The 72089-nt window shown below is 32.8% G+C and overlaps 3 protein-coding genes and 2 long non-coding RNA genes across 6 annotated transcripts in view; 4 read left to right on the top strand and 1 right to left on the bottom strand.

Annotated features, from left to right (window-relative positions):
• LOC136273483 (delta-like protein D) overlaps nt 1–2139 on the top strand; it is a 9186-nt gene extending 7047 nt beyond the window's left edge. Inside the window, exons 4-7 of the mRNA XM_066077925.1 lie at nt 378–488; nt 923–1030; nt 1277–1384; nt 2027–2139. Of these exons, the coding sequence (XP_065933997.1) occupies nt 378–488; nt 923–1030; nt 1277–1384; nt 2027–2139 (440 nt within the window). The remainder of the gene's footprint in view (nt 1–377; nt 489–922; nt 1031–1276; nt 1385–2026) is intronic.
• A 15371-nt stretch (nt 2140–17510) lies between these two features.
• On the top strand, nt 17511–25429 carry LOC117690001 (uncharacterized). Of its 2 annotated transcripts, XR_010712518.1 has the most exons (3): nt 17511–17686; nt 18222–24773; nt 25308–25429. XR_010712518.1 is itself a non-coding variant. In XM_066080686.1 (2 exons), exon 2 carries the CDS (start codon nt 18382–18384, stop codon nt 24379–24381), a length of 6000 nt encoding a protein of 1999 aa, XP_065936758.1. In that variant the 5' UTR covers nt 17511–17686; nt 18222–18381; the 3' UTR covers nt 24382–25253. The 2 variants fall into 2 exon arrangements, 1 of the variants encoding a protein (XP_065936758.1); XM_066080686.1 differs by lacking the exon at nt 25308–25429 and having other exon boundaries at nt 18222–25253.
• A 925-nt stretch (nt 25430–26354) lies between these two features.
• On the top strand, nt 26355–27631 carry LOC136273482 (uncharacterized). Its single transcript, XM_066077924.1, has one exon. It carries the CDS (start codon nt 26355–26357, stop codon nt 27036–27038), a length of 684 nt encoding a protein of 227 aa, XP_065933996.1. The 3' UTR covers nt 27039–27631.
• A 13691-nt stretch (nt 27632–41322) lies between these two features.
• Nucleotides 41323–41783, bottom strand: LOC136273422 (uncharacterized). The gene is made up of 2 exons (XR_010711638.1): nt 41695–41783; nt 41323–41361 (listed from the first exon to the last, which is right to left on the bottom strand). It is a non-coding gene; the product is annotated as an uncharacterized lncRNA (long non-coding RNA).
• Nucleotides 41784–55466: 13683 nt separating this feature from the next.
• On the top strand, nt 55467–56805 carry LOC136273421 (uncharacterized). Its single transcript, XR_010711637.1, has 3 exons — nt 55467–55612; nt 55929–56078; nt 56710–56805. It is a non-coding gene; the product is annotated as an uncharacterized lncRNA (long non-coding RNA).
• The last annotated feature ends 15284 nt before the right edge of the window (nt 56806–72089 follow it).

Here is a 72089-nt window from a genome sequence, read left to right as displayed (position 1 = left end):
TTAGCTAATTAACTTAATCAGGCGTGAAGTTGGCAGTCGATTGATTACTTTAGAGCGATCGGCGACAGTAGCAACACCTTATTTAAGAATGTGAACAAATGTTTATAATGTAGCTAATCTTTTTTATAGTTTCTTAAGTAGTTTAGTAGTAGCTTTAGATTTTGTTTTCTTTGTTTTGTACTCATGTAATTTATTTTTTGGTCCTGAAGAAGGGACTGGTTGTCCCGAAAATTTGACAATTTCTATTGTTCGTGTCGTTAGCCATTTTTAGTGCTTTATATATATATATATATATATATATATATATATATATATATATATATATATATATATATATATATATATATATATATATATATATATCATTTTGTTTATAGAGATGACATGTTCAGATCGTCCATGTCTACACGGCCAGTGTACTGATAGGGGATCATCAGGGTTTCTATGTAGGTGTAACGTCAAGTACACAGGACACACGTGCAATACAGGTGAGTCATATTCAAGCATTTATTTTTATTATACTAAAAAAAACAGTTAAATATAAGATAAAACTTTTTTTGGATTTGATAAACAAATTTTCTTTAAAGTATAAACATATCTTGCCTACGTCATGATACGATGCGCAAGGGAAACGTTAACATCCATACATTTTGCTTAAAGTGTTGCATTATTTACGTCTGTTCATATGAAGCATGTTGAAGATAAACTAGAATTTAAGGAATAAATCTATTATTTCTCTATGATAAACCAGAATAACATGATGTGGGGTAGGTTATGCATGCTTAAAATATACAGCTATTCTTTAAATTATGAAATTTTCTTTATTAACCAAAATGTTAAGATATTTTTGAAAGACTTCACGAGTGCAATTATGATATGTTGTTAATAAACAAATAATGTTTTTTTTCCTCATAAATATCAGTGATAAACTGCAGTAGTCACCCGTGCGATCATGGAACATGCCAAGACACATCTCGCGGATTCTCTTGCACGTGTGACCTTGGATACAAAGGTGAAACATGCAACATATGTAAGTATTATTCTCTTTGAATTTTAACATAATTTTGTATTTAATGGTAAAAATATGAACACAATGTATCCTATAGAGATCCAAAGACATTATCTAATAAATATTTCATTTTTATTAATATTTTCTATTTCTAGTGAAGGCTAAAGAGATTTATTTTAGATATACAGAATCTAAAATCGTATTTGTCTGATCTTAAGTTTCTTACCTCGTCAATGTAACAATGATGTAAGGAGGTTTCTGTTCCAGCTGTACAGTGCAGTGACAGTCCCTGTCAACACGGAACCTGTCGTGATGTCGTCCAGGGGTACACCTGTTCCTGCCATTCGGGGTACTCGGGAAAGAACTGTGATACAGGTAACATGTCACCAAGCTAAATAGTCATCCATTTGACTGTCTTTAATGTATTTGTCCATAAATTTAAAGTATAATCTGTAGCATTAGAGAAACTTGTTAGAAAATTGAATTCACTTTGAATTTATTTAACATATTATCAATAAGAAATTAAGAATATTTTTGAGTAAATGTTCATAATAAAACCATTAATTTTTAACAGGGTTATCCAAATAAAAAATCTGGTTATTGAATTGTTGAAAATGGGGGATTGCTGCCCAAAAGGGAACACATATTGTACGCATAACTCCTTCAATAGTTCTTAGAACAAGACGTTCTTCTTTTGCCTATTAATTGTACACATATTAGATATTTGCATATTACTTGGATTTTATTTTTGATGATTTATGAAATAATACCACCTGTTTATCTTCGTTATTTTTTGGCAAAATATTGCACCTAGAGTATCCCATTTCTCTGTAAAATTATTGTTTATCAATTCAGGGTTGCCAAACAGAGTATGGATATTGTCCACACAAAACACAAGTCAACCCAGTTTGCTGTCACATTGACAGCTTTTCGCTTGGTTAATTAGATAATTTGATAATACCAATAAATAAATGTAGAAACGAATGTCTGAAGTTGATTTGTTGTTTCAATAACCAGCTACGACATGCAGGGACAACCCATGCCAGCACGGATCGTGTACAGACCAATCAGGAGGATACGTGTGGTCGTCGGGGTACACAGGGAAAAACTGCCAAACAGCAGGTTGTTAAATTTGTGTCCGTTGAATTTGTTTCTGACTTTTTTTTAAAGTAAAGATTATATTTTATTGTATATACAACATCAAATATCAACATTTTAGTCAAAAGTGTAATATTTTCCAGAACCATGCAAGTCTTATCCTTGTGGACATGGCCAATGTATCAGCAGAAGCGGTTCATTCATCTGTCAATGTGACGCTGGTTATACAGGACAAAAATGCGACAAAAGTGAGTTTTTAAAACATCTCATTTAGTAAGCATATTTCATGTCCCATCTTTAAGAAATGAAGTCTGGTGGTTTGTCATTTCCTGTGTGAATTAGGTAAAATAGGTTAAATTGCTAAATAAACAAACATATTCTACTTCCGGTGAGATATAGTCTGAGGTATCTATCCTTTTTACAAATGTGTTACCCGCGAAATTTAAGTCACTATAAGTGATTGAGACACTAGAATTTTCTGAATGATAGACAATTGATTGAAGATGTGTTTAACGTGTTTTATTATTAAACGGGTTTTATTTTGTCAACCGCACTTCCTGTACTCCCTGGAAGGGTTCAAACAATTCATGGTTTTAACAAGTTTAACCGATTTTCTTGGGTGTTTCATCTAGCATGATAAACAGCGATGTACACTAGGCAAATGTACAAGCATTACCAGCTTTTTTTTTCATTAATCACTTCTGTTCGTCCGTCTTCGGTCTCGATATTTTTATTATTATTAGGGTTTTCCGTTTTCAACGGAAAACCCTTCTGTTATTCTACGGTTTCTTTTTCTTTATTATTATACTTTTTTTTCTTTTTCTGACTTTTTTGGATCGTTATTTCTCAGAAACTATTCAACCGATTTACACCAAATTTTTAGGAGTTATAAAGCATCAATGTCGCTACAGATTATTAAAATTTCAAATGATTACGTCACTTCCGGTTTCAGATATGGACGATTTTGTAAATTTTTAAGGGCCATTTTGTCCACGCATCTCCTCTGAAACTAATCATGATAAAAGCTTGAAATTTGCAGGGATTGAAGATGAATGTCTGTAGATTTCCCTCCATGCTTCAAATTGCGAAAAATGCGCAAGGCCTAGAAGCTCGCCTGAACCTGAAAATTAGCACCAAATTTTTTCACAAAATTTTCGCACATTTTCCGTAATATCTTTTGACGTATAAATATTTTGTTAAAACATGTAATGCAAAAACTGTTTCAATTTGCACGGGCTTTTATTTGATATCAAGAAAAAGGGGCTGGCCCCTCAAATTAGGGGCCAAGAAGGCTCTAAAGTCTATTTGCAATAACTTTTTAGTGAACAGTAATTTGTTATCAATTATAGAAGCGAAAATGTTCATTGTACAGCTGTTTATCTATACAGTACCATACTTAAGTCATATATTACGTAATTAGGGGTTTCAAGGGGCCAGAAGTTCAAAACTTTGATCATTAATATCTGAAAAAGGAGAAATATTTTTTAAAGCAATGTAGAACAAAAGTTGTTCAAAATAATGTTTTGTACAATATGCTTCCTTAAATGTTTTTGTTTATGACCCCATTTAGGAATTAAAGGGTCGGCCCCTAAAACACATTTGTACAGATATCTCAAGAACGGTAAACATTTTGTGAACACTTGTTAGACAAAATATGTTTATATTTACAAGACCTTTCATTTGATGTCAAGAAAAAGGGGCTGACCCCTCAAATAAGGGGTCAAGAGGGCTCAAATGTCTTCTTACAATAACTCTTTACTGAACAATATTTTGTTATTAATTATAGAAGCAAAAATGTTCATTATACAGCTGTTCATCTATACATTACCATACCTAAGTCATATATTACGTAATTAGGGGTTTCAAGGGGCCAGAACTCAAAACTATGATCATTTATATCTGAAAAAGGAGAAATATTTTTAAAAGCAATGTAGAACAAAAGTTCTTCAAAAATAGGTTCTTAACAATATGATACCAAAAATTTTGTTGTTAGTGGCCCCGGTAAGGGGTTAAAGGGTCGGCCCCTAAAACGCATTTGTACAGATATCTCGAGAACCGTTTACAATTCATGAACACTTGTAGAACAAAATATGATTATATTAGCGAGACCTATTATTTGATATCAAGAAAAAGGGGCTGACCCCTCGAATTAGGGGCCAGAAGGGCTACTAAGTCTTTTCATAATTACTCTTTTCTGACAAATAATTTGATATTAATCATCAAGCACCAAAGAAGCTTTTATTAAGTTTAATTTAAAACCGAAACCCGTTTTAAAATCGGACGATGCATTACAGAGATATCGGGGTTTAAAAATTGATTTTTTCGGAAATTTTGATTCCGCGTCCTTGGTTTAAAAAATAGCGTAATGTTCAAAGTAAAATTAACTCGTACCCAAAATAATTGTTTAGTCGTACTGTAACACATTCGGATTTTTTTGTTAAGTCGTTCTTGAAATCAGGAAGGTTTTCGTTAAGTCGTACTTAAAATCATTCGGATTTTGTTAAGTCGTACCAGGAATAATTCGATTTTTTTCATCTTTTTATTTTAGTTACTATTGTTGTTGGTTTAAGAGCTCTGCTTCTTACAGGAACTTCCAGCTTTACTTCCGACATTAACGGAAGACCCACTCGTTGCTTTGCAACGAGCTTTGCTCTAGTTACTTATTGTTTTCGTACGGTTTCTTCTTTTTCTTTTTTTCTCTACAAATTTTGTGCACGCGATTTCTCAAAAACTATTCGGCTGATTTCGACCATTTTGTCACATATGATTGCCAGAGATCATAATTATAGATTTTGTTTAAAATATTGAATTCGTCACTTCAGGTATTGAATTACGGTCGATTTTCTATTTTATACAACCTATTTTGTGAAGTGCTGATCTCAGAAACTATTAGAAATTTAAATACGAAATTTTCAGATTTCAGATTATGCACTTTAATGTTGTTTTACGCTAGTGGCGCCATTACGTAAAGCTCGCCTAGGCGCGAAAACTGGCAAGAAATGTTGAACCCTTCTTGTTTTGTCCACAAGGTTTCTCAGAGAAGGCTCGGTAGATGTTTTTGAAAATGATATTAATTTGGTTGTTTTTTCTTCTTCATTTTTGGGTTTAAAATTCGTTTCGGGTCGTCCGTTTTCTGTCCCACAAGTGATGAAGACACCAAAGGACTATGTGCGGTATGGTCAAATATCTGCCCCCGATTTCAACCAATTTTTAAATAGTATCGTATAAAAATAAAATCTTCACAAATCATTGTAAAGAGGATGCCTATAACTTAAATAATGATTTTAGTCATCATTGCTCACTCCCTGTTTATCTATGACGTCCCCTAAATGACCTTATTCCCGCAAATTTGCAAACAAATGAAGATATTCTCATTTTTGCTCTATATTTTGCATTCGGAAGTATAGAGCGCAGGTCTGCTCAAGTGCGATTTTAACATATGTTTTTCTTCAGATAGTTAAGGTTTTCCGCTGGGAGCGGGAAACCTTACTATTATTCTGAAAAATTTTCAAATTTCTTCTTATTTTTTTTTTCTTCTAGACGCCAACTTTGATCCTTAATATCTCGCTCGTTTGTTCACCGATTGTTTTGAAATTTTCAGGACTGATAACATGCCGCGTGATGTTGTCGTTGCCTATTTTAGTTGAGGAAAATCCCTATCCGGTTTTGAGTTATTCCCCTTTTAGTAAAATTTAACGACTCCTTTTGTCCAGGGGGTTTAGCTTTAACGATGACTGGCAGAGTCTCAAAGATGGGCTGGTTTGGAAGCTAATACATTGAATTTGTGCGAGATATATTTTATTTATTATTTAAATGCAAATAAAAGGGATGGTGTGGATGTTGAAACAAGGGTAAGAAAAAAAATCAAAAAAATTCGCGTATTTTCCGTGTTAGTTTTCTACCTGATAAAAATTTGTTATAACATGTATTTTAAAAGTTCTTGGTCTTACTCAGACCTTTCATTCGGTATGCCGAAAAAAGGGCTGGCCCTTATAATTAGGGAGTTAGAGGCGTCCAAAGTTTCTTGTCAATAACTTAAAAAGGAATAAAAATTTCTAATGCATTATTGAAGCAAAATTGTAAAGAAATTAATTTTGAATCCTTCTAAAGTATTCAATTTAATGTTTTCGTAATTTATAGTCAGTATTTGCAGAAACAATTGTTGTCAGCTCGGTCCATTTTTGTGGGGGTGCGCACGTTTATGAGGTTATGAAAGAGCTTCTTGTAATGCACTAACTGATACATGTAGTGCGCAAAAATAATTCCACATAAAATTCCCAAATGTTTTTATTCATATGTACATTTTCATTTCATATAGATGAACCTCTTTGACCTTATTTTTGTTGTTTGTTTCATAACTGTGCCCCTGTCTATATTTAGATGCATTACGAGACTCAGGTAACCGATCGATAGGAGAGTCGCTAGCTGTATTCAGGCCGTCGCCTAGACGATAGTGCATGTGCTTGTAGAGCTGGACGTACACGTTTAACGCGTCGCCCCACTGTGTTACTGTAACAGAGACATTTTGAATCGTTTCAGTACTGGGAGATGTGTTAATAAAATGGTTCCAACGCATGGTAATTAAACTCAACTTTTCTACAATACGTATACACGGCCGTCTGATAAAGCACAATGTGTATTACTGACATGACAAATGTACGCTGGCAATTTAAACGAACGCGGGATTGCTACCGATAGAACAATTCTTTTAAAGCCAAAAAAAAAAAAATACTGATTTGCGATGGATATAATATAATTATCATCGTGGAGATGATTTTAAAAAGTGAACTTAATATTCGTATACGATAATATTTGAATCCAAAGCCGCTAGTTTTAAGTTACGGTTATCAGGGATATTAATTATGACTTGCCCCGCGTTTCAGGTTTTTTACTTGCAAAACATCTACAAACGAAAATACCAAACAACCTTCAGCAGCAACTTATAAATTATTTATTCCATACACAATTCTAAAGAGGTAATTAAATAAATTTTATAAATGCTTTTTACTTGTATACATTCGCTATCTTCCATGGAAAAAAGTGGCATGGAAAAAATGTTGTTCAATGTTCATCAAATACGTTGTAGTCTTAGCAATCGAAAATAATTAACAAACTGTATATAGATAGATTGACATATCAACAAACATTCAGACCCGCAATGTGTTTTTTTACAAGTTCTATAAAATGTAGAATCAATGACTGAATTCTTTACCGTTTTCCGTGTTGGTTATTTTGAATCACGTGTGTAAGTTATGTGTAGCCATATAGATGAACACTTTAAGTGTTTAATTTTTATAAGAAATTTTGTACATGCAGAGCAATGCAATGCTAGGACAATTAAATTCCAACATTGTATATGGTGAGGCCGGTGTCGTATAATTTAAGGTCCGCCCTGTAAAATGGTCCGGGGCGGACCATAAATGTTAACATTTAAGGTCCGGCTTTGCACTAAAAGGGTCCGGCCCGTATAAGAAAAGGTCCGCCTAACATAAAAGGTCCGGGTATATTTTTAATTTGTATTTGTTTCCTCAATTTCGAGTATTTTGTTATAAAATAAGTGGCATCATTTTGTAACTCTTTAAAAGGAGCACTTACCCGAGGTGAGTTGGTAAACATCCATCACACAGTGTAAATGAAAATACATTATTTTACATGTACATGTAGTTAGGACACACATAAACAGTTTAAAACTGGTGGGTTTTTTTTTATTTCAACATAAATTTTGCAAGTCGATCTTATAAAAACAGGAAAAGAAACTGATTGGTGTCATTAATAAAACAATGGCTTCAGTTAGGTGTTATATACACACACACACACACCACCCTGCAGGTGTGAAGGGTTCACATCTTCGAATTCAGGTGTTTGACTTTTTGAAATGATCATGTATTTTAACAATGGATATTTTATACGTCCTCTTTTTGCACATCTTTCCAATACGATACACGCTTAAAAACGTGACCCATAACAAAATTATAAGAAATTAAACACAGTCCTGTAAGATTAGTAAAGAGCCACATTCCTTCGGATGTCTTAGCAGTTTGTATCTTAAAAGAATTTCAGGGGATTCTGTTCCTTAAAAAGAAAATAGTTGTGTGTAAAGGGCAAATGTTGACACTCCGTCCGGTAAAATTTTATTTTAAATTCCTGCCTGCTACACGCACATATAGTATTAGGTTTTTTTTCTCATAAGTATCATATAAACATTATGAAGTGTATTTCTTGGCCCCTCGCCCCAAAAAAAATAAGAAGGCCATTAGATGAAAATCAATACCGTCAGACAAATAGGACAAACCGACCGTAATATTTTAAGATTATTTCAACGAGACGCATTGGATTTCAGGCCTTTGTCACATTTTTAAAAAGTCGTCGGATAAACTCAATTATAAATTTGTTTTACTACAGCAACTTCTCTTTCTTAACAATACATTAAGTTTCCAGTCTTTTTAGTGACACAATACATGTATATATACATGTACCTGGTCTCATTCCTTTAATTGGAATATCTTACGATGAAAATCAATTATTTAAATACTATTATATATAATGTGTAACTTTAATCTGAATAAATTAAAAAAAAAACCTATGCTAAAGTCACTTTTATGTCCACTCCAACAGTAAGAGGATCAAGTGAAAAATTTCACTACAAGAATCAATATTAAAAAGTAGGGAGTGGGGGTGGCCTTTCCCTGATGCTATGTGCCTAATGGTTAGGTCTAACTTTACATGGTGTGTGCAAATTATCGACAAAATACTCCTGGTTTTCTTTTTTCAGATTCTTAAACAATTGGTCAAAATCTAACCCGCTATCAATATTTGATATTCCACAAAGTAATTTATTAAAATAATACGGTCATACATAAACCATACGCAAATGGCCGACTGGATTATGTAAACAAAGACATCTTTAAGACACAAGTACATTAGCAAAAGAGAATAATTAATTCATTTAACTTTAATAAATGACTACGGGTAGGACCTTTTCTTATAGGGGAAAGCCGGACCTTAAATGTTAACATTAAGGGTCCGGCCGGACCATTTTACGGGGCGGACCTTAAATTATACGACACCGGTCAGACTGATACTGGTTCTGCTTGTTCTACAAATAGCGAATGTAAGACGAAGTATTTTGGTGTTATATTTTAAACAAATATAAATATTGCTTTTTTAAAAGCTTGCATTACTCAACAAAGTATTTTATTGGAATCATTCTTAGTTACCTTAACTGCATATGTACCGCTCGGTCTGTATCCCGGAAAAATTGACTACCATCCGAAATTTTTCATACAAGGTCTGCAGACTTGCAGCTAACATTACCTTTAAAAATACATTTTAGAATTTGCCGCTGTTTATAAATTCATTAAAAAGACGCGCAGAATCAAGTGGTAATATGTCGTTTGATATGGGATTTATGACGTCTATTTATATTGTTTTCATCAAAATTATTTCATTATTACAAGCTTGTGGGTGGAATGAAATCAGTTTCACATGTTATATGACATAAAGATGTCCTCTCCCCACTTTTTCTCGCAGCAACTATTTTTTTAAAATTTACATAAAAAGTTGAATTATCATGGAGTTGCCCCCCCCCCCCCCCCTTTTAAAAAAATGGTATGAAAATCATGATATTATGAGTGAAATTTTGAAAATTTTGGAAAATTCTTAAAAAAAAAATTCTTTTTTTGCTTGTCAAGATTTGTTGGATGAGTTTGCCCCCCCCCCCCCCACTTTCAAAAACGATGCTACGTGCTTGGAAATTACTCATGTCTTTATTTCCCTCTTTAATAAACAAAACAAACTAACAAACATAACCGATCCAGATAAATATAATTACATGTATCAAAAATAAACTTCAAAAACAAACTACACATTCATCCTTCACCCACAATATTGCCTTTTCGATATTTGTCATCGTTGTAGACCCGTGTAACAATCTGTTACATTATATATGTAAGTAGGTGCTTGCACAACAAAGAAACCCTTGCTGATCTACATTTTCATAAACGCATACAAAGAAAAAATATATTTTGATTTATTTTTGAATTTCTTATGATGTAAAAAAAGAAGAGAAGAAATTGGTTCTCAGTCTCTCTTTATGCCTGTTTGTTAGCGGATAATCCAAGTTCATTTTGAATATCCTTTTGTAATTTAAAAAATGCGATGTAATTTCTTTCCATGCAATATTTCGGATAAAGCAATGAAGAATTGTTTCTTGAAACTTTATTAGACCATAAAATTGTAAAATGCTAACATTGAAAATTGTGCCCGATTTCTTTCTTTTTTTTTAAGGTAAAACTTTATTGATTTAAAAAATGATTCTTTGAGACAAACAAATTGACATAATCAATAAGAGTTTGACAATCTCTAACTGCAGGTCTGTAGCTTTTAGTCAGAAAAAGAATCGGATGGACGACCTAGGACACAGATCGTCCATCCGAATTTCTTGAAAATTGCCATTATTTTCGTACGCGGACGCAGTACTCACCGAGACTAAATGGTTCGTATCTTAAGTTTTAACTGCTTTGAAAGGTTATATTGGTTTTCTGATAATTATGAACATGAATATTTAAAAAAAAAATGGTTAAAATTATAGTAAAATTACCGGCATCGGTCTTCTCCGTGCGCGGATCTAGAAGGGGAAGGGTTCCACCCCCCCCCCCCCTCCAGCGAAATTTCTTTCAATTACGTGTACATTATAAACTTACCAAATATGCCTCGGACATCCCTTGGCAAACTCAAATAACCGTCTGACTTTTCAACCCCCACCCCGGAAAAATTTTCTGATCCGCGCATGTTCCCCCTCCTCGAAATACAAAATTATTCTTCAAAACCCCTTGTAAAATTTCCAGGATCTCTGCATATATACTAAGAGATTCAATGGCGCTTGCGTTCGATAAAAATGCGTGTAAAACGTTTGCCAATGGTCTTTTTACCTTCGTACCGGGCATAACCACAGTCCCACTCTGTGAATAAAATGCGGCGATTCAAACTAGAGACAACGTGTTAAGATCTGTATTTGCTTATAAACATGTAGTATCATCGTGCAAAATGCACTGTTCAATTATAATTTTTTTTTATTACTTTACTTGTAAAATTCGTAATTTTTCTCACAGTTTATATCTTACAAAGTTACTTTTTTATTTAGTGATTGACACTTTTCAGACTTTATATGTGATTTCAAAGAGACAGAGTGTCATGTCTCAAGGACTGTTAATGTCTTAAAACATCATTGTGCAATTATCAGATTTTCATTTCTTGGACATTAAAGACTCACTGAGTTTATTTAATTATTTTATATCTGTGAACCTTTCACTCAGCTTACTTATATCATTACCTGTCAATTTATACTCATTGTTAAGATTCTTATAAATAGTTATGTACAATTCTCAATGCGCAGTCTGGAATACGGCGGCCAGCCCCGGCCACGTCCGACTCTCCCAGGGTCTTGAGTCCGGAGGCCACTACTGGCCATATCCGAATTGTTTGTAACATGTCTGTCTGTTAAATTGTTATAATGTTGCCATCGTTGAGTCTCGTCCAATAATGTGGAATCTTGCATCAATTGCCTGTTTATTTCTCTGGAACTGTATACTGGTGGACCTTCGGGAATACGGCAAACCTACCCTTCGTTTTAGCTTACGGCCCACAGCGCGCCACAGCCTTATACCTTATACACTTTATGCCAACATTACCTCACCCGGTTCGTACTGCACACGACCGATGCAGATCCAGACGAATTCTCTATCACCGTAAAATCTACGCGGTCACAGATATATAATACTTTGTTTCTCAGTGTTTACACATCAAATATTGTACTATGGTCAGCTATCAATTTTTTGTAATACGTCACAAGTATGACGCAGCTACGACGGAAAACCTAATCGTTGCTTGCAACGAGCTCGTCTCTAGTTATACATATTATACTAAAAAATGGTACTTGAGCAAGCCTGCGCTCGATGTTTCCCAGTCGAATAACCATCGGAAAACACCCATATTTTGCTACAAAACATCAATTTATCAAAATAATGCAATATTCATGACGTCATTTCTACATTATGACGTCACTGTGGCGATAACCTTTTACACCCCTATTTCCAATATGATTTTAACTACCTTTCACTTTATTTAAAAGCTCTTTCTAAAACTTTGATTTTGGGGGGCAAAAATTGCATAAAACCGCACTTAGTCTTTTACATTGATAATAGACATTTGATAGAAAATGCGTTTAACCTGCTTTATATTGTCATTCGCCTCTTCCGGTTTTAGCTGGAAGGGTTCAAACAGATCAAGTTGTTTGAAATTTAACTGTTTTTGCTTGAAAATTTCAGTAAAATTGATATAAAGTACATTATCAAGTGTTTAAGAAATAATAACTTGTATTTTTACTGAGCACTTCCGTTTGTCCATTTCCTGTCTCTAAAACAACATTGATTCCACGAGATCTCGAAAACGGTGACGACTTGAACAATCAAATTTTGCTGGATGATAGCCCTATGTGTGTATCTGAGTTTACATTGTTTTGTTTGATTCGTCGTGACTTCTTGTCTTCTATGGAAACACTAAAAAAAATTTATTTATTTATTTTACATGATGATTAATTAAAAATGTGTTTAACGGGTTTTATTTCGTCAAACAATTCATGTTTTTAAGTTTAAACAACTTTCTTGTGTGTTTTATTTAGCTTGACAAACAGTCATGTTCACTAGGCAAATGTACAAGAAATATCAGCTTTTGTTTCCATTAATCACTTTCCTTTGTTTGTTTCCGGTCAATGAGTGGCAGAGAGTATCGATATTTCATCGTATCATATAAAACAAATTGGACTGTAGACCTACTCGTTACTCGTAACGAGATCTAGTTAAGGTCTACCGTTTCTAGCGGAAGACCTTATTGTTTCCCCCCAAATTTTGTGCATGCGATTTCTTGAAAACTATTCGATCGATCTCAACATTTTTTTTTAAAGATGATGGGACATTTTCTGTATCTGATATGTTTTTGAATTTTTTGTTGTCACTTCCGGTCCCGATTTTCGGCCGATGTTCTTATTTTTGACGACCTATTTTGCGCAGAGCTGATCTAAAAAACTATCAGATATGACTATGAAATTTTTAGGATAGGTAGTCTATAGTTTAAAATTGTGCACTATTATTATTTTGTTTTACACCAGTGGCGCCATTTCTTTGAGCTCGACTAGGCTCAAATTAGGGTAAGAATTTTCATTCAAATTTTTTTTTATACTTTTTAATATGTATCTTTTTATTTAACCTGTTTTCTCTTGATTCACTGAGGTTATACTTTTGAGATTTGGTGATATTTCATTTAAGACCTTTTTCAACACTCCTGTGATAATTCTAGTCTTAAAAATTGCAATTTTTACCAAAAAATTGGAATAATTTTATTGATTGTGTTCACTGATCCGTGACAAAGAGCTAGAGCCACGAAGCATCAAAAATTGCCCTATCATTAAAAATTACCATATTTTGGTAAAATATAGGGTAGAATCTTAGATTTTCATAATTTGTTTTCTTTTTTCGATATTCATCATACTTTTTTATAAACAGAGTTTACAATATGGCATTGTTTTGATGAAAAATGTAGTAGAGACGTCATTTTTGTTAAGGTAGCTCGCGGGTTTACCTGCTTGTGAGAAAACCTACCTCGAAAATTTGTCCACGTGATCCATAGGTTTTATAGTTTTATTTCTAAAATTTATTTAAGATTCGTCTGCGCGGTAATAATGTTATCGTGTTTCAAATACAGTGTCATTAATAAAATCCAGCAACGCTATTTCAATGAAATGTATAGTAAAATGCACATTTTAACTGAGAAACGCATTACAAAACTATGCTCCAAACTTTTAAACGATTCAGACGAAATTAATCATACTCAACACAAAAACAGAGGAGATAATTATGAATCAATTCATAAAAAAAATATCAGTATGTGTTCTCGGCCAATTTTTGGCAAAAAAACTTTAAAGATTTAAAAGATTTCTCAAAACCTTATATTTTCATTACGACGTTAGCCTTACGTCATCATTTCCTTACTTCTTAGAACACCAAAATTGAAATGCATTTATTGACAAGACTAGCTGTTTAACACATTTTAGAACATGTAAATGCTTATTAGACATTATTGTGAATGTATTCAAATGCAGTTAATGTAAGGCTGTAAAGATACAGAATATTGCTATTTTTGTTTTTATGAAATTCTGAGTCAATCAATGCAAAAATAAAATGCCAGGCAACTACTGACATTATAAGTAAGTAATTGAATAAAACAGTTATCTCAAGCCAAAAGAAATTTAAGAATTTAATCGGTAGTACAGATTACGGAAGTTATAATTGTAAAAAAAAAAAGCGAAGTTAATGCATACATTCTATTTAAAAAACACGACTTTAAATGGAAGAGTACTAACGCACATCCATTCTTTATCTTTATAGAACAAAATGTGACAATGTATGTGACATCTTTAAATTTTCAGCACTTGATATTATAAATCTTTGTATAAACAGTCATAAACCGCATTTAAGCTTTTTGAAATATTTTCTTTTATAATTCTAAATATCTCATTTGTCATTTAAAAAAAAAAAATATGAGTTTACTATGACGGTCAACTCTTTACGTCGATTCCTATTGTGACGTCAGCAAACAATAAACAAAAAACAAATGAAATTATCATGTAGACATTATAATTAATTTATGAAAATAAATTTATTGATGAAAATAGCATGAAAAGCTTATTTACAATAAAGATTAAAAAATATTACAGGGACCAATGCTGAAGGTCAATATAACGGAGGTACATGTAAATATGTCGGTGTCTTCAAAGTTCTTTTTTCTGCAATTTGAAACTGCATGAAGTAATGCTAATGATGCGCAATGTATAACTGGGGATTAATCATTGCATTCTATCAATGCAATCACAAATTAATATAAATAAATATGACAGAGATACGGTAATTGAATTTAATAGAGATATATGTAATCTCGAATTTTGATGCATTACTGCAACAGTCTGTGTACATTATTCTAAATGATTATTTCACTTGTTTCAAGGTTTCGATATTTTCACCCAATCCTGGCGCTTTACATCAGTTAGATGCCAGGGTTCAGTCCTTTGAAATGTTTTATTTTCCCATTTTCTCGTGGGCTAACCGTGCGTTCATGTGCGCTCACCGTGCATTCACTTGCGCTCTCCGCTCCGTTCCCGCTCATCGTTCACAAAACGCCCACCGTGCGTTCACAAAGATTTCGCCTTGCGCTCACTGCGTTCGTTAAGTGTTCAATTATTGTTTAGTCAGATATTATTATATTTAGGCTTATAACAATATAAAAATGTAACAATACCGCCCGGGGCACTCCGAATAAATCGTTCATCTTGCGTTCACATAGAGTACATATATCGTTCAACGTTCACTTTGCGTTTGCGCTCTATGTTCGCTCACAGTTCATCGTTCATAAGCGCTATCCAAATTCGGCTCAGCGTGCACTCGCCGTTCGTTTAGAGTGCACTCACTGTGCGCTCACCGTTCAACTGTTCAAGTGAAAAATAAAACCTTTTAGCGACTGTGTATATGTAATGGATATACTAGTATGCCGAAAGCAGCTCTGTATGAAATAATATAAAACAGTTTCGAGGCCCGTTATAGGGCCGAGAACAGTGATATTTTTTCATACAGAAGTGTTTGAGGCATATATAGTACTTAAATCACTCCATTGAATATAATAGTTGATTCCTGAGACAGCACGATTTTAAGGAATAACAGAATTGTAACCACTGGTAATGGTCAGATATTAAGAAGCTCTCAATATATCGGACTGTCACAAGTACACTTTTTGACTGCTGGAAGAAGGGAATGACATTACATCAGTGTTTTAATGGTCATTAATTAAATGAAAAAAGAATATCGATTTCTTTTAAAATATTCTTATGAGTTAATTATTCCTTATAGATGCCGTAACGTCTATTCATTTACATTTCATTTTTTCTGGTGATATTAATGTCCTTTGAGAATTGTTACAAGTGATAAGCTATCCGTAAATGTCTTGAGAATTAAGATCATATTTCAGAGAGAGAGAGAGAGAGAGAGAGAGAGAGAGAGAGAGAGAGAGAGAGAGAGAGAGAGAGAGAGAGTTTACTATTTTGAAGCGAAGATAGGTTGAAATGAACATTTTTATTTAAAACATCAAGCAATAGCAGATAAATAATGTCGTAAAATTGTCTTGAAAAATCGAATTCATAGCAAGCATGTAGAATTTGTGTAATCATATATATAGATTTGTAGTGAACTCGGCCGTAAATCGATTTTTTTAGAGGGTAGGGAAGGGAGGGGGGAGGGGGTTGAATGGAAACAAATACTGTTTTAAATCTCTCTGTACTCATCGTTGTTTTTTATAGAGAATTTTTTTATATATGCCACACAAGAAAAACTTTAATTAGATTTAATACGCATAAAATAATCAAAGATGTTTTCAATCGAGAATTTTATTGGCAAAAGTAAGTCACCGATGTACACACATTTAGGTTGATTTGTTATTTCATTGGACAAATTATCAACAAAGACATCGCAATTAGGATTAGACTTCTATATAGTGCACATGCTGATAATGTATTCTAAGCTGTGTACACCAAAAGCCGTCTTCATCGAAACGGACACAATCGATCGTTAATTAAGAAAGGAGTGTAATTGCATGAAACGGTTCAACGGAAATACATTGACCACGCGACTAATCAACACTGATCAACAGGTGGCTGATAAAGAAAAGACGTATGCATTGGCAATTTTTTTTATGCAAGGGACGATGGCTTAATATTCAATTACAGCTGTACTTAGGAATTAAATAATCAAGTTTTTTGACGGAATAAGTTACGTTTATCATTTATGTACATGTTTACACCTGATGTCGACTGTCTTCTCCCGCGGTATTCAGGAACACGTACTTGTGTAAAAAAATCGCTTGCATCTTTCCGTTCGTTTAATGCATTTCACCGTTTGACAACAAAATCCACAACTAGCTACTTACACATGCTATCGTTTATTCTACATAAAGGTAGGCTATAGAAATATATATATACTTACATACGTACAATGTTAACTTTGCCAATTTAATTTTTTTTTTCTGTTAGTTAGCAATGTTCATGTATCTCATATTCTACTTCAATTGAATAGTACCGTGGTACATAGAAATAATGCTTTTTAGAAATGCAGACTTTACTGGTAAATTCTCTTGGCAAAATACTAAAAATACTCAAGATTCCATGTACAGATTCAACTGACGTCGCAAACGTCAAACTATGACGTCATTGATGATGCACGATGTAAGCATGAATACACAGTATAACATTACTAGATGAAACATGTTAAAATTCAGTTTATATGCATTTCTTCCTGTTACCGCCAATACTGCAATTAGTCATATCTATGCTGGTACTGCAGTTAGTCATACCTGATCTGACGTCATCAGTTTTTGAGCTCAATATATTTTGTGTGTAGAGCCCGTGAACTTGTGTGAGGCGGGCTCATGTCTTCAAACATTTTGTACTGAATGTACTTTTCTATGGAGGAAACTACTTAATTGGTGAGTGTTATGATATATGTATATTGTTAGAATGTTTTTCCAATGCATATGTACATTGTGCAGTAGAATTATATTACAGTACATTTGATAATTTTCATACTTTAGTGTAGGTATAAAGTTACTATTTATGCATATGCATGGATATTTCAAGGTCATAATTAATGATATATTGATAAAGCTATATAGAGGTACTTATATGTAATTATGAGGCATGTGTGCAACTTCGCTGGATTATGTTAGGTTTATAATTGATATATTACGGGAGGTAACTCCATTTGCAACATGTATGATATCATTTGGTTGTCTAGAGTTATGCCTCTTTGTTTACATTTTTCTGTCGCCAAACTTTGCTAGAGCATTTCAGATTTATATATCTAGATGCAGATCTTATTGTGACTAATTGAATTAGGATATATTGATACATCAGATAGTCATACGTCTCATCATTGTCATCATATATTTACTAGGATGAATTTGTATGTGTGTGTTTTTTGAATTACTTTATTTACAATATTTTTTCTCTATTTTTTTGTAGTAAATCGTTATTCGTCATTCGTCATTCGTCATTCGTCATACATCTTACATGTTTTGTCACCCTCCAAATTAAAATAAAGACGCATTTACAAAAGTGACCAAAGTTTCCTCATTTCACTGGCCAGTACAAATATTTACAATTAAGTAGATGATGGAGGAGGATGGAGGGTGAGAAGATAGAACAGTACCGTAAGAGTGAACGAAGCAGGAAAATGACTCAAAAAGGTGCTGAATTTACCCTGGAAAGTAAAAATAAAAACCGAGAAAGGTGTTTCAAAATACTGTTGACACTTAGTGACAACTTACAGAAATTATTATTATCATCAGAGGATAAAGAAACGATTAGAAGAGCGTATAGTGAATGGCTCGATAAATACGAAGAATTTCTAGTGTCTCAGGATGAAGTACGGGCTTGGCTTTCTACCAGTGATCAGGTCCCTGATGAAGAAAGATTCCAGAAGAGGGATGAATACCTTATGGATTTGAAAAGTTCTGTAGAGGAGTGGTTTACGAAACATTCAAAAAGTGTTGTGATTGATAACAATTCCGTGAGTTCTAGTGGAAGTCGCAAGAGCAGTTATTCGCAAGCGAAGTTGGAGGAAAGTCAAAGAAAAGCGGAATTAGAGGCCAGAGCGGCATCATTTCAAGAGAAAAAACAGATAGAAGAGGCCAAATTACAGTTGAAATTGAAGGAAGAAGAACTGGATATAAAGACAGCTTTAAAAATATGTGATGAGAGAACTAAAATAATCGAACAACTGGAAAAAGCTGATCTGGAAGTGGGACGTCTGTCAGAGGCCGCGGGTGACATTCATCTTCCTTTATCAACAGTGACAACATCAATACAGGATCCCATCATGCATGTGTCTACATCTATGAAGCAGTCAAAGTTGAGTCCATATGCACCGGTGTTTTCGTCTGTTTCAAGACCATTACCAACATGTGAAACAGTTAACCACATTAACAGATCTACATGTACAATGACACCTGGTATTCCATATATGCCAACAATAACACGCCACAGTACACCATATGTGCCTGTTTCAAGTTATGCAACAACAAGTCGTCTACCACAGACTCAAGTTTATTCTCATCTGTCAGAGCCAACGTTTACAACTGCAGAAAATCACCACAACACAGATGATCTATTTACAGTTGCAAGAGAGCTCAACAAACCTAAAGCTGACATTCAAAAGTTTGAAGGAAATCCAATGGACTACCAAAGATTTATCCGACAGTTCAACACCAAAGTGTGCGCTAACACCAGTTCATATGAAGAGCGCTTGAACTTTCTTCTTCAATTTACCAGTGGTGAAGCAAACATAATAGTAACTGGATATTCACATTTGGATGCAGAAAGAGGATACCTACAAGCTTTAGATGAACTTAAGGATCGATATGGTGATCCAGATGTTGTGGCTCATACTTATGTCAAGAAGGCGTTGGATTGGCCAGCAATTAAACCAGACAATTCGAAGGCATTAGACTCTTATGCAATATTCTTAACCGAGTGTCAATTTGCTGTGAATAACGTAAACAGTGCTCGAGTTCTTGAATACTCAGAAAACATGAAACTTCTAATTAGGAAGCTACCATTCTACTTACATGAAAAGTGGCGAAATGTGGTGTATGAACTTAAGGACAGAAACGAAGCTGTTACATTTCAAAACTTAGTAAACTTCGTCCGCAAAGAAGCTAAAAAGGCGAATGACCCTATCTATGGAAAAGAAGTCATGAATTCTAGCTCAATTGCACCAAAACGACAGAATGAAAAAGTGAACACGTTTTCAAGACCGAGCCGGAACTTTGCTACAAAAACTATGGAGTCCCATTCATCTACAGAAAATCACACAGCTGCTGTTCAATACAAACCAAAATTTTGTGCTTTTGTGAAACCATGCATCTATTGTGAAGGTTCGTCACATTCCTTGGAAGAGTGCAAGAACATTATGAAACTTCCTCTGAAAGACAGATATGCAGTTTTAAAAATGAAAGGACTGTGCTTTTCTTGTTTAAAATCTGGACACCAGAAGGGAGTTTGTCAACGCAAGTCATATTGTATTCATTGTAAGAGATGTCATCCTTCTATACTCCACTTGGATCCTCGACAGAGCTTTGAACCTCCGGACCAGAACAACAACAGATTGTCTGTACCTTCAGCATCTGTGTCTTCGGCAGCGCATATGGGGGCTGGGGAACTTGTGAGGCAAGCGCTTCCAATTATACCAGTGCGACTGAAATCAAGAAACAGTGACAAATACATTTATACATATGCTTTCTTGGATTCAGGGAGTACAGCAACATTTTGTACAGAGAAAATAGCAAACTTACTTCACATTGAAGGCAAAAAGACTTTGTTAAATCTGACAACCATGGGACAACAGAAGACAGAAAATTGTTATATTCTCTCTGGACTCGAAATAACTGACGTGAATGGTGACAATCCAATAGATCTTCCTCCTATTTACACACAACCAGAATTACCTGTGTCCAGGAAAGACATAATTTCACTGGAAGACCTTCAAAGATGGCCGCATTTAAAAGACATTTACATTGACAGGATACCAATGGATAGTGATATCGGTTTGTTAATTGGTGTCAATGTTCCTAGAGCAATGGAACCATGGGACATAATTCCTAGTAAAGACAATGGTCCATTCGCTATGAAGACTATCCTTGGATGGGTAATCAATGGACCAATCGACACAGTTCCAGAAAATGGCATTTTCAACACATTCGTCACGGTCAATCGCATTGATGCAAGATTAGAAGAACAGATAAGATACCAGTTTAATCATGACTTTTGTGAGCGGACGATCTATGATGTTCCAGAGCCGTCAAAGGAAGATAAAACTTTCCTAGAATTGGTAAAAAAGTCAGTTCATTTTGAGGATGGACATTATATCATTGACTTACCTTTCAAATCTAAAACTGTTACAATGCCTAACAACAGAAAACAAGCAGAACAGAGACTGATTTCATTATCCCGAAAATTTGAAAACAACATTGAATTTTGTGACAGTTATAAAGCATTTATGGACAAAATTATCAGTGAAGGTTACGCACAACAAGTTCCTACTGAGAACCTACAACAAAACGATGGACGTGTGTGGTATTTGCCACATCATGGTGTATTTCATCCCAAGAAGAATAAACTGCGCGTTGTATTTGATTGTGCAGCCAAGTTCAAGGGAACTTCACTAAATGATCAGTTGTTACAAGGCCCTAACTTGACAAACACACTTATTGGAACTCTGATCAGATTTCGGGAAGATGAGATAGCTGTTATGGGTGATATTGACAGCATGTTCTACCAAGTGCGTGTACCTCTTCAGGATGCTTCATTTCTTCGATTCCTATGGTGGAAAGATGGAGATCCTTCGAAAAGTGTAACTGAATACCAAATGGTTGTGCATTTGTTTGGTGCAACATCTTCACCTAGTTGTGCCAATTTTTGTCTTCGAAAAACAGCTCAGGATTGGAAAGGATATTTCAGTGAAGAGACTGTTAACACCGTTCTCAAAAACTTCTACGTAGATGATTGTCTTAAGTCTGTCAAATCTGTGAACAAGGCTGTAATATTAGTGAAAGACTTACAAAGACTTTTAGACAAAGGTGGTTTTCACATTTCAAAGTGGATAAGCAACAGTCGAGATGTCATGAACTCAATACCTGTGTCAGAGAGAGCTAAAGAAGTTAAGACTTTAGATCTAGATCGTGATACTTTGCCGATTGAAAGAGCCCTTGGAGTCCAGTGGTGCGTCGAGTCTGATTTCTTCAACTTCAAGCTGGAATTGAACAAACAACCGCTTACCAGACGAGGAATTCTGTCGATGGTCAGTAGTGTATATGACCCATTAGGATTTTTGGCTCCATTTGTACTCAAGGCCAAATGTATCCTTCAAGAACTTTGCAAGATGCAATTAGGATGGGACGATAGAATTCCAGATGACCTCGTAATTCAGTGGAATCATTGGTACCAGGACCTCCAGAAACTAGAAGACTTCAAAGTGAACAGGTGTATCAAGCCCTTTGGATTCGATCCAGTCATTACACAGTTACATCACTTCTCTGACGCAAGCGAAACAGGGTATGGCACAGTGTCCTACTTACTACTGGAGAATACAGACGGAGAACGTCATTGTTCTTTCATCATGGGAAAATCTCGTGTTACACCACTCAAACAGACAACCATTCCAAGACTGGAGTTGACGGCAGCTACAATAGCCGTCAAAACCAACAAGATGTTACTGACCGAGCTAGACATGCCCATCGATCGCGTTATATTCTGGACCGACAGTATGGCAGTATTACGTTATATTCAGAACAGAACAGCAAGATTTCATACTTTCGTTGCTAACAGACTAGCAGTGATACATGAAGGATCGCAGCCAAGCAATTGGAGATACATTAACACGAAAGTCAACCCAGCTGATTACGCATCAAGAGGTATATCGGCCAACAGCCTTATCATGCAAGAAAACTGGATCAAGGCCCCTAGTTTTTTATTGGAACCAGAGGATCAGTGGCCCAAACATCCAATGGAGATCGCTGATACAGAATTATTGGACAATGACCCAGAGGTGAAAAGAGTTACCATCAGAGCAGTCATCGCAGAACAACAGAATTCAGACAATTCTACAGAGTGTGTTAATAAGTTGATTCAACATTATTCTTCGTGGTACTTGTTGAAACGAACAGTGGCATGGATTCTGAAGGTGCGGAAAGAATTGTTAAGGCGTGTGAACATGAAAAGACTCAATTCTAGTCCAATATTACAAGAATCATATGATAAGAGTGTTCTATCGCACCAAGACCTTAAAGAGGCAGAAAAGTCAATACTGAAATTTGTTCAACAGCAAGAATTTGACACAGAAATCAATGCTCTTGCATCAGGAAACTCTCATGTGAATCGTAGAAGTAGAATCAGGAACTTGGATCCATTTTTGGATGATGGAATTTTACGTGTCGGCGGTCGACTACACCAGTCAAGTATTCCAGCAGAGATGAAACATCCAGTTATTCTACCCAAAGATCATCACGTGTCAACTATCATTCTTAGACAAATTCACCAAGAACTGATGCATAGTGGAAGAAACCATATGTTGGCAAAGTTAAGAGAAAAGTATTGGATTATTCATGCTCCGTCAGCCATCAGGAAGCTGATATCAAGATGTGTTACATGTAGACGATTCAAGTCGAAAGTTGAAGAGCAGAAGATGGCAAATCTACCAAAGGATCGTATCGTTCCAGATGAACCACCATTTAGCAGAGTAGGAGTCGATTACTTTGGACCGTTCGAAGTAAAACAAATGAGAAGTCGTGTGAAACGTTATGGCGTAATATTCACCTGCTTGGCAAGTCGAGCTGTACATTTGGAAGTAGCAGCTTCATTAGACACTGATTCTTACATAAATGCCTTGCGACGCTTTATTGCCAGAAGGGGACAAGTTACGAAGATACGTTCTGATAATGGAACTAATTTTGTTGGTGCCGAACGTGAACTTGCCCGATCCATACAGGAATGGAATCAACACCAGATTCAAAATTCAATGTTACAGAAGAATGTAGACTGGCAGTTTAACCCACCAGCTGGATCACATCATGGTGGAGTGTGGGAAAGAATCATTCGAATTATTCGCAAGGCCATGAACAGCGTTGTAAGGGAACAGACCTTGGACGACGAAGGACTTGATACCCTGATGTGTGAAATCGAATATATGATCAACGATCGACCAATTACGAAGAATACAGATCACCACTCTGATTTGGAACCACTAACACCAAACCATTTGCTCTTAATGAAGCGGAAACCGAACCTGCCTCCAGGAGTTTTTGATAAGGACGACATCTATCACAGGAGAAGGTGGAGACAAGTTCAATATATGGCAAACCTGTTTTGGCATAAATGGGTACGGGAATACCTACCGCTTTTACAAGAAAGACAGAAGTGGCACGAAATCAAACGGAACTTGCAAATTGGTGATATTGTGTTAATAGTCGATTCTAATTCTCCGAGAAATTCGTGGCCTATGGGCATTATTTGTGAAACTATACCGGACTGCAACGGACTTGTGCGACAAGTTAAAGTTAAAACTGCGACAAATATTCTGATCCGCCCCGTTGATAAACTCTGCCGGATTCTAGAAGGAGATTGTTAGAACTGTTTGATTATTACGAACTTGTGCAAATTTCTGTATTATTATTTGTGATCATTGAATGTTTGTTCATTGTTGACATTTTCTAGGAACAATTGCTAGTGAAGACACAAATTTGATAAAAAACTAGATTGTTTGTAACTTAATGATGTAGAGTATTTTCGACGTAATTGTGTCATATTCATTCCACAATTAGGGGGCTGGGTTGTTACCGCCAATACTGCAATTAGTCATATCTATGCTGGTACTGCAGTTAGTCATACCTGATCTGACGTCATCAGTTTTTGAGCTCAATATATTTTGTGTGTAGAGCCCGTGAACTTGTGTGAGGCGGGCTCATGTCTTCAAACATTTTGTACTGAATGTACTTTTCTATGGAGGAAACTACTTAATTGGTGAGTGTTATGATATATGTATATTGTTAGAATGTTTTTCCAATGCATATGTACATTGTGCAGTAGAATTATATTACAGTACATTTGATAATTTTCATACTTTAGTGTAGGTATAAAGTTACTATTTATGCATATGCATGGATATTTCAAGGTCATAATTAATGATATATTGATAAAGCTATATAGAGGTACTTATATGTAATTATGAGGCATGTGTGCAACTTCGCTGGATTATGTTAGGTTTATAATTGATATATTACGGGAGGTAACTCCATTTGCATCATGTATGATATCATTTGGTTGTCTAGAGTTATGCCTCTTTGTTTACATTTTTCTGTCGCCAAACCTTGCTAGAGCATTTCAGATTTATATATCTAGATGCAGATCTTATTGTGACTAATTGAATTAGGATATATTGATACATCAGATAGTCATACGTCTCATCATTGTCATCATATATTTACTAGGATGAATTTGTATGTGTGTGTTTTTTGAATTACTTTATTTACAATATTTTTTCTCTATTTTTTGTAGTAAATCGTTATTCGTCATTCGTCATTCGTCATTCGTCATACATCTTACATGTTTTGTCACCCTCCAAATTAAAATAAAGACGCATTTACAAAAGTGACCAAAGTTTCCTCATTTCACTGGCCAGTACACTTCCTCAAATATTTGATAAAATGATGATTTTGTAAATAATCACAAATAATTCTTTATCATTATTAATTAAATTCTGCTATTTCAATAAAAAGGAACCAAATAATTACCCTAAAATAGAGTGGTCAGTTTTATTTTCTGTTACTAAAATTTTCAAAATTTGTAAAATACACATTGGCCACACTTGAGTACCTCTACGAAATTTTGCAGGCAGAAGCATTTACGCAATATCTCTCAGTTTTAAAAGTTTCAAAGAGGTACTCAAGTGTGGCCACATTCAAATTTGGGAAATACTGCAGTAAAATCTACAATTCTCAGCTATTTTTAACGATCATAGTATGTTTGATGATGCGCATGTGCTAAACGGTGGGGCCTAAGTGAAAAAATTTCAAATGCATAGAAGCAGAATAGTGTGCCCTACATTATAAGTAATTACAATTTGTATTGTTTCAAACTTGAGTTTTGTGAAAAATTTAAGGCACATTTTGATGCTTCGTGGCTCTATCTCTCCCCGACTTTTACTTGTACAAATTGTTTTTCATTGCTTTTATGTTTTATTGAGAAGTCGTTCTTGTAATCGTGCTGATAACTTGTTCTCGTAGTAGTCCAACTTTTCTAGGTACACGTTACATACCTCTTGCTTGAAAGCTTAATGCAAGATCGTTCTAAGATTTGTCGTACAATGTGTTTTGTAACATGCCACCTTCCTCAACCAGATTGTACGAAGAATACTCGTGTGCGAAGAGGCACAAAGGCAGGTCGAAGATTCATCAAACACATCAATACCATTAGTGTCAGGCAGCCTAGGTTAACTAAACAACAAGTTCCGGGGGTTAATACAGACAACCTTGTCTTTATTCCAACTGACAAAACACATGACGCACGCCCAATCTTAACAAACATCACACATGTGATGGTTACATGTCCCTAGCTTGTTTAAATTGTCGGTCAGTGGTGAACAAAACGGTTGCAATCAATGATTACATTGTCTCTAATAATATTGACCTTTTAGCCCTTACAGAAACGTGGCTTGGAAAGGAAAACGACAATGTGATTTTATCCGAACTTACACCCGAGGGATTCTCTGTCTTGCAAAAGCCGAGAAAACACCGGGGAGGTGGATTGGCACTGATTCATAAAGATCATATTTCATGCTGTCACAAACCCATTTCCACCGACTTTCATTTTACACATTTTGAGCACCTGGAGTGTACAGTTGCCTCATCAAATAACCATGTGAGATTGTGTGTAATCTACCGCCCACCAGCTTCTAAATCCAACGGATTTAAGACCACTGTGTTTTTCAAGGAGTGGTCATGCTATCTTGACAAACTTGTCATCCTACCCGAGGAATTGATAATTACATGTGATCTTAACTTTCACGTTGATGATCCGAACAACACCGATGCACGAAGGTTTCGGATAATTTTGGATGAGCATGGGTTAACGCAGCACGTGAAAGGAGCTACTCATGTCCATGGTCACACCTTGGACTTGATTATCACGGGAAACAGCAGTCACATCCTTCGTAGTGTGCCTACAATCCAAGATCCTGCTCTCTGTGATAACAAAACGGCAACGCTGGAGATGACCATTTTGCCCTAAGCGTTCAGTTACATATATCCAAAGCTTTAAAAGAACCCAAAACCATAACTTTCCGCAAACTCCGTAAGATCGATATGTCAAAATTTAGAAATGACTTAACATCATTGGACATGCTTCATGATCTTGATAGGTCCTTGGATGTACTAGTTAAATGTTACGATCATGAATTGCGCACTCTCTTGAATCAACATGCTCCTGAGAAAACCAAAACTGTAACAAGACAATCAAACACACCATGGTATAACGACGAACTTCGAATGGCAAAGCGCACAAACGTCAAGCAGAGAGACTCATGCGAGAAACTGGACTTGTTGTTCATAAAGAAATCTTCAAGAACAAATCTTTAGAATCGTGCAGATTGCTACTGTCGGCCAAAGAGAACTACTTCTCTGAAAAGATCGCAGAGATCGGTACTGACCAGAAAAAACTTTATAAAATAACAAATAATCTCTTGGGCAAAGACTGTGGTCTAATTTTCCCCACACGTGACAACAAGGAGGAAATGACAAACGAATTTGGAAGATTTTTCATCGGGAAAATATCCACCATCCGTGACCAGCTTGCTATATTCAAGGAAAACCTAGGACTGGGTGAGTTAAAGGTCATATGAAACGATTTTTAACACTATGATTTTCTTTCATGAATATAAAGCTTGGTATAAACAAATGTGAAAATACATGATGTAAGATATTTTTGCCTTTGCATTACTGAGAAATAACCGTGAAAACTGAGCACCTGAAAAAATTCTTGCCCGCTTATCGTTCTTGATTTTGTGGATTTATGACGTCACAAAGACCCACCGATGTAAACAATGCATTAAAACTAGTGTAATTTTACAGTAGTTTATCGATTAAATTTTAGTAATTTTTGCATATATGAACGTGTCTTTCTTTTCAAATGAGATCATTTGATTTCGTAGTAGCCTACAGATGACTTAGTTTTAATTGGTCGTTAATGAATAAATCTAATATCAGCTTCTCACAAAAGTAAAATCATGATGAAGATCCCGTACTGGAGTGGAAATTTAACGAAAGAAATGCTCCAACATTTACAGCTGATAAATGAATTATCCTTATCCTTTTGAAATAGAAACATCATTTTCTTCTTCGGTACGTATAATGATTGAGCTACATTTAAAGGGAATTAAAGCATTTAAATTGATTTGATTTATTTTGTCACATAAAAAAGTATATTAGGCAAGCCAATGAAAATGTTTGAGGCATTGTGTACATAGTTTGTATTTAAGAGCTACTATAAAATGCCGCAAAATTATTCTTAAATTTTATTTCGAAATAATATAAATTTCTGACTTATTGATACATACATGTAGCAATATCTTTAGAAAATACTTTGTGTACACGTGTATTAACGTTTTATTAAATTAGATCGCGGAAATATGGCATTTAAGGATTTCGAAATGTATCGGTAAAATAAATCGGTTGTTTGATAAAAATAGTTGTGAACGAATGTGAAGATAATCAACAGATTTTATTAAGAACAAGCATCAATAATGATAAAAAAAAACCGAAAGAAAACATTGCGCAAGAAAGTGAGATAAAAGGGATCTGTGAGTAAACACCGCACATACACGTTTTAAAATCAAAACACCGCACATTCAAGTACACGTTTCAAAAACAAAACATTTGAAGAAATTTCTCTTAGACTAAAAATAATTAAATGGTAACATATTTGTGAATTTGAAAGTGAAACAAACAATAAAATCGTGAAGCGAATGAGGCACAATGAGGCCTACAAGTTGTTTAGAAAAAAAATCTTAAGGAATTGCATGAACGTGCAAATGGGAAAAAACGATCAGACTTATTTTTGAATTTGTCAATTTCATTAAAAAGATCAAAATAAAACATATAAATATGCTTATATTAAAATTATATTATACTTGCATGTGGATCTATGAAGAAAATCATTTATTCTCCCTGAAGTCTCGAAACTGAATATCACTGATTATGTACACGCTATTACATGTAAATAAAAACGCACACGATTTCATTTCTTGAGAGAACAAATACTGACGTGGTTGATTATTGTATAATTATACAAGTTTTTATATAAAATAGTATTTTTTTTCTTTTAAAATGCTGCAAAATGCCATGGATATTTGTATTCACAACATAGCTTTATAAGGCGATTGGGTCTTACTGACGTCATAAGCAAGGGAGGTAAGCCGCGTAAGTCAATGTTCCTTTTCCCGACTAAGTAATTTTGATCGACTGTGGCGCTCACATTTTGCATAAAATATCCAAAAAACAATGTCAGTCTTATTAAATAGGCACTTATGAACTCATTCCCGTATATAAGTCAATATGGTCAGGATATCGTTTCATTTGACCTTTAAGCGCTGACATTTTATGATATTTTGTGGACAATCATTAGATTGCTTTGCATTAACAACTGAGACTGAGGTTCGTAAATTAATCATGCACTCGGCTCCTAAATCCTGCGAACTAGACCCAATACCGACCCATAATCTGAAACAATCCATTGACTTCCTATTGCCAATTATTACAACAATTATCAACAAGTCCCTTTCAGAATCATCAGTGCCATCCTCTTTTAAAGAAGCTGTAGTCCGCCCGTTGCTAAAAAAGCAAGGGCTGGACAATGAAGTTCTGAAGAACTACCACCCAGTTTCCAACCTGTCCTTCCTATCTAAAATCCTGGAAATGGTAGTCAATGCACGACTTGAGCATCATCTTGTGTCAAACAATCTGCAAGACACATACCAGTCTGCATATCGGGTATTTCACTCTACAGAGACGGCCCTTTTAAAGGTACACCATGATATTGTGACAGCGCTAGACTCCAGCTCATGCGCTGTTCTTTTTATGTTGGATCTGTCAGCTGCTTTTGATGTAATTGACCATTCCATCCTTGTTAAGCGTCTTAAACTTTCCTATGGAATAGGCGGCGATGCTCTGGCGTGGATTGAATCTTATCTCACCAAAAGACATCAGCGAGTTGCGGTCCTTTCGTCTACGTCGGCTGATTTTCAACTTAATTATGGTGTACCACAGGGGTCAGTTTTAAGACCAAAGTTCTACTGTATGTTCTCCAAACCCATATGTGAGATTTGTCGCAAGCATGGAATGTCTTTCCACAGCTATGCTGATGACACTCAAGTATATATGGTTGTCCAACCAAGCCTGGCATTGGACACAAAAACACGTACACTCTAGGCATGCATTTCAGATATCAGTGATTGGATGAAAACCAATATGCTTAAATTAAATCAAGACAAAACAGAACTTATTATATTTTCTCCTAAAAACAGACTTGGTGCATTTGAACACTGCAAAATAAATTTTGACTGTCAGATTATTGATGCAACTTCCTGCGTTAGAAACCTACGGGTACTCTTTGACCGGACGCTGACTTTAGATGACCAAATTAGTTCTATTTCTAAACAGTGTTTCTACCAACTTCGAAATATTGGTCGAAGTCGTAAACTCATTTCGGAAAATGCTTGCAAAACGTTAGTGTGCTCCCTTGTCACATCAAGGCTTGATTATGGAAACGCATTGCTGTATGGGTTGGGCTCCAGCTCCTTGTCAAAGCTAAAGAGAATTCAAAATACAGCTGCCAGAATAATAACAAGAACCAAGAAGCATGATCATATCACACCGGTGCTGATTGCTCTTCATTGGTTGCCAGTGGAATTTCGAATTCAATACAAACTAGTTTTGATTGTTTTCAAGGCTTTGCAAGAGAAGTCACCGGCATACATTCAGAACCTTGTTGATGTATATTTTCCATCAAGATCACTTCGATCAGAGAACTCCAGATTTCTGGTTAAGCCCAAGGCACGTACCAAATTCTATGGAAATCGCCGTTTCGATGTCAGTGCAGCAGAAATCTGGAACAGTCTTCCCGCAGTTTTAAGACTCGAAGGAAATCTGACCACTTTTAAAAAGTTACTCAAGACACATCTTGTTAAATTAGCGTTTTATAATTGACCCTTTCATCAGTTTAATTAGATCTTCAGTCTTTAATCTGTGCTGAAAATGTTTTATGAATATTTTAAAAACCGTTTAGCCTATTTTATATATGTAAACCTCTTTTTTTAGATTTATATGCCTATAATAACTCAATCAATTTTATTTGTGTATGCTCTTTGTGTAGTTTTAACTTATTATGTAAAGCGCTTCAGAGTAATTTTATTATATTTAGCGCTATATAAATGTTATAATAATAATAATAATTAAGCATTTTAAAGGTTATTGACAATCGTATACATTATCTGAAAGGTAGTGGTTGAGGAGAAATTCTGAAATATCATTAATATTTTAATCGTATCGTTTAATCAAAGTACTGAGAGTACTGAAAGACGGGGTCTTGAAAGTTTGAATTTGTAATTGTCCTGGACAGGGATGGGGTAATGGTAATTTGAAATGGTAATTGAGTGTTATTAATTACAAATTTTGATGTAATTTTAAGTAATGTGTAATTGGTCAAATTTTTAATTACATGTAATGGTAATTTAATTAATTACTTTCAAAAAAGCATGTAATTCCAATTACTTTTCAATTACATTCAATTACACACTGATGTACATATACATATACAGTTGTCCACTACCCATTGTTCCCCACACTATCAATGGCACAAGGTCAAGATAGGAAGAGTAGCTAAAAAGCATTGAACTATTGTTATATATATCATACTAAATATTTTTCAAAATTAATTTTATCACTGATTCAATATTTAATCATAAGTTTCCCAAATTTAATTAAGTACATGAATTTGATGATTTGCTTAATCTCTTTTTTTTCCTCAAAAAATACTTATCGCCCTACTTGTTAGAACAATTAGTGTGACAATTATCATTGAATTAATTAAAAAAATAACTGTTTAATTAACATACAATTTGTATATTATGTAAAATAAGACCCCAAGGAAAAATTTAAAAATTACTACTAACCGGGAAAATCAAACAACTATATCAAAGTAGATAATTTTAATCATTAGATCTATTGCATTTTGTGATCCAAGGGAAAATCAACAAGTCGGACGGTATCCGTAATAAAAGTTTAATGAAAACCCCGAAAACTCTAAAACTGCTGTATTAACAAACAAAGTGAACATTTGTATACCGATAACAAACACAGGCACATGACGTTAGAAATTTTTTTTTTACAATAAGATTCTAAGAACTTTGAGAATAAAAAGATTTGTCACGGTCGCCATTTTGATTTTTAAGACTTCTCTGACACGATTTTCTTCATTTGCGATTCATGCAAAATTAAAAGGTAAAAATAAATCCGTTTGCCACTTGCTACTTTTTTGTGTAAACTCGTGCATCACCCACACGAATTACGATACAGCGGTTCCTTTCATTAAAATTCATACTCCGAAAATCAGAGACATAAATAACAGAGATTGTCAACTCCGCCATTAGCGTGTAAATGTTACGGGACCAATCTTACTTTGAGAACTACAAGTGCAACAGCAATCTAGATCTTGTATAAGTCATTGAATTTGAACCTGATAGTAAACATGAACATGAACCTGTAAATATTTTAAGCATGTTTTATTTATGAAATATTTACAAAAACTCTTTATTTAGTTTTTAATTACTTTTTTAAAACTTATTGACTTTTCACAATGTAATGGTAATGCATTACTTTACTCATGTAATAATAATATAATGCATTACTTCAAGAAAATTAAGTAATGGTAATGGTAATTTAATGCCCTAATTCATGAAGTAATGGCAATGCAATGCATTATTTTACAATGTAATTCACCCCAAGCCTGATTCCAACTAAGCCGGAAAATTTAGCTTGGTTCGTCAATCGATAAGATTGCAGATATCATATGATGTATAAGTCTCCGAAATGTATAATCTATTATACATTTTGCTTACAATGCATTGTTTAAAATTCAAATTCAGTTTAATCAACTAAAGAGCCAACGAAAGAGAAGGCAAATTCAGACTTTGTTTTATTTTCTTTGTACAAAATTCCTTTCGAGACGAACAGCAGTCATACCGCAAGTAGACTGGAAGCCAATGACACACCTATTTAATTTGTAAAACATATGTGTATTACCCGTCCCGATTTTTACTTCGGCTTGTGCATGACGTTTGGTAGTATTAAGGTGAAAGATCGTCAAAATAAAATTCACAACTTTTAAAAATGGCACATTGCGTTTGGGAACTTTAATTTCGATTCCACCATCAACTTCTTTTATTGATTAATGAGCTCGTACACCAACTGAATCGTCAACGGCGCTGTGCATTCAGTTACGTAACTCATTCCAAATTTGAACCCGAGCAAGATTATTTTGATCAATAAAACTATTTGTTTTTTTCTAAATAGAATTTTGTTTATACACAGAGGACTTAAACAGATTTAATGCGTGTTTTTATAATACATATTTACTGAAATGCATGAACACTTTCTGCACTATTTTCTTTCGCGTAGCCTTAATTCATGTGTTCTACGCGTGCCTTCCGGTTTGAGACCTCGGCTCACCCCGTCTAAAAATTGTTGACATCGGTTGAATAGTTTTCGAATAATCACGTGTAAATTTCCATTACCATTACTTAATTTTCTTGAAGTAATGCATTACATTACCATTACATGAGTAAAGTAATGCATTACCATTACTTTGAGAAAAGTCGATACGTTTTAAGAAAGTAATTTAAAAACTAAATAAAGAATGCTGAAAACATTTACAGGTTCATGTTCATGTGATATCTGGTTCAAATTTAATGACTTATACAAGATTGCTGTTGCACTTGTAGTTGTTGCACTTGTAGTAATGTTAAGGTTGGTCCCGTAACATTAACACGCTAATGACGGAGTTGACAATCTCTGTTATTTATGTCTCTGATTTTCGGAGTATGATTTTTAATGAAAGGAACGGTTGTATCGTAATTCGTGTGGGTGATGCACGAGTTTACACAAAAAAGTAGTAAGTGGCGAACAGATTTATTTTTAGCTATTAATTTTGCATGAATCGCAAATGAAGAAAATCGTGTCAGATAAGTCTTAAAAATCAAAATGGCGACCGTGACAAATCTTTTTATTGTCAAAGTTCTTGGAATCTTATTGTAAAAAATATTTCTAACGTCAGGTGCCTGTGTTTGTTATCGGTATACAAATGTTCACTTTGTTTGTTAATTCAGCAGTTTTAGAGTTTTCGGGGTTTTCATTAAACTTTTATTACGGATACCGTCCGACTTGTTGATTTTCTCTTGGATCACAAAATTGAATAAATCTAACGATTAAAATTATCTACTTTGATATAGTTGTTTGATTTTCCCGGTTAGTAGAAATTTTCAAAATTTTTCCTTTGGGTCTTATTTAACATAATATACGTTTGTGTCAATTCTACAATTATGAAGGCCGGGATTGAGTAAAATTTAGACAAAGTATCAGACAATTGCAAAAAAAAGCCGAATTAACATAGATTGTAAGAACTAATTCAAACTCATAAATTTTTGAAGCATATTCGAGGAAATCCAGGACAATTACAAATTCAAACTTTCAAGACCCCGTCTATCAGTACTCTCAGTACTTTGATTGCACAGATGATGGAACGTGACTTGAATTTTATATATTTTTGAATTTTTTCACGTCGTCGCTTCCGGTACCGATTTACGGCCGATTTGTAATTTTTACGACCTATTTTGTTCAGGGGTGATCTCAAAATTTGTTAGCGATATGACGATTAGATTTTCAGAAAATGTAGAGTTTAGAGAGTAATTGGACCCTTTTAAGTTTTTCCCACGGGGGATTTTAAGGAAGCATATTGAATCTGAATTATATGTTATTCCGTAAAATCACAAATCTTAGTTATTATGTACATATTCAAATATCTAACCAACGAAATGAAGACCAAAAACAAATAAAGAGTAATGAAGACACTTTTTTTCTGAAATGTGTTTGTATTACAAAGATTTACACATTAATGACGTCATGACTAAACGTTAAATGTCGTGTGAATGTGATCGAAAAGCATGGTAAGCATATTCAAATTATAACTAATCTAAAACTCCTAATAAAGTATTGTGGTGTGATTTATTGAGAATTGAAAAAAGAATACTGCGAAAATGTTAGTTTTACATATTCAAATATCTAAGCAACGAAATGAAGACCAAAAACAAATAAAGAGTAATGATAACACCTTTTTAAAAAAAAAAATTGTTTGCATTACATAGATTAACACATTGATGACGTCATGACTAAAAGTTGAATGTCGTGTGAATGTGATCGAAAAGCATTGTTAACATATTCAAATTATAACTAATAAAGTATTGTGGTGTGATTTATTGAGAATTGAAAACAATAACAATACTGGGAGAAATGTTAGTTTTATTAATCATTCGCTAAAAGGTGTGTAAATTTGCCTTTATTTTTAGGCCAGGCTTTCCTCTGTTGTTGTTTACGAAATAAAAATCCGACTAGAACAACACTACCCCTTATATATTGAACTTGAAATTTTATGCGTATCGTTAGTTTGATCAGTGCTTAAATTGAAAATTGATGCTAGATTCCCATGTTTTGTGTTTTTTTTATGAAACATACCGTTTTCCGTGCAAACTTTATAAATGTTGGGAAGGTTGTACGAGAGCCGGATGAATAACTATTTAATTATAAGAAAAACATAGAATTCTAGCAGCGGTTTTGATTAAGCTGAGATATTTTGCCTTTACTTGGTATGTTTTTTTTATTTTGGAAACCGCGGGGTAGTGTTGTTCTATCCCATTTTATGTTAAGGAATGTACTTAAGTTATTCAAAAGTGATAATACACCAATGCGACAGTAATGTACTACCCGCTTTTTTTTTTTTTACTGACATCTATTTTCAAGGATAATACTAAGTTTTTGTTCTTATTCAAAATAGTTTTTTAATTTCACAATTTTAAATATAACAGGCAAAATAAAATGTTAAATTGCCAATATGCTTCCTTAATACCCCCACGCAGTGGTGCCATTCTTTGGAGCTCACAGAGCCACGAAATTTGATAACGAATTTTCATCCAAAATTTTCATACGTTTTGATCTGTATCTTTTTATCAGTGTATATTTTGTTAAGACATATATAACAAAAGTAGCCAAGATTCAAAAGTTTTTTTCCAACAATATCAAGAAAAAAGGGCTGCCCCTTTATTTAGGGGCAACAGACTTGTAAACTCTATTCCTAATAATAATGAAAAAATAATAAAGATTTTGTAATGCAATATAGAAGCAATATTGTTGAACGTAACAATATGTGTCAGAAAAAATCAACGCCACGCCCATTCATTACGTAATCAAAAATGTTTAGGGGCCATATACTTGAACGTATACGCAATATATCTAGAGAAGGAGACATTTTTTTAGGCTTTGTAGAAGAGAAATGTTTGCAATCATGATTATAATCGATTTCACTAATCAAAACACCAATGTTTGTCCCCATTAAGGATCTTGATGGCTGGCCCCTAAAATATTCAATCATTTGTATCTAAAAAATACACAATAATTTTAGGTGTAAGAACAAAAAATGTAAGTATTCGTGAGACCTTTCGAATGAAATTAAAAGGGGCTGGCCCCTGCAATTAGGTAGTAAAACAGTCATGAAGTCTTATACACATACCTTGAAAATTACAAAGATTTTTGTAATGCATTAGAGAAGCAAAGTTGTTGATCGTAACAATATCAGTTTGTAAAACTCATTGGCACACCCATTGATGACGTAAATAGGGGACTGAAATCTTAAAACTTTAATGTTCTGTATGTGAAAAAGCGAAACACATTCTTTAGCATTTAAAAAGATATTGACTATCGTATACATTATTTATAAGGGAGGGGTTGAGGGGTAATTCTGAAATTTCATTGATATTTTAATCGTATTGTTTAAAAAACGGAAGACCTAATCGTTACTCGTAATGAGATCGTATCTATTTATGTATACAATTATACTACACAAACACGGCATATATCATTTAACAAATAATCATTTTTTAAAGAATCGTGATTTATTGAAGATAAAAGCCTATGCTTGTAGTACTGTTTGAACAGTCAAAATTGCAAAGTATTTGGTTAACAGGCCATTATACTACCATGCTACCATATCTCACGAAAAACATTAAGTTACAAGTAAAACTTTAGCCTAGGATTTGAAAAAGATGCATAAAAATGATTTTGGACTTGATGGTTAAAATGTAAACGATAGGGGTTTATTGTCTTGCTCGCCAGGTAAATTGCCCTGCACCACTACATATTACCCCCTGGCAAGACCCGTACAATCCATAGCATTCTCAACCCCCTGGGAAGAATAACAGACATCTTTGAGCACCGGACTATCATTTAATTTTGAGTTCACGCAGGAAAACCCCTAATGGAGACCAGAAGGTCCATAAAAGTTGCTGCTGGAGATGGCCTTCATGTGTCGAGGACAATTGTTTACAGATATCATCAGAGGTTTTAGCTGAAAGGACTGATATTATTGATGATGAATACCCCGATTCAAATAAAGCCTGGATTTTGCACCTATGGGTTTCGCGTAATTTTCTTATCTGAGTTCGAACTGCGTTGATGGAAATTTGCGGACGTACACGATCTAAAATATGCCACAAAGGACATAACAAAAACTTGACAAACAGTTTTATAAATAGTTAAAAGACATAAGAAGTATGTTGAACTGCAAGGTGTTTACTTTGGAAAAGAGTGACAGGTTTGCTTTCCAGCTGTTTGACGTTACCTGAGGTTACATTGTTTAGCATTTGTTTGCTTAAGGGAACCTCTCATTCGTTCTTATGTAACTAGTTTTTTTTATACCCGTAGTGTACCTCTTTGGACAGTGCCTCAGGTACTGCATTGGTCAGCTCTTTTTCTATTATTTAATCATATTATTTAATCTGCCGCATTGCAGACCCGGCAAACAGTGGCCACGATCTCTTCCTAACAGATTTGAGCAGCTAAGTTTTGAGTAACCCTTTCTCCGACTATGGGTATACGGTACTATTTTATTTTTTTGTAATACAACTACGGCTTGGTCTTTTTACATTATTGTTGAGTTTACATAAGTATTTGTAACTTTTTAATATAATTGTTTTACGAGGTAGAACTGTTAAAGGGGATGTGCGGCCGTGTTGTACATTTAAAGATAAGTATGTACATTTCTTGAACTGGCTTTTTTTTGTTCAAAACTGGCCAAAAATGTTGCCAAAGGATATAAAAACAATAAATATGAAGTCATTCTTTTTGAAAATTATGCATACAAAACAGGATAATGCCCTTTTCTTCAGTCTGAACAGCTGTTGAATTGCGCAGCCAGACTTATTTTAACGATTTCAAAATCTAAAAAAAATAAAGGGTTTCATTGGTGTCCTCTCTATAACTATTTGTTTAGAAAAAGTTGGAAATTTGCTCATTTTTTTTAATGCAATCTATGTTCCGTTATAAGTTTATGGGGAGGAAACCTTTGAATCAAACACTAAATAAAGCACTTATTTTTCACAGTATAAAAAAATATATTACAGTACATTGTATGTAACATTATATCCACAACAAAAATCTAAATCCAAACGAATAGTCTGACCTTTGTTTTCCCAATATTCTAAGCAAATTTGTTATATAATGCATTAGTCTGCACTTTTTTGAAATTTTTTTTCAGTTTCGGTCAAAGAAAGAAATGAAAGATGACGAACTATTTTTAGACCAAGATCATTTTAAAGGAAATCCTATTTCCTTGACACAGTTTTCATTTCTATGAAAATACAGTTCTCAGAATTACGGTATTTCAAAATATCATATCTGGTTTGCACAAGTATACAAAACAATTAAATACTAAAAAAAAGGCTGTCTGTATTCATCGAGAAATGTTTGGAAAGTGCAAATTTTTTTTTCTTCAAAAAATCCTATGATTACATAAAGCATTATTGATAAATTCAATATAAACACAAGTGTGAGACATTTATATGCGTTCCTTACAATTTTATGTATCGTTTTGTTGTTACCATGGTAACGGCTCCAGACTCTTGGAAAAAACCCATCAAATATGCCACATTGAATGCCAAATTATTTATAGTTGGAATTGTAAAATCCATTTTTTATAAGTTAAAGGTAAATGAACAGAACTTATTAAAAATTTTTATTAAAAAATAATTTGAATAATATAAACTTGGCTGCCATGGAAACCAAAATAACCTGACATTTTTTACAACTGAAAATTCAATAAAACAACCAATTTTTAAGCTACGATATTTCAGTGGCACAACTTGATATGGTACAATCTTTTATATAGGAAGAAAAAACACATTTTAGACTTTTATTTCAAAAAATAAAATCATTTAAACAATTTTTTTCCCTGAACTGACGAAAAATCCCATTTTCACTATATTCAGCTATATTTTCATATTGAAAAGAGGTTACATGTCTTTGAGCATATTATGAAAAGTAAAATCAAATAATTTCTTTTGAGAACAGACTTTAACAAATTTCATTTACTTCAACAATAACAAAAAAATACAATAATGTAGATTTCAACAGCAATTTATCAATTTGTGGTATCTAAGGAAAAGAATTTTCTTAAGTTACCAGAATGAATTTTTACATTCAAAACCAGCAACTGTTAGAATAATAAGAGTGTGTATCCTCTTTATATGTTGTTTACAAGATTATTTGGAATAACTTTTTAAGAACATGACTTTAGGTCTACTGTTTACAAAAAAGAAGGATTAATATTTACCGTTACTATGGCAACGGGAAAACAGCAATGATTTGTATAGAAACATTACTGAATTAAAGGAGTTTTATAAAAACAAATGCATATAACGTACTGCTTAAAGTATTAACTATGTAATATTATTTTGTTATTACTTGTTTAAGTAGAAAAAAAATGTCGCATGGAAAATCAAAAGTATGAAATTTTGAGAATTTAGATAACTTCCTATAAAATGTACATATTATAAAAAGTAATGTATCCTCTACGGTACCATTGTTCTCGATAGCACAGTTGGGAAAGAAAAGGAATTGTGCACTTCCATCTTGACCTTAAGGTTATGCCTAATTGATCTTAGATACATGCACATGGTACTTTAAGAACGTGGTATGGTAAGGGCCAAAATTGGAATTTCATCAAATCAGAGATACAGGTATAAAGTTGATTCTAAATCTTGTCCAATTTAACTTATTATATAATAATAATGACATATTCTTGGTATACCTGGCACATGTATACATATAAGCATGCCTTATGCTCAGGTTAGCTAAGAATCCAAATTATGGGAATGGGGGCTCCTTCAAAGCTTTGAAATAGGCCCATGACTACTCAAAACTATTATAGGAGGAGCCCAAAGTAAACAAACTGTAATTGATCATTTCTAATTGTAAATGAACAAATAAATTAAAGAATAAAAATATTGCCTTCGAAAATCTTCACTAAAAAGAGTTTCTTTTTAAAATATGCATACTGCTTAAAACTTTCGAACCTATACCTCTTCATCAGAATAAAATCGTCCAGATTAGACAAGTTCTATTATTTTTTCCCAAGCCCCCATTTCATTGAATTAAGAACTGAAATAAAACAATACTGCCACTGTAGTTTATTAAAGATCAGTTTAGATACACTTGAAGCTTATAAAATGACAATACTAAAGGTGCATCTGTCATAGTGGATAGGGACATTATAAAATCAAGGAAATGATCTAATTGTTCATTTGAAACTTCTTCACGCAGTTGTTTATTTTATCAAGGATATAATTTGCAACAGCGTGTTTATTTACAGCAGAATACTCATCACGAGTCAACTCATGGATATATATTTTCAAACCACTGTAGCTTTAGTCTTGCATTAACAAACTGCGAATCTGCCTCTGAGCTCCCAAACTTGCATTACTACTGTATGCAGTACGTAGTATCTAACATCTTCTCTGTTAGCTTATCACAGCTGCGACCCAAGTTCGATCCCCGTGATCGACAGTGGTTGTATGTGATAGGGTATGGAGGTCATCCAATCGGACATGTGGGTTTTCTCCGGGCACTCCGGCTTCCTCCCACATCAATGACCCCCTCGCGCTAACATCCATGCCAATGACAGATATTAATTTAAGTTTAAGAACTTGTTTATCAATTGTTGTAAAATGAATAAAGTTCAGTTTTCAATCTTTTCCGTATCTGGCTCTGAATACAAGGCATTTCCCTTCCTGTTCGAAATCGGAATTTCTAGAATATTGTGCATGATTTGCTTTGCTTTTTTGATGTAATTAGTCTTCATTCTTCTGAGACTCTTGCCACTCAGAAAACTGTGCAAAGTCTGACACTTTTCCAACATGTGATAATCCATCCTGATCTTGACTATTCATATGCACTTATTCCTGAAGAAAGGGGAAAAACTGTTTAATCTACAAAGATTCACAAAGTGAATGGACTATAAAGGGTTAGTGGGTAGAAACGTTATCCATATTTTGATGGGATCAGATAAAACCAGAGGTGTTACCTAAAAATGATTGAAACCTCAGCACAATTAGCAGAAAAATCCTTAAGAATGTGCTAATATTAAAGGTTGACATTCAAATATGACCATCCACAGATGTTCATTTTATGATTTAGTGTGGTCTTGCAACTTTTGAAAAGATGTCTTCCCAAATATTCCCTTATAAAACTATTATTCCCTATAAAGTAAAGCTCTGATGTTTGCATTCTTTTACCTGATTAGACTGTTCATTCTCATTTTCCTCCAAGAGAGATGAACCTTTCTCAGCATCTATTTCTACTCTAGAATACATATCATCAGCCTAGAATGATGTAAAAGAGAGATTTCTAACTCTTTATTCACTTTAATACATGTATGATTTCAGAAATTGTGTTGACCCCTGCCTACATTGTAGATTCACAAATAAAAAAGCCCTTTGACAATTACATAAAGATGTAGTTTAAATGTTTGCCCTTCATTTAACTTGCAGTACATGTACTAAATTTGCTTGTTTGAAAGTTAAGTGCACAGCCATCCAGTCCAGTCATGTAAGTCTGGGATAATTAAAGGATTTCCCGATTGTTGAGTTATGGTGCAATTATAAATATAATAACACAATTTCATTTAATATGCCAAAACATGTATATCCCTGTTTCCTGTCCCCAGACCAAAAAAAAAAAACGGTAGGTGGGAGGGAAAAATTATTTTTTAAAAACAATTCCAAAATCTCAGAACATGTGCGTCATATCGAGAAAAACAGTATAAAGATTTAAGAATTTCCACAAAGTCTTTGTGTTGTTATTGCATGTAATGTATCCTCAATGTGTAGTCAATGTACATGTATAGGCAAACAAATATATAAAACAAAAATTTGAAACTTTAGAAAAAAACTTATCTTATTTCTCAAATTTAATCTATTAACGTATTTACACATTTTATAGATCAATGTTTTTTATTGTGATAAATCAATGACAATATTCATAAAATTAGTCACTGTCCTTCTGTGTATTTGGGGTATTAGTCTAATCTTTTGTTCCACTTAATACCGTTTGGTAAACAAATGGTAAAGGATCTGTTTAATTCTGAAGATAATTAAACAGGTTTTATGAAAATTTTAGCATTTATTGTAGAGTTATTAACTAATAACGTTATATCAACTAACTGTAATATCAGGATCAAAAGTAATAATAAACACCGTTTTTGTCATTTCCAATGCACAGGTATGTTGCCCGTATTTACAACCTCTAAACATGCTGAAGATAAAATATTTGCGAGTTATAAATCACTACAGTGTTAATTCATGCAGTGAAAATGTCATTCAAATTAGTTTACTATCATGTTTTTGCCAATTAGGACAATTTATACGATCGTTAACTTAGAAAACAGCGACTTTCACTTTTCCGAGGAAAGTCTGGCAAATACCGATCAAATAAAAAATCTATTAGGGTTGGAGGGTAAAATGTAAGGTCAGTCGGGCGAGAGGAAACAGGATTATATATAAAATTGTTTGCCTTACCTTTGCTGTCATCCCGATATCGATGTTTGTTTGATTATTGATTCATTCCATCTTCTTCTAATATTAGAATTCATTCATTTCTTCCTTCAATTGTAGAGAGTTCGCATCAAGGGGGGGTAATCATTACGCGAAATGCGAGGAACATATGTATAGTGTTTCGGGTTTTACAGAAAACTAGTAAATTTTTTTATTCACTATATCGGTAGCATACATTTTTGTCCAAAAAATGCCATATAGAATAAATGTCAATCCTGTTGCGCCTCAGAAAAATAGCGTCTGAAAAGAAGTCCATTTTGCTCATTTTTATATATTTTAATGAAATATTTTTTTATGAATAAGGAGAGAACTATGTATTTTTCAAAGATAAATAAAACAAACTGATTGTTTTCCTAAACTTTATCACTCTAAAGATTGTTTAGATATTGTATACCCATATATATTTGTGAAAAGTTTAAAATATAACATTTCATGAATTTCACGCTGTGTTGCCATAGAAACACACGCGCAGTTTTTGTAAAATTACATTTCTTTTATAATTTATTATCACTGTACACAAAAGTGTGAAAGTTTCGTTCTAATTCGTGATTTTTGCATTTTCCACTTTTGAAAAGATAATTCTAAATGGTTACTGACAGCCTCTCTTTAAATACTTTAGTACTGTTATTTTTTCAGGTTGTTTTCAACAAGTACAGTTGTTTTTTTATGATTTTTGTTTAGGAATTTTTAATTTAAAGCTAACAAATAAGCAAAATGACGATGTTTGAATAAATCTAAGTATAGTTTGTATACTGGTGTTTGAAATAAAATCTAAATCAGTATTACAAAAATACTTTTCATCGACTTGGATGTACATTTCTTGAACTGGCTTGTTTTTGTTCAAAACTGGCCAAAAATGTTGCCAAAGGATATAAAAACAATAAATATGAAGTCATACAAGTCATTCTTTTTGAAAAGTATGCATACAAAAACAGGACAATGCCCTTTTCTTCAGTCTGAACAGCTGTTGAATTGTGCAGCCACAGACTTATTCTAAAAATTTCGAAATCTTAAAAATATAAAGGGGTTCACTGGTGTCCCTTCTATAACTATCTGTTTAGAAAAAGTTAGAATTTTGTTCATTTTTTTATGCAATGTACGTTTCCGTTACAAGTTTATAGGGCGAAAACCTTTGAATCAAACACTAAACAAAGCACTTATTCTTCACAGTATAAAAAGATATATTACAAGTACAATGTAAGTAACATTACAATATACACAACCACAACAAAATTCTAAATCCAAACGAATAGTCTGACCTTTATTTCCACAATCTTCTAAGCAAATTCGTTATATAATGCAGTATTCTGCACATTTCTTTTTTATTCTTTTTCAGTTTCGGTCAAAGAAAGAAATGAAAGTTTATAAACTATTTTAGACCGAGGTCATTTTAAAGGAAATCCTATTTCCTTGATACAGTTTGCATTTCCACGAAAATACAGTTCTCAGAATTAAATCGGGGTATTTCAAAATATCATATCTGGTTTGCACAAGTATACAAAACAATTAAATACTTTAAATGCCTTTGTACTGTTATTTTTTCAGGTTTATTTAAACAAGTACAATTGTTTTTTTGATGATTTTTATTTAGGAATTTGTAATCTAAAGCAAACATATAAGATAAAAGACGATGTTTTAATAGATCTGTGAAAATGACTCAGTATAGTTTGTAAACTGGTGTTTGAAATAAAATTTAAATCAGTATTACAAAAATCCTTTTCATCGCATTTGTCTTTTTTAAAGCAAAGTATCAGAGTGATTTTTCTTAATTTATACAACAAAGTATGACAAGGAATCATATTGACTCAAGCGTCAAATGGGCCGCAAAAATATAATTGTTGTATGAATCATCATTGGTTGTTTACATAAAAAACACACCACAAAGTAAAAAACGAATTGGTTTAACTTATTTTAATGGTAGATTTTAATTCTAATTACTATATTTTCAGCAACTCGTTTTGAATTTTAACATTTTACTATTATTATTAGGAATAGAGTTCGGTTATTTTATTCCTAAATGGAATTATAAATCTTATCTAAACTACAGTTTATGAAGATAATCATTTTATTTCAAAAGAATTAAAAATATATCAGGTTGGCTCCAATTTTCAGGTCCATACATTTTTTTCATATTTTTGCATACAAAGATAATATGGATGTCATTTCATGATAATTTTCTACCACAAAGCGCATGGCAATATAATAAATTCATACACAAAATCATTTCATTTGACGCAGCACATAGACATTCAAATACATTATTTATATAAAAGTTCACGTCATTCAGGTCATTAGTATTTCAGGTCTTTGGTTTGTACCATATACCGATCCCGATACAATGGAAAACTCCGAAATTTTCCGAATATATAATAGTCTCGATAAAAAAGCGTCTAACACGACAGTTTATGACTAACTTTTCATTTACGAGCAAAAAAAATGTAATATTTTTAAAAGGCATAAAACATATATTTAACAAGCAAATTTACTTTTAATTGATAAAAACTAGCATAATGTGAATTCGTTAAAAAAATCAACTATCCCACAGAAACGCAGTTACGGTATTTAAATGTGTATCAAATACCAAACCGCTACCTAGCGGTCCGTAATAAACGGTTTTGCTTTTAAAATGATAACATGCATATTAAAAAATTAATTTATAAAGGTATACAAAAAGCAAGACCATTCTTAGCACACAGCGTCGCTCTGTTTTACACTACACATTTATACTTTAATACTATCGATACAAAGGTAAAGAAATACATTGCGTTTGACATATTTTCAATCCTTTTGCATTTACAAACTTAGCGTTGGTCTTTTTATGCACATTACATAATTTTGTAACTTCTTGCTGTTCCCTTCGGCAATACCTGTCTTGTGAAATTGTTTTTCATATAATAAAAGCATTGTATCTATAATACTGAATTCGAGAGGTAGGTCATATAAATTTAACGATAATTGTTAAATATTAAAAAAAAAATAACATTTGAGTTAGCAAATCGTATTTTTTATAATAATATTGACTGGTGCAAGTGACCCAATTTTAGCCGTTAGAATTTGAAACACCATATATTACCTTAAAAAGGAAATGTGCGTTTTTAAGTGAAAAAGATTTAGAATTGATATATATTTCTAAGGTCAAGTTTTTTGTTGGTTTAACATTAGGGATAGTTTTAAAGGAGCCAAATGTAAAGTGTCGGGTTATTAAGAACATAAAAAGCCCTGTACTTTATGTTCCAATCTGAATTGGATTTTACAAACTTCTGTGAAAATAAGATGCACAGAATTTCTGTGAAAGTATATTTGATGTTGTTTGGTATGTAATGGTTACAGTGTTCAAAATCAAAAGTCTAATTTGTTCTACCCTGTAAACATTAAAATACACATAGCAGTGTATCATACCACACCAAAGCTACATTTTCACTTTATAGTGATATAGCCCAAAGCCTTCACCTCTGATCAGGGGGATTTAAATCCCAAAGTGTTGCTAATTGACGGACTTCATGAACATTAAAGTTTATATCACGTTACCAGTAGTTGGCCATAATTTAGTTCCCAAAATGGTCGTCTTTAACGTAGATCTCTTCATTTCACCTGACGTTTTTTGACTAACTACTTTTAACAACAATGTGAAAATGACTAGGCAAACATATATTTTTTTGTATAATATCCTGGGATATGAAATATTCTTGCAGTTGTCCTTGTTTAAAGATGTAAAGGCTTGCATTCAATATAAAGTAAAACTACACAAAATGTCATTTACAACTTTTTCTAGGTCACGGAAAATTCGGAATTTGTTTTTTGACCTTTGAAACCGTATTATTAGCATTTTTTCAATAATTTCAATGATATTAATGTCTGCTCTGTTTATTGGGATTAGAAGATTGGTTATCTTTTTTAGGTAAACTATTGGCGATTTGTGAAGTGACGAACAATTACTGATGAGAAGCAGTCTACTTACAGATTTATTAATCACATTATACTTTGGTTTTGCTGTAAAAAAAGCTGTATGATTTTTGGAAGCATGATTTTGATTGTTTCTGGGGACATTTAAATTGGATTCAGTCATCTCGCCGTTACCAAATCTTACAACTTCCACTTCGAGTTAGGATTTTACCATTACTCCGGTCTTCCGTATTTTTAAACTTTAAAAAACAGTTTTTGCTGTTTATTCCGTTGATCCCTCCAGTTTTATTTATGTAAAAATGCCAAATCTGACATCTGTTTTACGACTTGTTTCTGTCTTTCCATACTTTTTCCGTGGTTCGCCGCCATGTTGTTGTGCAGACGATGAATGTTTACCTAAGGGAATAACTCCAAAAATAAAATTGGCAAAAGAAGAAGAAAAAAAATCGAAAAAACATTGGATATATTTTTTATTTTTGGCCATCAAAGAAAGATATGCTTTATTTCCTTTTAAAATGCACCTTACAGAAAAAATGTTACGGAGGCCTTTTTGGGAACTAAATTATGGCCAACTACTGTACCGTGGAAGAAGAGAAGACGATTTTCTAACATAAAATATATTTTACTATATAGCAATTTGGACCCACCCGATGGCCTGAACCATTAACCCAGAGGTCATAAATTTCAGCATTTTGGTACAAGGCTTCATGTTCATTAATATAATAAATTCAGTTTATCTACCAACACTGTAAAAGTACATTATAACTTCCAAGATTAAATTTCACAATACGGCTATATTGGCCACGAACTAGGCAAAGAACCCCTGACCCAGAGACAAAGAATATACAGTTTGGGTGACAGGCTTCAGGTTTTAAAGATTAAAAAATGTCTTTCCATATCCCTATGTTAAACATCAAGACCTTTTTGTTTTCTCAAATGATTAAGTTTTTAAGAGATAGAATCTCAAAAACAAAATTATTGCTTTGCAAACATTAACCACCCTTAACGTAATGTGTACTGGTCATGAGCGTTTGACGTTAATTATGTTTGTTTATAGTACATGCTGCACACTTTCATTAATATATCTTGGAGTTTTTTTTCCATTGTACCGATGTCAATAATACTGACAACCCTAAAAATGCAATACAGCTTTTTACTATCTATTCACTTTAAACATTAACTAAAAAATAAGTTTATTGCAAAATTAACCCACTATACGAGGGTTAGAGTTAACCAATAGTTTGTGTTTGTTCATCTTCTTATTTTGTAAACTGCTCATGACTGAGAAGAAAAGGTGAGGTATTAACAGAAATGCCTGTGCCATATAAAACCTTATTTAAAATAAACCCTTTGTCTGCCATAATAGAATCCCCTTCTTCTACAAGATCAAAAAGACCGGACAATATAGTTATTTTAACATCTGACATAGATCCTGTAAACAAAGAGAGACAAAAGCCCATTGAGATGCTATCCTAACTAGTCCTTCTTTATGTGTACAAACTCTTATAGGACAACTAGCATGTTGTCCAAAGTGCAAGTAATGAAGGCCGCTATGTTCAAATTTCAGTACAGTCAATTATAGTAGAAGGGTATAAATACATAAAGGATTGTGGCATTTTTTTTCTTAATTTTGCTGTTTACAAGGACAAATATCAATACTACCTAAAACAAAATACAAAAATTATCCCATGAGATGATCTTCCGACTAACTGTTGACAAATGCCAGTGGAATCTGACAGCTAAATCTTGAGCCCTATGACCACATTTCAGTCTGCATATAAACATTAACAGTCTATGAATCGCAAGCATGTTTCTTTGCTTCCCTACTATAATTTTCTGGGTTTGCTTATCACTTGCTTTGTAATAATAGCTCGTTATACAGTTTGCAGCAAGTGTAACATAGTCAAATAAGGCAAAAAACATAGCCATTGATGTAAACCTAGTGTAAAATGTCATCATGGAATCATCATTGAAAAACTGCTGTATTCCAAACCGTTGATCTCAATCTTATGTTTAAGTCTCCTTATATCCCCATATTTCCTCTCTAATAAACTTTCCAGTTCTTGAATTCTTGTCTTATTTTTGTATTTCATCAGAACATATGCAGAGAAATGCAGAGACCATGCCTACTAACATTCATTTTAGCATATAGAAAAGCATACCTTAATTCGAGCATCATTTCCAGCATTCTAATATCCATCAGTAGTTGATCACGTTGTAAGGTAAATCATTCAAAACAGTTAATAACTGTTGCATACTGGATTTTTCAACAATCAGTTTGACAAAAGAAAAACTATTCTGAGAATAATTCATGTTATGGATATATCTAACTTCATGACAGTGTGATAGCGTTTAATAACGAGAACTATATTGAACTCTGGCGTAGGAATACAAACTACTGCTAAACATATCTAATGATATGTGCTTGGATCCAAACACTGTTTCAGTTCTGGTTTGCCAGACTATCTGCATGGGAGTGTTGATTTAAATCATTGATATTAATACATGTATATCAATTACATATAAATGATTGGGAAAATGTATTGATTATCGCAAAATGAAAACAATGACAGTAACAAACCGTCAACCATCTCGAAAATCCATAAACGAAATACAAATTCAAAGCAAAGCAACAGGTACCTCCAAAAAGATAGAGGAAGGATCAGGTGCCTAGGATGAGAGAACTTTTTCTGCTGACCGATCGCACCCGCCGTGTGCTTCTTGTCACAATTAGGCATGTCATAATCGAGTTAAATATCAAATCCCGGAAAATGTCATAATAGGGAAAAAATAAAAACGAAGCGCTGATGATTTGGTTTGTTTGTGATGTTCAAAATACAAACCTTAAGCCAACACGGACCTTCATTACATTGGAGGTAGAATCATGTGCCTAAGAGGATTGATCATCCTCTGCTGATCGGTCACACCCGCCGTGTGCTCTTTGTCGTAATCGGGAAAAACGGAAAAGTCCGTAGACAATTACAAATCATGGTCTAACAATTAGTATGAAAAATGTCAGCATGCGACCGAGTTGAAGATTGTATTTGCTGACAAGGTCGTTGTATCGACCATAGATCTTAAAAGAAATATGACTTCAAACGAGACTGTTCATAGTCCTGTTTTATCAACTTGTTTTTCAGTAGCTTGCCTCGCCTTGGAAACTGTTCTCACGAAGAGCATGACCTTGCATATCGAATTAAGTGAGAGACAAAAACACCATATGCAGATGGTGAAGGTATATCGCTACGTAAGTAAGGGATGTTCACTATAGAACAATTGAAGTCATCGCGTTTATCATAACGTTTTATCGTTAGGTTACCTTCAAAGTTAATTTCCGATAAAATATCCAAACATAAAACAGACTCTGTGGTATCTTTCATTTCAAGTTCACTTTATCAATTTAGAAAAATTATAATTAAGGTCTTCCGTTTCCAACGGAAGAGCTTATAGTTTTCGTACTGTTTCTTACTATTAAGGTCTTCCGTTTCCAGCGGAAGACCTTATTGTTTTCATATTGTTTCTTATTAAGGTCTTCCGTTTCCAAAGAAGACCTTATAGTTTTCGTACTGTTTCTTCTTATTTTTTTTTCCAACTTTTGTGCACGAGATTTCTCAAAAACTGTTCAACCGATTTCAACGATCTTTTCACAGAAGATAGGACTTGATGTTAACTTAATACATTTTTGAGATTTTTCCTGTCGTCACTTCCGGTACCGATTTATCGGCAATTTTGTACATTTTTACGAACTATTTTGTGCAGAGCTGATCTCAGAAACTATCAGAGATATGATTATGAAATTTTCAGGATAAGTAGTCTATAGTTTGAAGTTGTGCACTATTATGTTGTTTTACGCCAGTGGTGCCATTCATTGGAGCTGGCCTGGGCACGAAAATTGGGTACGAATTTTTATTCAAAATTATCATACGTTTTGATCTGTATCTTTTTATTAGTTGATATTTTGTTAAGACATATATAACAAAAGTAGTAGATAATCAAAAGCTCTTTCCAACAAAATCAAAAATTAGGGGCTGACCCCTTTTTTTAGGGGCCAAGACACTTGTAAACTCTATTACAAATAACTTAAAAACGATAAAAGTGTTGTAATGCATTATAGAAGCAAAGTTGTTGATCGTACCAAAATCTATTAGAAAAAATCATTGCCACGCCCATTTATTACGTAATTAGGGATTTTTAGGGGCCAAAGTACTTAAACTTTGACGCAATATATCTAGAGAAGTAAACATATTTTGTTAGATATCATAGAAAAGAAAATGTTTGCATTTATAATTTAAATCGATTCCACTTATCAAAACACGAATTTCTGTCCCCATTAAGGATCTAAAGGGCTGACACCTAAAATATTCTATCATTTGTATCTCAAAAATGTTCAACAATTTTAGATGGGTGTAAGAACAAAAAATGTTAGTATTCTTAAGACCTTTTCAGAGAAATCAAGAAAAAGGGGCTGGCCCCCTTTTTTGGGGGGGGGGGGGCAAGAGAATCGTAAAGTCTATTACAAATTACATAAAAACGATTAAGATTTCGAAATGCATTATAGAAACACAGTGGTTGATTGTAGCAATATATATCTCGAAAACTCATTGCCACACCCATTAGGGATTTGTATACATTATCTGAAAGTGTGTGTGTGTTTGGGAGGGGGGGGGGGGTGATTCTGAAATTGTATCGATTATTCATGGTATGATTTAAAACAGAAATCGCAAGGAAGACCTACTCGTTACTCGTAACGAGATCGTATCTAGTTATTATTTTTTTTCCCACGAATTTTGTGCATGCGCTTTCTCGAAAACTATTCGGCTGATTTCGACCATTTTTTCACAGATGATTGCCAATTGTCATAATTCTAGAAGTTTTTTGAAATATTGAAATCGTCACTTCTGGTTCTGATTTACGGCCGATTTTGTAATTTTTTGTAAGGCCCATTTTGTGCAGACATACACTCAGAGACTATCAGAGATATAATTATGAAATTTTCAGGATAGGTAGACCATAGTTTGTAGTTGTGCACAAAGTAGTTTTTTGGTGCTAATGGCGCCATTTCTTTGAGCTCGCCTAGGCTCGAAAATTAAGTACGAATTTTGCATCATAATTTTCATACATTTTGATCTGTATCTTTTTATCAGTTAATATTTTGGTAAGACATATATAACAAAGGTAGTAGATAATTAAAAGTTCTTTCCAACAAGTTCCAGAAAAAGGGGTTAGCCCCTTTATTTAGGGGCAAAGACACTTGTAAACTATAATACAAATAACTTAAAAACGATAAAGATTTTGTAATGCATTATAGAAGCAAAGTTATTGATCGTAACAATATCTTTCAGGAAAAATCATTGCAACGCCTATTTATTACGTTACTAGGGATTTTTAGGGGCCAAAGTACTTAAACTTTGACGCAATATATCTAAAGAAGGAGACATATTTTGGTAAACATTGTAGGAGAGAAAATGCTTGCATTGATGATTCTCATCGATTCCATCAATCAAAATACCAATGTCTGTCCCCATTTAGGATCTAGAGGACTGGCCCCTAAAATATTCAAACATTTGTATTTAAAAAATGATAAACAATTTTAAATAGGTCTAAGAGCAAAAAATGTTAGAATTGAGGATACCTTTTGTTTGAATTAAAGAAAAAGGGGCTGGTCCTTTAAATTAGGGGCCAAGACACTCGTTAACTCTGTTACAGATAACTTAAAAATGATAAATATTTCGTAATGCATTATAGAAGCAAAGTTGTTGATCGTAACATGATATATTAGGAAAAATTGTTGCCACGCCCATTTATTACATAATTAGGGATTTTTAGGAGCCAAAATACTTAAACTTTGACGCAATTTATCTAGAGAACGAGACATATTTTGTTAAGCTTTGTAGAAGAGAAAATGCTTGCATTGGTGATTCTAAACGATTCCACTAATCAAAACACCAATATCTGTCCCAATTAAGGATCTAGATGACTGGCCCCTAAAATATTCAATCATTTGTGTCTCAAAAATGATCAACAATTTTCGATGAGTGTAAGAACAAAAATTTTTAGTATTTTTGAGACTTTTCGATTGAATTCAAGAAAAATGGAGCTGGCCCCTTAAATTATAGGGCCAGGAAACTTGTAAAGGTTTTAACACATACCTTAAAAACAATAAAGAATTTGTAATGCATTATAGAAACAACGTTGTTGGTCGTAACAATATCAGTTTGTAAAACTCATTGCCACATCTATTGATGACGTACCAGGATTTTCGGGGACTAAAATCTTTAATGTGCTGCATGTGATAAAGCAAAACACTTTGTTAAGCATTTTAAAGAATATTGACAATCGTATACATTATCCAAAATAAAGTAGTAGTTGAGGAGGAATTCTGAAACTTTAATATTTTAATCGTATCGTTTAAAATTTGAACGGAAGACCTACTCGTTACTCGTAACGAGATCGTATCTAGTTATAATTACATGTACATTGATCTTTTCATTTTGCTATCACGCTCTCTCTCTCTCTCTCTGTCTCTCTTTGTCTCTCTGCCTATGTCTGTCTGTCTGTCTGTCTCTCTCTCTCTCTCTCTCTCTCTCTCTCTCTCTCTCTCTCTCTCTCTCTCTCTCTCTCTCTCTCTCTCTCTCCATGAACAATTTTTTTTCATGCACCAAATATAACCCATGAGTGTGTACTGTTTCACATGTTTCCTCAGGGGGCACTCCTCATTTTCTTCCTTTGGTCTTTTTTTTGGGGATAAGGATTCTCCTGTCCTAGGGATACTTCTCCCTTCCAGGTGAAAACAAAAGATACACTCACATGTTTTAAGGTTTTCTTGACAGGTGTCTATTTAAAGTCTTCAGACTTAAAATGCTGAGAGGAACAACTGTTTGCTCACTTATCTGAATAATTGTAATTAAAAATTGGTAGCAAAAGCAAACTTACTAACCAGCCTTAATTCTAAATATCATATTTTTAAGTGTTTTCATTTACAAAGGAAACATTTTCTGTACTGACTAGTAGAAAACAAAGTCGATATTTGATAATTAATTTTTTATTTGCAGATATTTATATATTATTAAAAAATACAATGAATATACGATACATGTCATCATTATATACATTCCCTTATATTGAGCTTGTATGAAACTTATGAAAACTTCTACGTTATATGAAGGTCAGGGTGGCTTACGTTAAATAGGGGTCCCGGGTCTCTCCTGATAGCTAAAATCCATGGGGTTTAGTATCCCATATCCAGTGGCCTACAGCAGTGTTGCCTTCTCCTTCGCTTTTTGTGATCAGCTTCGGCCGATCACTGTTGTGTCCATATGAGGCATCCGGCAAATGCTTCCACGTGCGCACACATTCCGCTTGCATAAGTAGTTCTTATAAAAACTTGAAGTTTGGTTTAGTATTTATATAACATTTTACTCAGTTTTATTTCAATTCATTTACCTTAAGAGATGCAAACACACACAAAAAACAGTTCGACCTGTTAAATCAAGAATGCACATTTTGTCTCACGCGTAAGAATTTCGATCGAAACATTCATTCAGTAATGCAGTTGACCTCGATGAACTGACCTCAATCATAAGAAGATGCTCCATGAACTGACCTCGAGCTTTTGATGTTGCATAATAGTAGCTAGGAAGACGGTTTGATTTATAAACAAGATTACGTTATAATGCAACCTCAATAGCAAGTTATGATGGCATTCAATGTTTTTCAGTCTCATTAAATTATTTTAATGAACCTCTTTCTTTGTATACGTGTCAATGCTTTTTGAAGAGCCCTACTCAGTATTCTGAAGAAGAAAAAGATACATTAACATTTAATAATTACGTTAAAAATATAAAACTAGACAAGAAGTTTACAAACGGCTTTCCCCAAATTTATTTCAAAATTAAATTTGTTGACGGTTTATAATGATGAAATTATGGTGTACAGATTCAAAATATTCTATATGTTGTAAAAATATAGTACTTTTTAAAATTATTCTACATCAAACTGATCATGTTGATTGCTTCTTGCTATCAATATATCATTATTGCCGATCATTCCTTTAAAAGGAATACTTGTTTTATTATCCGCCATATTTGTTTACTCTACCTAATTACCTTAGCCTCGTTATCGAGTCTGACGCGGGGCTTATTAATGTTCTTTGAAAAGGAAGTATCTTATATAATCTGCCAAACTAACGCCATCTTCACTTTGTCAATGTTTTATTTAATATCCCCTTCTTTCATTACCGATTTTTTATTCATTGTGAACTATTTTCAATTTTACGTGATCAATTTCCGTTCAAAATATACCAACACGCTTTCGTTAAATACCTTTTAGATCTGATAGACGTAAGAAAGATTAGATATTGTGTACAAAACTAGTAAAACACATTATGATACGGAAATAGAAACATGAGAAAAGTTTTAAAAAAAAGTTAGCAAAAGGGTCTTTCGTAAACCGTTTTCAATGAATAGTAGAAAATAGAAACCATGTATGGGTTTTCATAATGTCATGATATTTACTGGAAAAGCGTAGTTAATTCTCAGAAAGCATTTATCAATTCATGGAAAATTGTTATGTCACTAATCATAAATGATCACATGATGCAGGCTATATAAGGAGAAATATTCGTTAGATTTCAACTAGTTTCACAATCCTTTTGCTACCAAAACGTTATTTTTGCAAACAGAGGAGAAAATGTCTGGAAGTAAGTAATCCTGTTTATTTTTACATATCTTCTTTTTGCAAAAAAAAATAAAAATTATCATTAAAAAATGAAACTGTTTCTTTAAGTTAATTTTGTTTGCGGTTATGAAAATTAAATATAAAAGTAAAAAGAAATATGCTTATTATTGTAAAGGAAAAACAAATTCCGACCATTTATAAACGCAGAAACATAATAGAATGCGTTCATGAATGAAACGCGCTGTATTTATATTTTTTAGTTTTAATTATCAATATAAGTTAAACTTATTAATATTTCTATACAGACTAGTAAATTTTAACATACTTGGTTTATATAGGATGTGGCGGTTGTAGTACACGACTATCGGATTCTCCTGGAGGAAAATATTACAAATGTCTGGAATGCGACATTTCCCTCTGCAAATTTTGCTACGAACAGAGAGCGGAGCCAAAAGATCATGAAGAATCCCACAATATGAGAATGATTGGTAATTATTTACTTATTATTCCTTTGAGTTTTAAAAAAAAACTTAATTATATTGCATTGGTCTATATTGGTCTAGAAAGGCACATCATCATTGAGTTAAAAACGTAACGTGATTGTCGTCTGAATCTCTGCTGATGACGGCAAATTTGTAAACTTAAGTCGGCAACATGGCGGACGCTTTTTCAATTTCATCGCGTTTCTATCTTTTGCAAAAGGATTTGGTTTTATGTCAAACTAGAACATCTTGCCTCGCCATCGACTTAATACGCAGTCAGCAAAAAACTAATAAGTGTCCTTTTTTTACGAGGATCAGAACTTTTTTTTTTTTAATAAAAAATGCATATTAATAAGATAGAGTTATAAAACAAATTTGCCCATCTTAATTTTTTGCTTACAACAGCAAGTTAAACAATAAAGCATTTATCAGTAATTCTTTAATAAATTTTTTAACGTATTTATTAAAGAATATGGATATTATTTCCGCGGTACGATTTATTTTAAACTTTTAAATAAAATTGAAAAAAAAAACATTTTAAAATATGGTTCACATGTGTCAAAAATATTTTTTTGTTTCTGCCAGTGAGCAAATCAATGTTTGTTAAAGATGTTATAATATCAGTTTTTTTTTGTAGATATTGACGATGACGACGACGACGACGAGTGATCAATATGGCCAAATGTCTATTTAAGATATGATTTCTAAAATAAATATATTTTAAATTTTGAAATGTTTTATTTCTGGTTTAATTGTTATTGAAAAAATGCACGTCGAAAATGAATTATATTAAATTCATGAAAACTAAATAAATTAAGATTTCATGAATGATGATCATCTTTCTGGTTTTTAAAAATATCGTCCATAACCTGGACTATTAGGGTCTTGAGCAGACAGCCTTTGTGTTATTTGTATAGTTTTTCTCTTTTATTTCTTTATTGACAGATAAAAAAGTAAGTCCAATTTACATTAACTATTTAAATTTAAAGTTTAAAGATCGTTTGCAATCTTTTTTTTTTTTGACGTCGCGTCCTGACTTAAATGCTGATAATGTTGTACTTCAATAATGGTAATAGATCCGAATTATTACCGAGCGCAAAGAGAGGCGATCGAAGCTTCGCAAATAAATGCTAAATGGCAACTCGTATACATAAAAAAATGAAAAATAACAGTTGAGTCAGAAACACTTCATCTAAAAAGTTTTTTTGGAGATCATGGGTGCTGCCAATAAAGTTAGTTTAATCATAAAATGACCGGCGCTTTTCGTTGTGTATTGCCTGTAAAATATACCCGAAACGCTCTAATATTGTTATCTTAAGTTATTGAAAATTAATTACAATATACATGTACGTTAATCAGTATTTAAATTTGGACATACAAACTTATTGACGAATGTCTTATCAGATCGAATTTTTTGATAACAAAAAGGGTAACAAATTTCAATTCATAAACATTTAAATGGAAAAGTGTCAAAAGAAAAAAAAAACTTGGAATCGTTTTACTTCAGCTCGGATATATCCGATGACAAACTTGACATATGAAATATGAGGTCATTATTATAAACTGATCACGCGATGTTTAGTTAAACTTTGGTTTAACGCTTTGAATAGGCAGATGGATCAAATCAAAAAGTTTATGGATGGTTAACAAAATATTGATATTTTGCAAAAGAGTTATAGTTTTCAAATCAGAAAATGTGGCATCTCCGTTGCGCTCAAAAAAGGAGATCAAAATATTTTTTTATTACATAGAAAAAAACACACCAGCGGTGTATTTTTACCCCAAATGTCAGCATGATTTCATTAAAAAGGTTCAACAGGTATAAAGTATTCATTTTACGTCTACGTAACGATCTATATTTTGTAAAACAGAGAAAAAAAGAGAGAAAAAATCTCAGGTAATATGGAATTTATGGGTTTAGATGGCTAAATTCTTTACCTTTTTATTCATTTGAAAAGTTAATATTTCAAACAACGTTATTGCATGAAAGATGTTGGCATGCCAAGTATTCAACCATTGTATTTCAACATAATAGGCCAATCAAGTAGTTTAAGGTATAGTCGTATTTAATGATGTTTTATCTTAAAAGCGTACTGGGAGTTAAGAAAGGTTGAAGAACAGTAAAGTTAATCCACACAAGTAAAATAATAAAAATTAACAAAAAGCCGATTCAAAACTTTACCGGTTTAATTGTAATCTTCAAATAGTTAATAATCGATTACCATTTTGATCAAAAAGGTCAATAATACAGATCATACTGTTATTAAAATATTGCTTGAGAAATACAGATACCTTGTTTATTAAAATTCTTGGATTATACTATTATGTTCAAATGATATTCATTCATTTATAGTTATTTGGCAATCAGTTAATTTGGTCCAGCTCAGGAGTAGTTCTTTCCAGAAACATTTATGTATTAATTGACATATTTTGAGAGAATATTCAGTATATCTCGACTATAAACATAAATTCCTTGTAATCTATCATCTTTAGCCCTCCCTGACTGTAGTCTTGAATGATTGTATTTTCATTAATTTTGTGTATATCTGACCCCTAGAGGTATTTGAATAAAGCTTTATCAAACTTTTGTATTAATTCATTGCTAGGGTGTGGTAAGGTTAAAATCAAATGATTCATTTTGGATAAAATTAAATTTGTTTTTACAATTATTATTCAACTTGGAGTTAATTTTCTTGATTTCCATTGTCTCATTGTTTGTTCAAATTCCAAAACTTTACTTTTATAATTAAGTTCTGGATTTCATGTAAGTTAACTGAAAACAAAGTTCCTAGCAGATCAAAAGTTCTTTATTCCAGGTCAGTTTCCGCCTCTTTTTAAGTTAATTTTTTTTTGCAGTAAAGGACTACCGGTGAATGGTCCAAACGATAGCTATTTTCCAATTTTGTACATTGGGTCATGTAAAGAGTCTGATATTAGAAAAAAATTGAGCCTTGCTTGTTTTACTGGATTTTTCGTCTCCATGTATATCTTTTTAATTCTTAATTGTTACTACGGTAAATGTTCTTGAGGTTAAAATTGTCCATTAAATTTAAAACTTCTTGTCTAGACTTTGGATTATTTAAATGTATGTAATTCATGGTATCTAGATTTTTGTTCAATACTAAATTAAAGTCACCATCTAATATTATATGTACAGTAGAGTAAATATCTTCAATTTTATTTGAAAGCTCCTTATAAAATTCTGGAAAATCAGTATTGGGACCCTATATATTTACTAGAACAAAGTTTAGAGTTTCAATTGTAACATCCAGAATAATGTAGTAACAATTTTTGTTAATAAACTGATTGTGAACTTTTATTTCAAAGTTAGTGTTGAGTAGAATGGCCACTCCTCTTGAGTTTGATCTATTAGAATAAAAATACCCAACTTAATAGCCCCATGAGTCTGAAGTAAGTTTTCGTTTGTATATACAAAGTGTGTATCCTGGATAAATACATATTGTAATTTTTAGGCCTTGAGGTGATTAAGAACATCTTTTCTTTTGCTAGTCTCTCCTACACATTGACAGTTTACTGTAAGAATGTTTAGTTGATTTGCTATATCCATAATCAAAAAAAAAAACGAAAGAAAGAAAAAGAAAAAAAAGATAAAAAGAAAAAAAAGAAAAGAAGATTGAAAAGGGGTTAAACTGCCTCTGCCTGTGGTTGATATAAAACGTGTTAGAAGAATTGAGTGAGAAAAAGGTAAACAAGAAAATGTGCAATTGCAAAATGCAGTCATGTTGTGATCCAAAGACTATAATAATTAGAGTGGGTGGGTTTTTCCCGAAAAAAGCCTGATATTAGTCAAGATCAATTTACTGGAAAGGCAAAAAGCCCGTAAATATCTCTTCTTTTTAGTGCATATATAGTACAGGTGAAAGACAAACTTGTTGCAAAATCTTAATTCTAAGTAATTTTTTTTTTAATAATAGTTCAAATGAGCTGTCAAGATACTGAAGCTTTCCTAAGATGTGTTCATATAAATAACAAAATATTTCATAAGTGTATAATATTTTGACTTTTATTTTTAGCATTATTTAGTTAATCATTCATTCATTCAATCATTCACTTTTTTCATCTTTCACTCTTTGCGCTGCACTAATACTAACATGTGTATGTAAACTTATACATCCCTATTCTAAATAATAGTTTAGCCCGTTTAGGTTCTTTATTTCAATGGTTTTGGTTTTTACATTTCAAGATAGGTATTTTTATATTTACGGTTTGTGATTGTTCAGTATTGGTCACTACCGATAGAGTTTGGCGGGAGATATTCTTTTGTATTTAGGTCTTTCAACCTTTTAGGTAAAAGACCTTTTGTATTTCTTCTGGGTTTTTTTTTTTAGGTCTTTCCACCTTTCAGGTGAAAGACCTTTTGTATTTCTTCTGTTTTTTATTATTAGGTCTTTCCACCTTTCAGGTGAAAGACCTTTTGTATTTCTTATGTTTTGAGGTCTTTCCACCTTTCAGGTGAAAGACCTTTTGTATTTCTTATGTTTTTTATTAGGTCTTTCCACTTTTCAGGTGAAAGACCTTTTGTATATTTTTAATGTTTTATCATTAGGTCTTTTCACCTTTCAGGTGAAAGACCTTTTGTATTTCTTATGTTTTTTATTCTTATTAGTTTCCAACGGAAGACCAAGAGGAAACGGAAGACCCTCTTGTTATTCTATGGTATCTTTTTATTATTATTTTATAATATTTTTCCTCTGACATCTTTCGAGTGCTATAGCTCAAAAACTATTTGGTCGATTTTCACGAAATATACAGTGCTGATAGAGCATTAAACATGCTTGCTAGTATAAATTTTAAGCTGATTACGTCACTTCCGGTTGAAGATTTTCAGGATTTTGTGAATTTTTAAGAGCTATTTTGTCCACGTAACTCCTCCGAAACTAATGGTTTTCTTCTGTTTTTTATTATTAGGTCTTTCCACCTTTCAGGTGAAAGACCTTTTGTATTTCTTATGTTTTGAGGTCTTTCCACCTTTCAGGTGAAAGACCTTTTGTATTTCTTATGTTTTTTATTAGGTCTTTCCACTTTTCAGGTGAAAGACCTTTTGTATATTTTTAATGTTTTATCATTAGGTCTTTTCACCTTTCAGGTGAAAGACCTTTTGTATTTCTTATGTTTTTTATTCTTATTAGTTTCCAACGGAAGACCAAGAGGAAACGGAAGACCCTCTTGTTATTCTATGGTATCTTTTTATTATTATTTTATAATATTTTTCCTCTGACATCTTTCGAGTGCTATAGCTCAAAAACTATTTGGTCGATTTTCACGAAATATACAGTGCTGATAGAGCATTAAACATGCTTGCTAGTATAAATTTTAAGCTGATTACGTCACTTCCGGTTGAAGATTTTCAGGATTTTGTGAATTTTTAAGAGCTATTTTGTCCACGTAACTCCTCCGAAACTAATGGTTTTCTTCTGTTTTTTATTATTAGGTCTTTCCACCTTTCAGGTGAAAGACCTTTTGTATTTCTTATGTTTTGAGGTCTTTCCACCTTTCAGGTGAAAGACCTTTTGTATTTCTTATGTTTTTTATTAGGTCTTTCCACTTTTCAGGTGAAAGACCTTTTGTATATTTTTAATGTTTTATCATTAGGTCTTTTCACCTTTCAGGTGAAAGACCTTTTGTATTTCTTATGTTTTTTATTCTTATTAGTTTCCAACGGAAGACCAAGAGGAAACGGAAGACCCTCTTGTTATTCTATGGTATCTTTTTATTATTATTTTATAATATTTTTCCTCTGACATCTTTCGAGTGCTATAGCTCAAAAACTATTTGGTCGATTTTCACAAAATAAACAGTGCTGATAGAGCATTAAACATGCTTGCTAGTATAAATTTTAAGCTGATTACGTCACTTCCGGTTGAAGATTTTCAGGATTTTGTGAATTTTTAAGAGCTATTTTGTCCACGTAACTCCTCCGAAACTAATGGTAATAAAAACGTGAAATGTTCAGGAATATGTAGATGGATGTCTGTAGATGATCCTCTGTATTTGACACTGTGGAAAATGCGCAAGGCGCCGAAGCTCGCCCAAGGTCGAAAATAAGCACCAAAAGTACTGGGAAAATTTTAACACGTTTTGTAAAATATCTTTTAACCTGTTAATAATTTGTTAAAACATGTAATGCAAAAGTTGTTAATATTTACTTGAACTTTCATCTTATATTAAAGAATGGGGGCTGGCCCCTCAAATTAGGGGCCAAGGGGGCTCTAAATTCTTTTTACAATAACTCTTTACTGAACAATAATTTGTTCACAATTATAGAAGCAAAAGAGTTCATTGTACAACTTTATGTCTAAACATTATCATATGTAAGTCATATGTTACGTGATTAGGGGTTTCAAGGGGCCAGAAGTTTGAAACTGTGATCATTAACATCTGAAAAAGGAGACATGTTTTAAAAAGCAATGTAGAACAAAAGTTGCTCAAAAGAATGTGCTGTACAATATGCTACCTTAAATGTTTTTGTTTATGAACCCATTAAGGAGTTTAAGGGTCAGTCCCTAAAACACATTTGTACAGATATCTCAAGAACGGTTAACAATTCGTTAACTGTGAACACTTGCTGAACAACACATGTTTATATGTGCAAGACCATTAAATTGATATCAAGAATAAGGGGCTGACCCCTCAAATTAGGGGCCAGAGGGGCTCTAATGTCTTTTTACATTAACTCTTTACTGAACAAAAATTTGTTATTAATTATAGAAGCCAAAATGTTCATTGTACAGCTGTTTATCTAAACAGTACAATATCTTAGTCATATATTACGTAATTAGGGGTTTTAAGGGGCCAGAAGTTCAAAACTTTGATCAATAATATCTGAAAAAAAAATATTTTGAAAAGCAATGTAGATCAAAAGTGTTAAGAATAATGTTCTTAACAATATGATACCTAAAATGTTGTTGTTTGTGGCCCCGGTAAGGATTTTAGGGGCCAGCCCCTAAAACACAGTTGTTTAGATATCTCGAGCACGGTTAACAATTCGTGAACACTTGTAGAACAAAATATGTTTACATTTGCAAGACCTTTTAATTGATATCAAGAAAAAGGGGCTGACCCTTTAAATTAGGGGCCAGAGGGGCTACTAAGTCTTTTTATCATAACTCTTTTCCGAGCAATAATTTTATGCCATTCATAAAAGCAAAAATGAGCTTTTTTAAAGCTTAATTAAAAAGTGAAATTCGTTTTAAAATCGGACGATGTATTACAGAGATATTGGGATTTAAAAATTGAGTTTTCCGGAAATTTTGATTCCACTTTCTTTGTTAAGAAAATAGTTTTATGTTCAAAGTTAAATTAACTCGTACCTAAAATAATTCGGAAATTGTTAATTCGTACTTTAATACATTCGAGATTTTTTTTAATTAAGTCGCTCTAGAAATTGTTAAGGTTTTTGTTAATTCGTTCTTGAAATCATTCAGATATAGTTATGTCGTTCTAAGAATTATTCGATTTTGTTTTTATATATTTTTTAAATTTTCTCTTGTAGTTGGTTTTAGTACTTTGCTTCTTACAGGAACTTCTAGCTTTACTGTCGACACTAACGGAAGACCCACTCGTTGCTTTGCAACGAGCTTTGCTCTAGTTATTATTAATTTTTTCTTCTCTTTTTTTCCAGGGACAGCTTTTTTATTTCAAGAGATATTGGTACCAAATGACCCTTTGCTCGATAACTCCCAGAACTTACAAAGTTATTGCCCTTGTGTACGAAAAGCTTGTTATCGCTACTCCTCTGAAACCATAAGAGATAGAAACATGGAACTTTTACCAATGTCTTCAGTACACTTAAAGGGTTCTTCAATCTATTCATACCGAGAGGATCTGAGCCCCCTTCATGTAGTTTTTGCCCCTGAAGGTATTTACATATCTATAAAATCACTTCCAATTTTTTTTATAATTTGTTATAGAGACTTCGGACAACTTGGGATGGAAGCGTTTACCTTGGCCGAACAAAATGACATAAAGATCAAAGGTCAAGGTCATCTGAAAATCTCTTAATTAATGAGTTTTTAGATCTCTTTTGTTTAGTGTAGTAAAGAAAAACTTTTTCAAGGATGTAATAGGACATCTTAAGACATTTTAAAATATAGCCCCTTGGCTCCTTCCTTTAAAAAGCTACAGAGTTGTTGCCCCTATTGTACGAAAAGCTTGTTATCGCTACTCCTCTGAAACCATAAGAGATAGAAACTTGGAACTTTTACCAATGTCTTCAGTACACTTAGAGGGTTCCTCAATCTATTCATACCGAACGGATCTGAGCCCCCCCCCCCCCCTTCTAGTAGTTATTGCCCCTGAAAGTATTTACATTTCTATAAAATCTCTTCCAACCTTTTTATTACTTATCATAGAGACTTCGGACCACTTGGGATGGAAGAGCTACTTTGGCCGAACAAAATGACATAAAGGTCAAAGGTCAAGGTCATTTGGAAATTGTTAATTAATGAATTTTGAGATCTTTTAAGGATGGTAGAGAAAAACTTTTTCATGGATGTAGTAGGACATCTCAAGACATTTCAAAATATAGCCCTTTGACCCTTACCATGAAACAATTATATAGTTATTGTCCCTATTGTACAAAATGCTCAATATCGCTACTTCTCATAAACCGTTAGAGATAGAGACTTGAAACGTTTACTAATGTATTCAGTATACTTAGACGCTTCATTAAATTTTTCATACTGTCAGGGTTCAAAGTCCCTTTCTAGCATTAATTGCCCCTGAAAGTTACGAACATTCAATAAAAAACACAAATAACTTTCACTAATTGTAAAAGGACATTTTAAGACATTTCGAAATATAGCCCCATGGCTCCTTCTTTTAAATGATAATGGAGTATTGCCCCTTTTGTACGAAAAGCGTGTTATCGCTACTCCTCTGAAACCATAAGAGATAGAAATTTGGAACTTTTACTAATGTCTTCAGTACACTTAGAGGGTTCTTCAATCTATTCATACCGAAAGGGTCCAAAATCCCTTTTTAGCAGTTAATGCCCCTGAAAGTTTCAAACATTCAATAAAAACACAAATAACTTTTGAATCAATAATCATAGATACACCGGACCACTTGGTATTGAAGCGTCTACCTTGTCAGATCAAAATTGATGTAATACGACATCATAAGACATTTCAAAATATAACCCTCTGACCCTTACCATGAAACAATTATAGAGTTATTGTCCCTATTGTACAAAATGCTTGTTTTTGCTACTCCTCAATAACCGTAAGAGACTTGAAACTTTCACTAATGTATTCAGTACATTTAGACGCTCCTTCAATCTATTCATACCGAAAGGGTTCAAGGTACCTTTTTAGCAGTTATTTCCCCTGAATGTTTAGAACATTGAATAAAAATACAAATAGCTTTTGAATCAATAATCATAAATGAATGGCATTGAAGCGTCTACTTTGTCAGATCAAAATGACATAAAGGTCAAAGGTCAAGGTGAAGCAATAGAAATTGCATACTTAATCGTTTGACACTTTTTTATGAAGTAATGCAGATTAAAAAATACTTTATTCTATTGAAGCAATCTTATTTCAAACATAAAACACAATGAGGTGGAAAGATCTCTAATTGTTCGAGAACAATTAGTCTATAGTCTGGTTGTGTAATTTTTTAATTGCAACCTAGACTTGTAACCAGACAGATATGTTGTTGAAATTCAGATTGAGACGAATAATACAGACTCAGACCTGTAGGTTATTTATTTTTTTAAAACGTAATTCTTTAAATAAGTGCAATTCTAAACTTTTATAGGTTAAAGATTAAAATAAATGAATAAAGTTAATAAATAAATATGAGTGTGTAGAGTGAATGTTTTGAATACAGTACAATGTAAATATCGCTGAGCAGTAAATGTCATATATTCAACTGTGTAGACAAGACATTAAGTCATAATGAGCCTGATCCACTGATTGATACCCATATGCAGTGTCGTGCACTCCGTTCCACAAATTGGTAACTATCTGTTGAAATTCATTATTGTTAAAAGTTTTAATATAATCTATATATTAGGAGAATGTTTATGATAGATGTAATTGTTATTTAACATAAAATTCAGATTTATCGTGTATTGCAATTAAATGTAAGAGATATAATTGACCTATAAGTAAATGTATGTTATACATGTTTGTGATGCCTAAAATGTTTGTAATGTTATAGTGGTGTGCTTATATGTTTTATGTATCGTTTAAGGGTGAAACGATTAACACAACGTAGCAATTAGAATAAATATAATTAAGAATCTTACAATCGTATTGTTTTATTTATTCGTCCAAGAACGGTTACAAGAATATTTTAGATAAAAAAAAATTCTATGATTAAGACTTGTGCAAAAGTTTTCTCCGAGATGAGTGTGGTGATATGGGTTTTGGTATGCGTATTTATCCTCCTCCTCTTAAATAAGAAATCATCAAAAACTTTAGCAATAAAAACATCAAAATAAAGCGAAAAGCACGAGCAAAAAAGGTACACTAAGACGCTCTCTTCTATACATATACCATATAAAAAACGCTTACCACTTTTGTTATCAGCCAAACATGATAATGTAAACCGGAAGTAATATCTGTGAACTAATAACACAATCGGGTTGACAATTGCAGGAGATATCCGGAAAAAAAGAGCGCCTTTTTTGTGCAAATCCAGTTGTACAAAGTTGGAAATCAAAAAACAAAAGAAAACAAAAGACAAAATAAACAGAAAAAGGCTAATGTGCATCATTTTGATCGATATTCCATAATGAGTATATTTAACCACATTGAACCATACTGATATTATGATAATATATGTATGTTGTTCTTTATGTGTTTTGGATGGCAAGAATCTTAGACAAGATATTGTTTGGTGTCATTTATTTTATAATATATATTAATAATGGCTGTAATAATAATCAGTAATAATGATGACCCCTCTTTTTATGATCATAACATCAAGAAACGGGATTGTTTGTGCGCTAGAGTTCATAGTAATTTTCAAATAATTGTTCAAATTGTTTAATTTTTGTATAACTTCTGTAGTTCATCTTTGGTTTTAGTCTAAATAATACAACAGTCGTCCAAAAATCTTTTCTATGATTGGTGTATGAAAGTTTTTAATTCAACACTAAATTGTTCTTCTAGGTTTTTATATAACTTTCCTTTAGAAATCTACTTGATGTTATATGTCTTCACAATGATCATTTGAAATGTATGTACCTATATATCTATGGTGATTGCTCAAAATCTCTGAAGATAACAATGAAACCGGTAAAGTTTTGAATCGGCTTTTTGTTATCTATCTATCTATCTATCTATCTATCTATCTATCTATCTATCTATCTATCTATCTATCTATCTATCTATCTATCTATCTATCTATCTATCTATCTATCTATCTATCTATCTATCTATCTATCTATCTATCTATCTATCTATCTATCTATCTAATATCATTTATTCACACCCTTTTTTCAATCTTTACAACTGAAATATACCCAAGTACATAAGAAATTTATGTTGTGTATTTTTCTTCTTAGAATGTAGTCAGTTTTTACATCAATATTATCCACAACTAGACATACTCATTTCGTTTTACTCTTCGTGCTCTCTCCCATATTTTTTTAATTTTTTTTTTAATTTTCCTTTTAGTGTTCTTTGTTATAGATTTATAAAGTGAATGTAGATATTTATTTTGTCACAAAAGAGGGGAACAATCAGATACATCTATTCAACTATGTCAATCCACGCATACACTTGAGAAGGATATTCCTTACCAAGGATACTTAAAAAAAATAGCTTGTGTTTATTAAGGTAGAACCTTTGTTTTGCAATTATCATATATTGAAGACAATAACATTTTAGCTATTGAAGTATTCAGATGACCAAATATTCTCTTAGAGTGAAACATGACAAAAACAAACTGTCAGCCATCTCAAATATCCTTATAGAAAATGCTGATTTCAATTAAAAGTATTCGTATGTCGAGCTTGCTCTTGCATACCGAATAAGCTGAAAATTCTAAGCTTAAACAATACATATTTTTTAGTTTTCAAGCAGTTCAAAATAGTAAAAACCTTTCTTCTGACATTTTAGTAAGATGTTATTTACACGGTAGCTAGTCATGCAGAGTTTATTCTCATATTTATGGTATTAAGTTACGCCAATTCTCATTAAAAATTCGTATCAACTGAGTTGAGTCAAGGTTCAAACAAAATTCATTTCAAGGCCTTATAAGGTAACATATTTGTATCAGACTGCAAGGTAATATACCCTTTTCACAAAATTTTAAAGAATGTGCCTTTTTGAGTATAAGGTATCTTACAAACAAAAACAGTATATGATTGTTTTGTTTATTTTTCTTCCTAGTTTGCCTTTAGTTTTTACCTTTAAGTGATCCTCAACTAGACTTGCTGCAAATAAAAGAATCTTTTAAAAACTCTTGTATTGAATTTAGCTATTTTTTTGTATTTGTTTTAAGAAGTATTTTTTTCAAGAATAAATATTCGTATTTACGCATTAAGGTATAAATACATTTAGTGAAATACCAATTTTTCTATCAACCCGCTATATATTTGATACTTTAGGTTCTCAAGAGTATCCGCTCATTATCTCTATTAGCATCTTTTTCAGAAACAATTCAGATTGGTCAAATGGTGTCTTTTTCTACAAAGGATACAAATCTTTTAAAAACTTACTATTGAATTTAGCTGTTTTTATTATTTATTTTTTTAAGAAGTATTTTTTTAAAAGAATAGATAATAGTATTTAAGCATTAAGGTATAAATACATTTATTGGAGTGAAATACCAATTTTCTATCAATCCGCTTTATATTTGATACCTCAGGTTCTCAAGAGTAACCGCTCATTATCTCTACTCAGCATCTTTTTAGAAACAATTCAAATTGGTTAAATGGTATCTTTTTCTACAACGGATACAAAGAACATTTCTATCTCGCATATAATTGTTGAAATGCTGTAAAAAAAAATAAACCTAAAGTTGATTCTTTATCCTCTATGATATGTGTTTTCTTCGATGCATAAATTAGAGGAAGATGCTGGGCGGATTTTGGTTTTATTGTTATGCCCTCGCTAAGCACATTCAAGAGCAATGGCGGATCCGATCTGCAAATCCAACGCAATCCTAGTGGCAAAGTAGTTTTTTTCAGCACGTTAGCTTTTTTTGATAGATGTGAGAGTCTTACCTACACCCTGTCACGAGTTTTTGCTTCCCCCACTTTTCGCTTGGTATTTCGATAATCATAAATAGCTTTGAGTTCATCCACTAATATGAAATTATTATTAAAATTATCTGTTTTGAAACTCCCACTTTACCGCTTCAGGTTTTAATACACATCCCAAAAATTAAAGGTCTACTGGGATTTTGCATTGCATCAGCCATTAATAAGCCCGAATGATAACGTTGAAAAATTGTGCAAGGTGTCCCGAGTACATCGGAATGGAAAAAGATGTAAACTGTTCCCACTATAAATCTCCGTAAGAAATCTGTTTTCGTTCCTGTGATATTTTATGAGTGAAAAAGGATAATTTGTCAATAGAGATATCTTGTATATTTTCCCTTTCAATTCCCTATCGATTTCAACAGCATTTCTTTCACAGCTATGTGTATGTTTATTAAAAATAATCAAATAGTGATGGAAACAATAACTTGGGATAGACTATAAGAGAAAAATCAACACCTGTTGCACTTATTGATATGCTTAATTTAAATGTCTAAGCAACTTCGTAGTTTTTCCGAGGCGAGTAGCAGTATTCTCATTGATTCACTCCTTCTGTTTAGTTTCTTTGTAAGTTGTTCAAAGTCTTAAAAAGTTAACCAATTTTAAAATGGGGACTGAAAAAATAAAATATCTAAGTATTAATAACTATTAAGATAATTTTTGCTTGCTGGTTCACAAGACTGGGCACTGTTAATGACCTACTTTACAAAAATTTGTGAATTAGGAGTTCCATTTAACGAAGGGAAAAACTACTTGCCCTAAAACTAATTTATTTTATGTGGGCCTTGAGATTGTTACAATACCAAGTCTCCCAGGAAAAGCTCACCTCTTTAAGGACTCAGCTGCAGATCGTTGCAATCCAAACAGGGTCACTTTGGAGCAGTTGCAAGAGTTGACAGATCTTATATATATATATATATATATATATATATATATATATATATATATATATATATATATATATATATATATATATATATATATATATACATATAAATATATATATATATATATATATATATATATATATATATATATATATATATATATATATATATATATATATATATATATATATATATAAATTAAATAAGAAAACACGAAAAACGTTCAATATAGCTTAAGCGCTTTCATTTTAAAATCTTCAGAAGCTATATAATGGTAACATAGTGTAACATAGTATTTTTATCTATAACTCGCCGACCACTGTGGATTTTATTGTGTTTCAATATATATATATATATATATATATATATATGCATAACAGATATGTATGGACTTAATACTTAGTATACTTGGACATATATATATATACGGTATATACTCTTATAATCTTTAATCTTTACGGTATAAAAATTATTTTCATTTGTTCTTGCATTCCTTATGATAAAATACATCTTTCCACCAAAGCATTTATTGATATTCCTAGTTTTAATATTTTTATTTAAAAAAAACGTGCTTGTTCCCATAGACCATTGTGCAATCTTGATTAATCTATTACTGCTTAGTAAATGATATTTTTGAAAATTTCTCTCGGTAGAGCTTTTTCTACTCTAAAATGCTTTTAATTAATATCAAGGTATTAAATACATGATTACTATCCAAGGTTGAAATAATTAGATCCTATTATAGATTGGATACCTTAAAAACTATACAACTGAATTCCTTGAAAATAAATAGGGTTTGTCCTTAAAACATGCTTATGAAGTGTACGAAGTTTGATAAACATGCATGCGAGAGTCTTGCTGAAAAGGCTAAAATGGACACACACACACACACACACACGCGCGCGCGCACACACACATACACACACAAACACACACACACACACACACACACACACACAGAGAGAGAGAGGAGAGAGAGAGAGAGAGAGAGAGAGAGAGAGAGACCAGCAATGCTATATCCCCCACGCAACAAGTTAAATATTACTGTCTTTTTAGTAGTTATTTTACTTTTTAAATTCTAAATAAGTTCACTTCGTATCAAAAAGTATTTAATTAACATGTTGTGAATTAATAGGCAAAATTTGTAGTTTAAAATTTCTCACAATCTAAACACTCAGTTTTAGATTAAAAGTACATTAAATTTGCCTTGTCCTTGTTTGTATAACATTATCAATTTTATCTAACAAAACATGTTAAAATGTGATATATTTCTTCCTTTATCTAAATGTGCACCAAACATTCGCAAGTACATAAAAGCCCATCCCACGATCTATATCAAGAGCTACATGACCCTCTGACAATCTGGAATGAGTAATTCCCTTTAAAAATAGGGCTTTCTAATAAACAACCGTAAACTGAGCTCCCTGTCCCTGTCTGATAAATATGTGTTAACACGCAGTTTTCAGAATGACATTGGAATATTCGTTTACTTAAAATTCCCTGACATAATGAATTATTCATATAAAAGTATGAAATTTAATCACATTTGTTTAAATACCAAACCTTTATAGTTCAAGAACCATTCATTTCAATTCAAATATACTGCATGCACGACTGAAATGTGACTCAGCGTTTAGTTCATAGATTCCGGGAAACCAATGCTATTTGAGGTAATGAATAATACCCTAATAACTATAATGCATATAAAAACGAAAGAGGAAATACCCCAAACATTCTTTACTAAGTAAATCAGCATATTAAATACCATTTAAAAACATAAAAACAAAGTGTTGTTAAATTAAATTGGCATATCTTTATGTACAATACTTGATTCAATTATACATTGTATGATAAGACTCATGAATCTGGGGTTTTTAAAACAAAAAAAAAGCG

Source organism: Magallana gigas, chromosome 3 (genome assembly GCF_963853765.1).
Source record: "Magallana gigas chromosome 3, xbMagGiga1.1, whole genome shotgun sequence".
Taxonomy (NCBI): Eukaryota; Metazoa; Mollusca; class Bivalvia; order Ostreida; family Ostreidae; genus Magallana; species Magallana gigas.
Note: the sequence above shows the minus strand (reverse complement) of the source record. Positions and strands in the feature narration are given on the sequence as shown.

Excerpts from the sequence above, each read along its gene's own strand:
- LOC136273482 (XM_066077924.1), top strand. The coding sequence starts at position 26,355 with ATGTCCCTAGCTTGTTTAAATTGTCGGTCAGTGGTGAACAAAACGGTT.
- LOC117690001 (XM_066080686.1), top strand. The coding sequence starts at position 18,382 with ATGGAGGGTGAGAAGATAGAACAGTACCGTAAGAGTGAACGAAGCAGG.